The sequence below is a fragment of the Vulpes vulpes genome, chromosome 7, assembly GCF_048418805.1.
Source record: "Vulpes vulpes isolate BD-2025 chromosome 7, VulVul3, whole genome shotgun sequence".
Lineage (NCBI taxonomy): Eukaryota > Metazoa > Chordata > Mammalia > Carnivora > Canidae > Vulpes > Vulpes vulpes.
This window is the reverse complement of record NC_132786.1, coordinates 59102522-59164478: the sequence shown is the minus strand read 5'-3', so window position 1 is coordinate 59164478 and position 61957 is coordinate 59102522. Positions and strand designations below refer to the sequence as shown.

Here is a 61957-nt window from a genome sequence, read left to right as displayed (position 1 = left end):
CCCTGTCATGTTCTGTGTATCTCTCTTTGTATAATAATTTAAACCAAATAGATAAACAGAAATGACATCTGCATCTGTGTGAATGGAATTACAATTCTATAGCATACAAGAAATTATTCACGTCATTTCTTGGTCTATCAATAAGCGATCAGTCATTGATTCTAATATTTACTCTGTATTTTTAAGCAACTCATACCTACTCAGTTAAGGTCCATGGCCCCAACTTTGCACTTCTCTTCTTGCCAACAAATGAAAATGTCAGAGGTCGACTTAAAATGCTCAGCATGGATTGTGCATGTATGATTGACTATCTATAGCTTTTGTTTATGAAATAGAATTTGTAGCTTCATATAACAAGGGTGAAAATTATTCATCTTACAGCAGCTACTCAAATTTGATCACTCAGTTTTCACATATGAGGCTAATGATTTTGCTTTACATTTGAGCTACCATTGTACCATTTTACACAGATACATTCCCTGTCCTTTCTCTGCTTTGCTCTGTGTAACTGGCACAATTATCTGCAAATTATGTCTTTTTTTTCTTTCTTTCTTTCTTTCTTTTTCTTTTTCTTTTTTTCAAACTATGTTCTTCAAGCATCTTGGCTTATGGTTGATTTCAGTTGATGCAAGTGTGTGGTGGCAAAAGGGTAGATGGGAAGAAGGGAGAGCCGCAGATTTCTCTCCCACACTCTCTGCTCCACCATTGGCTTATCTCCCACAGCAAAGCCCCTGCTTCTATGTCCTTGCTTCTCCCTCAGCCCTGATGCTGCAGGCACAGCTCCTGCCAGCCAGTCCTACCACCTGGGCTCACACCACAGACTCCTGCTTTTCCCCCTGCCATCGGGCAGTGGGGACCTCCAGCTAGGACTAACATGGGGGCCGCCTCACTGCTCCCTTCTTTTTGCATGTTCAGCTTTGCCAACACTTTATCACCTCCTCTGCATTTAAATCTTCCCCGTCAAATTACCTGGTGTGGGATCTGTTTTCATGCTTGGAGTCTGACTGACAAGGCTTTTCTGTTGGTCTTACTGTCAGATCTATTTATGTTTGCTCAATTGTTCTCCAAAAGGTATCTGAATCATCACCTCTGCCAACCCCAGACTGCTTCCCTTATTTTTGCAGGAATTAACTCAGGGAAGTGGGCAATGGGGCAACATAAGAATCTACAGTGGAGTGATCATCTGTCGGTGGGTCCTCCTCAGGTCCTCACAGCAAGAGCACTGTGGATGGTTGAGAGGACCATGAGACCAGATATTCCCTACTCATTCCAAACACTGCACTCCTTGATTACCCAAATTGAAAACACTTTGGACTCTAACTGGTGTCTCTTATGGAAGGATTCATGCGTATGTCTCAGTCATACAGAGAGGTGGACCAGTGGCTGTGCCCTGATATTCCCTTACTAATACCTTGTAGAGCATCCCATAGACCAATTACCCCTCTCTCTTTCTCTTGCTCTCTCCTTTTCTCTTCACTTGGCTTCTTTCTAGGACTTTTATTTTTTACCCACCCCCCCTTTTCCTGAGACAATCAATCCTCCGTATAAAATAATAAAATCTCAACCCATACTAATTTCTTATTAAAATCAGCACTTTCTAGGGTCAAGTGGCTTCCCACGGCTTCCTCAGATAAATTTCTATTAATTTCCATAGTAATTCATGGAGATCTCTGGATGTCAGTCTTCTGGATTTTCTGAAGGAGAAAGTCTTCTATATGGTGGATGGGTCAGAGGGAAATGGTCAGGAAGAGACACTGGTTTTCCCCTGAAGTATCTCCACTCTAGTCTACATAATGCTCCTGCTTAGCATGACGTTACCTCCATTAATTTTGAAAATGTGGCTCTGGTCTTACTATGCTAACCATGTATTGTCCCTTCTTGATGCGGGTTCCATTTCAAAACCCCCTCACAATAACAAAAAGGGAATGGCAGTGTCTTTAGAACAAGATTGATCAGTTCGTGTTGAATTCCAAAATGGCAAAAGACAAAACGTTAAGAATCATCTTCTCTCATATTCCCCAACTGAAGTACTGGACCCCAGGTACAGGAATAGCAAAGAAGTCGACCACAAAATGTGCTCTGAAACTCTTATCCTTGTGTCTATGCCTTGAGAGCATAAAAGAAAGCTAGAGAAGGCAGAGGACAAATTTCCTTGGAAAATGTGTTAGTGGGCTGGGATTGGGACCTCACTGTGGCTCTCAAGGGGGACGGGTGAGGAAGACAGCACTTTTATACACAATCCACACAACCCACACTGTATTGAGGTGAGCTTCAAGAGGCTACTTGGAAAATTCAACATGCCGCCATGTGCTTCTATACCTGAGCGTGTTGACAGGCGAAGAACTCCGGCTGGAGTTGTCCACGGTGGCAGGACAGAAAGACCAGCCATGGGGTCACTGCACTTATGATATTAGGTAGGGCAAAAAGGGGCATGGCTCCCATTGATCAAGTGAATACCACACAAGATCACTGGGCTGGGTGGCCCGGGTGGTTCAGCGGTTTGGTGCAGTCTTTGGCCCAGGACATGATCCTAGAGATCTGGGATCGAGCCCCACATTGGGCTCCCTGCATGGAGCCTGCTTCTCCCTCTGCCTGTTTCTCTGCCTCTCTCTCTCTCTCTCTGTCTCTCATGTTTGAATACAAAACATTAAAAAAAAAAAAAAAAGACCGCTGGGCTGAAACCATACTAAAGGGAATATTCCCAAATAATGTGACCTGCTAAACCAAAGGGATTCAGTAGTAAGTCATTTTTGGATACATTGCTGGGGTGGAGGAAAATTCATAAGATCAACTAGAAAGAACAACAACCATTCACGAGACTGTGCAATGACACGAACCAACAGGAGCCTTGCAAGAACACATAAATGTGCTCCCCCAAAGAGATCTACCTTGGAAGACTGCTGGACTCATTTATTTCACTGTGTCACAAAGTACCACAAAAGTTAGCTGCTTAAAACAGCACGCCCTCTCTCAGAGTGCTGTGGGTCCAAAGTCCAAGCATGGTGTATCTGGACCCCTGCTCAGGGTGTCAGGAGACTGGCAGCATGGGGTCAGCTGGGACTTTGGTCTAATCTCAGGCAAGAGATCCCCTTACATCCCCCTGGGGCTGTCGGGAAAAATTGTGTCACTTGTGGTTGTTGGCCTGCAGTGGGTTGCTGTCTTCTTGCAGGATGTCGGCCGGGCATTGTGCTGAGCACACAGAAGCTGCCTGGCATTCCCTGACCTGTGGCTCTTTCCGTAAAATGGCAGGTTTCTCCTTCAGGGCCACCCAGAGTGTCTCTTGTACTTCAAAACTCCTACCTCTGTCTGACAGCACAAAAGAAAGGGGAGAAAACCAAGCGATACAGAATAATGCTTTTGTTCGCCATTGGAATCTAGTTGTTTAAAATTAATTGCAAATTCATTTACAACATAAACCTACTTAGGGCCATAATTAATTAAACAAGGGAAATATCACTAGAGAACAGAAAATAGAAAGAAATGTTGATACTGAAAGTAATAATACCTGAAAAAGATTCACTGAATAGATTCGAGAGCATATAAAATATGACAGGATCAAGAGTCACTGATATTTGACAAGGAAATTCAAATGGTACCTCAGGAAATATCTGTTTAACACAAAAGAAGTCAGTAATGCAGGAAAGGTGGGTGGAGGAGAAATTTAGAAAACAAATACCAGGGGTACCTGGTGGCTTAGCCGGTTAAGCTTCTGACTCTTGATTTTGGCTCAGGTCATGATCTCAGGATTGTGAATTTGAGCCCAACACAGAGCCTTATTGGAATTCTCTCTCTCCCACTGTCCCTTCCCACCCTCCACTTTAGCTCTCCTTCTCTCTCCTGTCCAGCCATAGATAAATAAATACATAATAATAAAAAAGAAAACTACAATAGCAAATGGCAGATGTAAATTCTACCTCATCAATTATGGTATTAAATGCAAATGAATTAAATACTCCAGTTAGAGCCTAGCAGAAAGGTTTTTTTAAAAAAAATTTTAAAGATCCAACTATACGCTGTGTGCCTGTGTGAAAGGGACACACTGGATTCAATGAAATGAAGAGGTCAAAAGTAGAAGGATGGAAAAAGATGGAGCTAGAGACAAGAGAACTGCGTACCGTGGTAGACAGGTCAACCCCTTAAGAAGACATGACCATTATAAGCGTGTATAAAGCTAACAAGAGCCACGAAATACATGAAGTGGGAACTGACACATTGAAGAGAGAAATCAATAGTTCAACAAAAGTATATGTGTTTTATAGCCTAGCACGTGATCTGTGTTGATGAATGTGTCATATGTACTTGAAACAGGTGTGTATGTGTGTTTTGCAGTCATTTTCTGTTGCGTTCCATAAATACCAACTCACTCAACGTGGTGGTAGTGCTGTTTACATCAAACCTGTGTTTGTTAATTTTGGTTCTACCCTTTGCTGGAAAGAATGACATCACAATCTTCGGCTCTCCTTGTAGAACTGTGTTTCCCCATGTTAATACATCCAGTTATTGTGTAAAAGAGTTACACAGCATCCCATTCTCCATTTGATGACATTCTTTTTTATCTGAAATGAATATTGTCACTCCAGCTTCCTTACTCTACATATTTTCATAGTTTATGTTTTTCCATTCATGTGTTTTCAGCTTTTCTTTGTCTTTTTATATTTAATGCTTTCCTTATAATTTGTGATCTGAGGTTACTCTGCCACTTTATTTCCTAGCTTTGATGACTCATAATTATGGACAATGTCCCCATTGGAGTAGGCTTGGTGATGGGTGCCTAAGACCTCTCTGTACCATTTTTGGAACTTATTGTGAGTCTATAATTATCTCAAAGGAAAAAAATGTTTGGAGAGAAGATTCCTTTATGGATAACATGTAGTTTTGTCTTCCTATTTAATCCGTATGATTATCTCTGCTGTTTAAGGAGAATATTCAGTCCCTTAACATTTTTAGATAATTAATGATAGATTAGTAAGATGTTGGTCTATCAATTGACTATTTTTGACGTGTTTGTTCTCCTTGATTTTGTTCCTCTGTTCTCTCTCTCTCTCTCTCTCTTATATTCTTCAGATTACTGGGATATTTGTGTCAAAATTTGCATTATAATATATGTATTATAATTAATGGCTTCACTGCTATTATCAATACACATCCAACTTAGGCTTGATGTTAATCCACTTTTTAAAATTTGGAAGGCTTGTAATCATATAGGCAAACCTATTTCTTCCTATTCTCATACTCTTTTTGCTATATTTTCTGTATGTATCACATCACATACAATATAAACCCACAAGGCAATGTTACAGATTTTGCTTTAAGAAGTCACATAAATTTCAAAAAAATTAAAAGACAATGTGTTTTTTACATACTTACACTGATATTTATCGTTTCTGATGTTTTTCATTTTCATTGAAAACCAAATTTCCTTCTGGTATGTTCTCATTCCTTTGGGGAATACAAAAAATGGTATTTCCCTTCAGCCTGAAGAATTTCCTTTTATAGTTACTGTAGGGAATCTCTCCTAGAGAAAAATTCTTTCAATTTTCTTTGCCCTGAATATATGTTTATTTTCTCCTCCCTTTTTAACGGAATCTTTCCTGCAGATGGAGTTTGGGGCTGTGGCAATGTTGTGCTTGTTTTTCTTCAGCTGCTGCAAGGTGTGTGCACAGTCACCCGTGCACAGTGCACAGAACCTTTGACTTCTTTCAATTCTGAGGAGAAGCCAATTGCTGTTTCCCTGATTTGGACGTGTTTTTTTTTCTTTGTGTACTTTCACAATTTTCTCCCTTTTCTGGACTTTAGAAGTTTGACTGTGATGGGCCTGAGCATAGTATTTATATTCTTTGTGATTCAAGGAGCTTCCTGGTTTTGTCAGTTTGTGCCTTTCACCACATTTGAGAGTTTTCAGGCATTCTTTCCTCGAACTACTTTTTAATGCATTCGGAATCTCTCCTCATTCTCCAATGAGACTCCAATGACCTGTCTGCTCTAGGTTTTGATATTATCCCTCAGACCCTCAAAGGTCTATTTTTCTCAATCTATTTTTATCTGATCTATAGGTTGCATAATTTTTATTGATTCAGTGACTCTTGATCCTGTCATATTTTTGATGCTATCAAATTTACTCAGTTAATCTTTTCAGGTATTATATCTTTTAGTATCAACATTTCTTTATATTTTCTGTTCTCTAATGACATTTCCCATGTTTAATATTAATTGCAAATGTATTTTCTTTATTATTGGAGCATGTTAAAATGAATATATTAAAGTATTTGTCTGATTATTTCAACATCATTTAAGTCCTGGACGCTGTGAATGTTGTGGTGAAGAGGATATGAATATGCTACATCCTCTGAAGAAGGCTGACATTTTTGTTTGAACAGGAAAGTAATTCTATAAACTCAACTGACAAGTATTGCCTAGTCTGTAATGAGCAGCAGCTCAAATCTCAGAGGTACTTGTGTGTTTATCTTGTTTTGTTTTACCTTAATTAGATTCATGCACGGTTCGGTTTGGGAGTCAACAAAAGTCATGGGAGAGTTCATAGAAAGAACCTAAGCTCCCTTCTCTGAGACTTCATTTCCAGCATCCATGGTCTTCCTTGACTCTGCCTTTATAAGTTCAGAAAGAGGATAGATATTTTTGTTTGTTTTGAGTTAGCCTCTCCATGCCACGTTGCAATCAGAAAGAATGTACTCTTTGCTGTTTAATTTTTCCAAGTTCCAACTTTTTTTCCAAAAAGTTAAATACGCCTGTATTTATTTCAACTTTCATATTCTTCAGGTAATTTTTTACCCACAGTTTCACGTGTTATTAGTGGGAGGGTTTTCTTGTCAGGAGCTCACTTTGCTTTATTAGAAATGGAACTCCTCATTTGAGTTTTAATCTTTCAAATAACCCCCTGCTTAAAAATCCTTCAATTGTTTCCCTTTGATTTTAGGATAAAATTCAAAATTTCTTAGTAAAATGTAAATAAACATATACATAGTTCTCCAACCCATATTTGTTGAATGAAAGCTATTCCCATAAGATATGAGCTATGGTCATATTTTGTCATAATACCATTATCCTTAATAATAATATTTACAAATGTAAAACCTTTAAACATTTAGTAAGATTTCTGAATTAATTGTTTGACTATTCATGAATTAGCCTAATTAGACAGCTATCAATTAAGTCAAAGAACCCAGATATTTTGTGGGGTTTTTTTTTTTTAAAGATATTATTTATTTATTCTTGAGAAATAGAAGGAGATACAGAGCCAGAGACACAGGCAGAGACAGAGCCAGAGACACAGGCAGAGGGAGAGGCAGGCTCCATGCACCGGGAGCCTGACGTGGGACTCGATCCCGGGTCTCCAGGATCACACCCTGGCCCAAAGGTAGGCGCCAAACCGCTGCGCCACCCAGGGATCCCAAGAACCCAGATATTTTGAACGGCTACTGCTGCAAAGCACTTTATGAGGAATCAATGGAAAGAGAAGGATGGAAGGAGAATTGGTTTTTCTGTTGAGTTGATAGTCAAACTGGATGGATAAAAATTCTTCACATAATAACATTTTTGAAAAGCAATTATGACAGGTACCCATTAGTAACTGCCAAGATAATCTTATAAGAGACCAAGTTGCAAGTAACATCTTAAAGAAGAAAAGGAGTGAGGGTTATAGATCTTCTGGAAGTGTAGGCACCTGAGATGGGGCTTCAGGGAATAGATGTCTAGGCAGAGACATAGAATGTAGGAATCCAGGCAGAGGGACTAGCTGTCTGCCTTACTCCCCGATAGACATCATTGAGGTAACTCCTGATCCAGCAGCCCACAGGTTACTCAGTGGAGCATGATAAATAGTTTCCTTTTAATGGACATTTCAAACTAAAGTTGTCTTCCAGCCCTTTCAGAGCTGTAGAACTTGTTTTAATCAACTTCCCTTGATAAAAGAGCTGGATTCTAGCAACTATACCTCCTTTATCCTCTCTCTACTGATGTCTGGAGCCATGATAATTTTTTTCTTAGTTTCTGCTGCTCTCATTCTCCTTGCTCACATTTTCTCAGGTAAGAGGGAAATCCTAATAGATGTAAGGGTGGCAATCTGTCTTTTGAGAAGAAAGTTCAGGTTTTAGAGAAGTGCATGACTCATCCGTGTATTCTAAAAATATCCCAGCACAAAGCAGTTACTAGAAATCTTTTCTTGAGCTTAAACACAAAACTACTGAGCTGGACCCACCTCCACCCACAAGGGTATCTGGTTAATTTTCCCCAAAGCTCCACCAAGGGATTCAGACTTCTCATTATATTACATTTAGTTCTCTTTCCATCTTCTGTAATCGTCCACACAGCTTCAGCGTGTGCCACAGCGATAGCTCTGAAATGAGAGAAAATTTCAGAGGCAACTTTCAAGCACACTTGTTAAATTAGACAAGTATAGCTTTTATAGCCTACTTGAAACAAAACTTATGTTAAGAGATTCTTAGTATCGTCTTTATGTTTTTTCCCTATTATTATGTTTTATTAGTTGGTCCAAATCTCCTAATCTTAGATTACTTAGAATTTCTTTCTAGTTCTCACATACTAATAGAAAATTATATCATTTAAACAACTAACATCTTGTTTGCTTTGCTTTTATATCTTTGAAGCTTTGGAATGGTCTCTTTTTGCTCAGTACTGCCAAGACTCTATCCCTAAGACATTTTTAAAAGATTTATTTATCTATTTTAGAGAGAGAGAGAGAGAGAGAGAGAGTGGAAGAGAGGCAGAGGGAGAGAGACAATCTCAAGCAGACTCCCCAGTGAACGCAGAGCCTGATGTGGTGCTTAATCCCATGACCTGAGATCAAGGCCTGGGCCAAAATTAAGAGTCTGATGCCCAACTGAGACACTCAGGTGCCATTGCCCCTCACCAAGAAACTTTTATATCCATCCCTTCTCAACTATACTTCTGTTATTAAGTCATTACTAGTGGGGGTTCCTCATGTATTATGAAGCCCTTTACTACTTCATGAGTTCCGGATTTCTGCACTTACTTATTACACAATCAGGCCTCAATAGGCCTACCAAACCAATACATATAACACTTAATAAGCAATTGTTTGGGCACTATAGAAAAAGTATGTAAAATGGAGGAAAAATTTGTAATCAGAGTATGATCTTCATGCTTAATTTACTTGAAGTTTATTATTTTATTATTTCTGTGTTGGTAAAAAATAGGTTCCCCAGAATAGTAAATAGGTATTTGATAAATTTCAAATATACAAATAAGTGAATGGGTGAGATGGGAAGATTCATAAAAACTATAACACAAAACAGTTCTCATTAAGTGCCATAAATGATACAAAACATAAAGAAAAGCCATGGAAGCAGAACTGTGGTTCGAACTGTGGGATCAGAAGGGCCTTCTTGGGAAGTGTTCTTCACCTTGCACTTTTGAAAACAGGTGTAAAATCATGCCCTTACATTTCAAAGTCTCATTTATCAGGTCAGTTACTTGGTTTCTGCTCCAGCCGTTTCCTGGAGGTCAGACAATGGATCCAGGTAGAGAAACACATTTTAAGCCATCTTCTCCATTCCCATTCAACAAGTCTCTGATTCATTAAGGGCTCCTTGTTCCCAAACTCAGCTCAGGTACATTTGAATCCTAACAACAAACGTAGTGTGAGCTCAAAGTAGGAGCGCCACAATCACCACAACCGCACAGAATCTCAGAGTTGGAAGTGAGTTCAATGATCAGTAGAAGAGGTAATGAACACAGATTTTTTTACACCAAAACACCTGAAGTTGGATCTCAGGTCTAATCCTTCTAAATTGTGTGAACGATTGAGCTTCAGTCTACTTTCTAGAAGGGGTAATAATAATAATAATAGGATTGTTTGAAAGATTAAGATACTTGTTATGTTAATAAGAGGCAAACTTATTTTAACAAAGACATTTAAAAAGAGAGTAAATGAAAAAATAGTTTATTTTTCTTTTAGGGAAAAATACAAAAAACAGGTAAGTTGACTATTATGGTTAGAAAGAAGACAATTCTCCACCAAGTTACTTTGAGCCTAGGGAGGAAGTTCAACTTTGTGCTCTGACAGGAAGGGCTGAAAAGTAAGTAAAGCTCATGATCAAAAAGATTGCACAGAAGCACCTACATCATTTGATTCCTGTTTCATTGTCCAAACTTACCCATGCAACCATACAGAGCCACGGGGCCTGGGACTGATGTCCTTTGCTGAGTCTCCTCGTGTTATCCAGAGATTCCATTACTCATTGTTTGAAGTGAGAAATAACTGTTTGGGGAAGGTTTACCAATCCCTCTGTTTCTATAATCTGCTTAAACAAAGCCAGGCACATCCTCTGTGCCCTGAGAAAGTACACTATTATTATTGTCTGCTTATCATTGTTTTTTAATCATCATTCACATTCTTATTATCTGCCTCAATTAAGTATTTAAACACCTTATGAGTATTCCATGTCAGTTGATTGGCTAGATGCCTGATGAATTTCCGTAGTCTATTACAATATCCCAAGTTCAAATTTGGACTATTTAAAAAATTTCCCCTTACTTTGAGCAGAAATCTAAGGCTGTGCAATTCCTTTCTGTTGGTCTGAGTCCTAACTGGGGCATGAACAGGTTCAGTGTTTCTTCAGCATGGCATTATGTCAGGTACGACAGCAATATGTGTTCTTTCTCCTCCTCAAAGCTGTATTTTCCAAGAACAAGTTCCCTTTGGGAGTGACTGCCAGTTCTTTTATTATTTCTCCTGAGAACATCTATCACCAAAAACTTTTTTCAATCACTTCTCTCAAAATACCTTTACTCTCTTCAGCTTAATCTTTGTTCAGAAGAAAAACTCGTTGTCCACATCACTCTGAATTCCAGAGTTAAACCCATTATTCATTGACATTTCTTACAGAATGGATCTGCCTCAGGTTTCTTTTATCTTTGCACCTAAAGCCTTGAAACTCTACAGCCACATGGCTGTGGTCTATCGTTGCATGTGGTCTCTTGTTGACCTGCCTACAGTATAAACAGCACCATCTTTACCTTTTGTTATATGTCTGAGACTATTAATATGGAGACATGAAAACAATCACACATTGGGAAGGAATGTTACTGAAATTAGAAAGTAGACTGCCTCCATCCCAGGAAGACATGCTCTGCTTCTAGATATCCTAGAAATGACTATGGCAGAGGGAATTGAATACCCAGTAGGGACACTGTGTAAGTTGTGCAGGGAATCTGAGCTCCCATACAGCTGCTCAGGTGACATGAGCTTTTTCTGATCGCTAGGCGTGTACTCCGTGTCTGCAGGAGACTCGGTAATAGGGAATTGTGATTTTTGGCCTGGGTGATGTTATGTTGCTTTCTGGTCACCAATTACTGGATAACTGAGGCCTTGCTTTCTTCACTCAGCCCATGGAGCTATACGCAGAAGGATGCAGAGCCAGAAGATGGATGGTCACTCTGAAGTTGAGTGCCTTTCCTTTGAAGATAAGGTTGGGGGCTGTAGAGCTGAACTGACACCACTTTGCTGCAAAAAAAGGAAGAATAATTAAAAGCCAAGCAGGAGCTACAGAAAGTGAGAAGCAAAGATCCTCTGGCTGTGAGCTCCATGCGGAAAACATCCCTGGATTTTTCTCTCTTGACCTCCAACATGGGCATTCTATGAATGAAGCTGTCAATCCAGCTTCTGACACTGCAGAGAAATACCTTCTGTAGGCCTTGAGGGGCCTGGGGGAAGGCACTGTGTTATGTTGACCTTTGGAATCCCCACTTGGGGCAGAGGCCCCATTAATTATTTTATGGATTGATAAAGTGAGTGAGCACATTAACAGATGAAACAGGTAGAATGGAAAGGTGAGACCATTGAAATGTTCTAAACAGGTAGAATGGAAAGGTGGGACCATTGAAATGTTCTAAAACTCTGGCTTCAGACAGAGGTGTGACCTTGGGTCTTTGTCGTTCAGACTCTGGTGTCTGTCATATGAGATGACTCAACCACATAGTAACTGGCCCACCTGATGGACACAAATTGTGGCCGCCTTAGCTGTCCTGCTGGCTCATGCTTCTCCAGCTCCTTCACAGATAGCTGTTAGCATGGCTTCCCCTCCCTCCTCAATTAAGGACATCAAGTGCCATAATGAAAAGGGCCTGTGTCAAAGTTTAAGCTGGCCAAAGATTGGGTAGCATCTTCATGCTGGCCACTTGTAGTGAGAATGTAGCAGTCATGGCCTCTTCAAGAGCAGGGTTCCTAGAGATAGTCTAATTCAACACCTTCATTACAGTGGAGGAGATAGAGACCCAAGCAGATGCCACTGTTGCTGGCTTAGTCACAGCAACACTTCAGGCTTTTGGTCTTATGTTCTTAGCATGTCCACAAAATGGGGCCCTGGCTGAGAGCAGAAGCCTGAGCACGGAATACTTTTAGCAGCTCCAGTGAGCAGCTGGGTGGAAGAAGAAGTGGAAACAGCTGCAGAAGAATTGGACACTTTCCCAGATCCCTCCTGTGACCTTGTGATCCTTGCTTTTCTGGGCTGATAGTAATGGCAAACAGGCTGTAAAGTAAGAAATAAAAACATATTTTTAAAAAATGTTCTGGTGCTGCTACTTAACTTCATGGCTAATGGGCTGATTTTTTTATTCTGAAAACCACTCAAGAGCCGAGTGGATGGAAAAAGCTCTCTTTTTGCATGTAGCGCAGGTCCTGGGGTCTTCCCAGAAGTTGTTTACCCAGGCCTCAGATAAAACTAACTGCCTTTGAGAATCTAAAGGTATTTAGGTCTCATCCCCTGTTCTTTCTGTTTTTTTTTTTTTTTCTCTCTCCTTTCCTTGCAAAATTAACAGTGGTGTGTATAATGTCTTCCTCTGCTTCTCGACTCACAGAAACATCCTCTACCACCTTCATGCTGCTGGGATTTCTCTTAATGAGGAAACCATGACTTCTTAGACATGTGTCGGTCACCATTGTCTTTGTAAAGATTCCAGGGGCACCCTCAGCAATCGATGGTTGGTATTTTTTGTTACCTTGGTACTTTCTCGAGCATTTCACAATGTGGTCTGTCTCCTCCTTCATTCCTGTCTCCTCTGCCCTCGAAGATAGAAGTCTTCCAGCTCCTTTCTTCCTCTCCTTCCCTGTTCTCCTATGTTCTCCTTTTCCTGGGATTGCACACACCCTGGTTTCATCCATCCTCATATTACACATGTCTCTAAGCAAATCCATGAGCTCCCGTGGTTTCAGCCTCTCCTGTTGATGTGGCATTACCTACTCACCAGCCCTTCCAGGCTCCAAGCTTCCGTTCTGTACTTCACTCCATGGCAGTGCATGGATGCCCTGCACACTGCATCTGCCAGACCTGGAGGCCAGTTGCTCCCCATTAGCCCCTTTAATGCAAGACATGACAGTAGGCAGGAAATTAAGATGAAGGGTGAAGACTCTCCCTTCCATTTCCAGCTCTGGCAGCAGTACCCCAACAGCAACTGATGGATGGCTCCAGGCTCCAACTCCTTTTGGCTTTCTCAGCAGCCTTGCAAGATCCCTTGAAGGAACTAGCAGCATCCAGGGGGTGCACCCATTAAGAGGCCCAGCTGGGACACAACCTGTTTTGCTGTTTACCCTGGTTCTCCGTGGCCCCTGTTTGGCCATATCTTCTCCTCAAAAGTCTGAACATTGTTTGCAGGTGTCCTCACCCCTCTTGTCTGGGCCCCAGTCATGGAGCACTCCTTCCTTAAACTCTTTTTTTTTTTTTAATAGGTTTAGCAATTCTTTTTTTTTTTAATTTTTTTTATTTATGATAGTCTCACTGAGACAGAGAGAGAGGCAGAGACACAGGCAGAGGACGAAGCAGGCTCCATGCACTGAGAGCCCAACGTGGGATTCGATCCAGGGTCTCCCGGATCGCGCCCTGGGCCAAAGGCAGGTGCCAAACCGCTGCGCCACCCAGGGATCCCCCTTCCTTAAACTCTTAAGCATCATTCATGCGCTGCTCCTGACTTAGAGGTCTGAGCACCAGCTGTGCTGTGTCCCATACTCATACATCCAGCCTCCAGCTGTAGGTAGCTAACACCAGGATTTCGGACCCTGCCGCTAAGAGCACCTTTCCCATCTGCTCCTCCAGGCACATAGTTATTAATCTCTGTGGACTTTTGACCATCTGCTACCTGTGTAGCAATCCTTTGCATTACATTTCGTGTTCTGAATACCAGCATGATTTCTGTTGACCTAAATGAGCTTTGTCTGATAAAAATCCTACACTGTATTTCCGAATTTAACTTCATGCTAAAGTTTTACAGGGCATTGGTCTTCCCTAACTGGATCTCTGATGGGCACCCCTAAATAACTGGTTTTTATTGCAGTTTATCCCTTCCTTTCCAAAACTGAGCTTCAGTTAGTATTCTATATCTTAGTAATTAGTTTTACCACTTACTCAGGCACTAAAGTTAAAAATGACTTGTTCGGCTAATCCTCCCTTACAAATCACACAATTCCCTGACAGCATAAATGTACATAGATTATTCCCCAGTATGTGCAAATTGTGCCATAACTTTTCCTCCCTTCTCTCTAACATTGTTCTCATTTACCTAGATTAGGGATTGGATATCATTCTACATTTCATGCTGCATATAATGCCTATACACACACACACACACACACACACACACCGTGTTTGTTGTTCAATCATAAAACTAAGTATAAGTGTCACACTCAGATTCACAAGAATTCTTAGAATGTTAAAATGTTAGAGCTAGAAGTGGCCTTGGAGGTAATATAAATCAGTGTTTCCAGATCCAAATTGATTCTAGTCACCTCGGGATGCCTGGGTGGCTCAATGGTTGAGCATCTGCCTTTGACTCAGATCATGATCCTGGGGTCCGGGGATTGAGTCCCACATCGGGCTCCCCATAGGAAGCCTGCTTCCCCCTCTGCCTGTGTCTCTGCCTCTGTCTTGTTGTCTATCATAAATAAATATATAAAATCTATTTTTAGGAAGTTGATTCTAGGGATCCCTGGGTGGCGCAGCGGTTTAGCGCCTGCCTTTGGCCCAGGGCGCGATCCTGGAGACCCGGGATCAAATCCCAAGTCGGGCTCCCGGTGCATGGAGCCTGCTTTTCCCTCTGCCTGTGTCTCTGCCTCTCTCTCCCTCTCTGTGTGTGACTATCATAAATAAATTAAAATTCAAAAAACTATAAAAATAAAAAGTTGATTCTAGTCACCTAGAATATTTTTGAAAATCAGAGGTCTGTCCCCGAGTCTCACACTTTCATATTCAGAATTATTCAATTAAAGATCTGAATTTTTAAAACCACATGTCCAGTCAAATCTCCTGCATAGTGATGTTTGCCAACTAATGATCACCGATCAGAGGAGCATCTGAGATGTGAATGTGCCCTGGTTCTGTGTCCCACACTTCCAGTTAGAAGCCAGAGTGGAGCTTCAGAACCCAAATCTAGAAGTTCTACTGTTGAGCCCAGTGGTATTTCACCGTCCTGCATTTTTGAAAAGGAGATATTGAGAGGAAGTGAACAAATGGCTCATCACCTTGCTCGGGGAACCTAAGTTCAGACCCTAAATAGATTTTTATTTATTTATTTATTTATTTATTTATTTATTTATTTATTATTTATTTAATTTTTAATTTGAGAGAGAGCTGGCACGTACAAGTGGGAAGGCAGGGGCAGAGGAAGAAGCAGACACCCTGCTTAGCAAAGCAGGGCTGGATCCCTGGACTCCAGGATGATGACCTGAGCCAAACGGACATGCTTAAACTGTTGAGCCATCCCGGTGCCCTAGAAGCTCAGACTTTCATTGGAAGATACATGTCCAGCAAACTAACATAGAGCTTGGCAGTTTCCACAGGCTGATGGGAAGCCTGTGGGAGTCAGAACAGAATGACTGAGTTTCACGGCAGTTAGCAGAGTCTGAAACAAGTTCTCAGACAAAATACCCTGCCCTCGTTCAGACCAACTTCTTGTCAATCTAGTCAAAATCACTTTAACTGAACTGAAAAATTGCTGTTCCATTCTATTGCCAAAGTGTCCATAGCTCACGTTCCCATTTGACAATTACTTTCATTCAAAACTGCCCATTTCCATAAGCATTCAAACTAACAAGGACTCTCTGACCTCCCTTGAAGCAGGACTGCTATCATAGGACACCCCTGTCCCCAGATACCTGTAGGGAGGTATTGAAATGTCCTCATTATGCAAACAGAGACATTCTACTAGTCTGGTGAGCTGCGGATTGAAATGAAGTCATTTTCCACCTGTCTGTATGGACACCTTCACCCATGAGAACCATGATCATCTTCCTTTGCCAATCTATTCTTTTTTGAACCAAGTCTCCTCAGGTCACAAAACAAATTTATAAAAGACTTATTCAGTTTGAGAAGCTGAGCACTTTAGACAATCCTACACATAGGCCAAAGTCTCCACTACATACACTACCTACATCCCACTACGTCCTATGGGATAGTCAGTGTTGGAGAGAACCATAGTTCCCTGGTACCTGAATGCTCCCTTCGGATTGTGTGCATCACACCCTAGGTCTGGTAAGATGGACTTGGATGAACTGCAGTCAGGGGCTTTCCAGGTGTTTAGAACCATCTGTGCTTCATCACTGAAACAGAACAGGATATGGGTAACAGAAAATGGGGCATTTTCCTAACAGTGCTTTTTGTCTCCAAACCTCCTCTGCTTATATTGTCCAACAGTTAGTGACTTTGAGATAATAGTATGACAGAGCCATGATACAGCTCTTGGGCCCAGGCAGAGGGAAATGATAAGGATCTACTTATAAGGAAAACTGAGTCTAAGAAAATTAGCTCCGTACAACTGATCTTTGGAGCTTAACTCATTTTTTATGACTTTATTCCACCCTTGGCTCCCCTTGTTACCTTTCAACTCTTTTCTTCTCAAATGGATTCCTCCTGAGATTCTAGCTGACTCCCAAACCGAATGTGCCCTCTACATTAAGGGTAGAAACAGGAACTAGAGGTCTTAACCATCCTGTCCAGCCATGCCTTACCATAGCCTGCATCAGACTCCCTGCTTTTGACCAAGGAAATAACTGGAAGTATAAAAGAGAACAGCCAATATCTAAACGTCCTGGCCTAGGATATTCAAGGAGGAATAAGTGATATTATTACACTTGAGGTAGGATATTTATTCATTTGTTTTGATGAACAAAAACCGAGGGTTTGCTGAAATGTAAGAAGTAAACACAGAGGTAACAACAGCGCTTAATTACCAAAGGTAGTAACTCAAAATGGGGGAAGAGTAATGATGAAGGTGGTCCTGGAGTTTTTTATTAACACACATTGCAGGCATATGGACAAATGGGGCACACTCTCTATTCTCAAGGAACCTACTAGATCTTCAATGAAACAATTCTGTATACATCACTTCTATATTTTCTCCATATATAATTTTACTCGGCAAAGTTACTTGATTTTAAAGAACCAAGGCCAATTGTGAAAAATGCAGCAAAGTATATTCATCAAATGAGACAATGAAGTATGTAAGAAACATAGAGAATCCACAGGGGTTTCTCCAGTGAGATACCACCATGCTACTATAAAGATGACTCATTGTAGGATTTAGGCCTCCATACCTGTAAAAAAAAAAAAAAAAGAAATATTTTCTGTTGTTTTTAGATACTAAGTGTATGGTAATTCACTACAGTGACAATAGGAAACTAGTGGAAAACTCAAGAGAACACTCTTGTGGGAATCCCAGGATGAGAGCCAAGAGACATCTCCACGTGCCAGTGAGCAACATGCACAGCTGGCAACAATATTGGTTGTGACACCTCAGAAATCTCTGAGACAGAGTTCTACAAGATGAAGAGATTGATAGACATACCTGATCAGACTGGAATTTTTAAGAGGGTCGAACAATAGGCAGAGAGGTTCGGATTGAAACACAGAAAAAGGGGAAACAAAATCAGATATATTAAAAATGAGAAAAGAATGAGCCCTGGGGAGAATGTCACGTTGAGCAGGACAGGAACTCTGTAGCGCTCTCTAGACAGCAGCACTTCCAAAGCAAGCACTGACCTCGGCTGTGCCTGAACACCCAGGGGAAAAGGACTGGGGGTAGGGGAGAGGGGTGGGGAGATGTGCTTGTCTACTTTGACAGTTGGGGTTGCTGGTCCCTATTCATGGAGCTAGGTTCCCTCCCCAAGTAGCTCTACCTTCTCTTTTTATCTCCTCCATCTCTACTGCATCCTCATTTCAGGGAGTTAACTGGGCTATGCCTGGTTTTCCCTCTGAACCCCTCCCAGAAACCCTCTCTACATAGCAAGCTGCGGCCATTTCCGGGCATTTTTGGTCCCCCAGAACCTCCACAAAATTTTTAAAGAACACGTGGGGGCCCAGGGATCACTCGCCTCCGTGAAGATAATGGAGAAAGTTATCCTGAACTGAAGCATCCTCAGAATTATCTGCTTCAGCTCAGACCCTGAGAACCGATCATGTGAAAACTTGATTCCAACCAGGCTTCCCGTGATCGAACTGAATCTCTAATAAAACTTTATGAGAGCTCCTGTAAGCCCAGAAAACTCCTGTGATGAGCTGCAAGACATAGGGATTTTGTTCTTGGATGTCCAGATCATCAAATGTTTTTGAGTCTACTTGGGAAACAAGGAGCAGCTCTTGTCTTTCTTCCTGGAAGGGTTTCAGCTGACACCTGCCCAAATATCCTTAGAATTTTGTACTTCAGCTCAGCGTCAGGGAACCACCATTGGGCAAACTCAGCCAACTTGAGTCCCTGGAAATGTTTAAAGTCCTCTCCTTGTTCCAAAAAGGGGGAACTTGCCTATGAAGGCACTGGGTGGTGACTGCCCACCTACTCCAGCAACTTCAGCACTTTCTAGGTTCACTCAAAAGCAGTATGAAACTCCTCTGCTGGCCTTTGTCACCCCTGCTGGTCTGGTTGACAGAGGCTCACACTCCAACAGCCCAGAGCCTCTATATGCAAATATGGTTACCTGGACCTCCAGTAGTTGGATGGAAGAGGTGGTGAAAGGCAATGGGATGCTAAGGCTAAGAAAATGCTGGGGTTTACTGGGAGTCATAGCATGGTTCATGGACACTGGCTGTGGGTCTGCCCCCTGCCTTCTTTGCATGCACTCAGGGCTGGCCAAATACTTGAAATCTGATGGGTATCATGTGGCTGGCCAGCCCCAGACAGCCCTCCTTCCACCTCCATTCTTTGAAGCCCCCCCAATGGGATATGCACACAAGTTCCCAACATCCCCAATGACCTGGACCTAGTTGGTTTGACTTTCTATGCCACAGGCTGCCTGTTTTTGCCTTATCAAAAAATTTTCTTGGTGAGAGCATAGGGCTCAGGGCCTGAGATACCCCAGGAAGAAGATCCTGATACTTTGTCATTTGACAAGGATTTGAGAAATATGTACGGGAATCTCCCCACTTTTTGGTTCGTTGTAGTAGAATTGACAGTATTAATTGTTTTAATAGCGTTAAAGTCATTGTGATCATCCTCCTATCATTACATTGCTCTTGATTATTACTTTTACTGTTATGTCTATTATTATGGATTGTTCATGGGTTGTTGCTATAAAACACCGACTACATTTTCTATTCAAGAGGAGTGTCCGATATGTGGAGACCATTTCTAATTGTTCCGCAGAAGATTTCACACAACGAGGCTACAGTTCTCCCACTCCACTGCTTGGTTTCCTTTCATGCAGAAACCCTCTCAGCATGTTCCACATTTCTCTCCTGAGGCATATACCCTCCATGAGGGCAGGGAAGCCAAGTGGATAATGTCCCCAGGTTGGCAGATCCTAGAAAAATGTACACGTTCCGTCCAGAGATCAGCACCATACCCTGTAGACCTGGGAGACTCACACAACCCTCCTTGCCAGCATTAAATTCTAATGCCATTTGGGTGCCCTGGAAGTGCTCTTGCAATCCAAAAATACTGGAAAACAAATTAGCAGGGGCCTGAGCACCCTCAACATTTTGTAACTTAGCTCAGAGCTCAGGGCCCAGCAACGCCAAAACTGGAGTCAAAGAAGGGAATCCTAAGCCCGTCACATCCTCTGCAAGTATTCATGTCCCCTCGGGGCCCCAAGAAATGCCCACGCCGCAGCCCAAGGCATGGAGAGGCAGACTTACCAGCCTGAGCAACTGCACAATGTCCAGTCCTCCTGGAAAACTAGGGAATGCTTCTGCTGGCCAGTGGCGCTCCCTGCTGGTCTGAGAGCTCCGTGCAAGACTCCCTCTTGTGACTTCTGGGGATCCTGAAGGCAGGTGTATGGACTTCATCAGGTGTGGGTGGAACACAGAGCAGAAGGTCATGCAGGAGGTGCCAGCCGCAATCATGCAGGGAGCTGAAGGGTTGCTAATGGGTGTCCCCATGAGGTCCATGTTAAACACTACATGTGTGTGTGTGTGCACGGGCTTGTGTGAATGCAGATGTAATTCCAGGAGGAAAATGTTAGATAACAAAATTTCCACAAGTTGACTGATACTTGTTGATTTTTCTGTGGAGTTTTCCTTCATGGCTCACGTGCAGTGCACCGATTTCCATTTTACCAAAGTCTGCTCAATTAAGATCAAGTCAACAATAATAAATCTGATATCATTGGATGACTTCAATCCAGACTTGAAATCCATATGTCAATTTAAATTCTTCGCGTTACAAAATGAAATGTGATAAAGGCCATCTTGGTTACGACTCTTTTTTTGTTTCTGCGGATGCATAATCAATTACCAAAAACCTGGTGGCTTAATAATAGACACATTTATCTTCTCACATTCTAGGGGCCAGACTGAACATCAAGAGACCAGCAGGGCCACCTCCCTTTGAGCCAAGTCAGTGATCGATGGCTGGAAAAATGCTCATGTATTGCTTGGCCTCTGTTTAGCAAAGAAGAGAAATAGACTGTGGTTCCCCCTTTTCTAAGATTTATGCATTCTCAGAAACCTCTCTTCCATTACAGTTTCTACAGCACACCACGATACCTCCTTGTCCAAGGGAACTGATCATGGTCACAAGTAAGAAATAACTGTCTCATCCATTCAAAAATGTTTCAGCAGACACTGCCCATTATGTAAGCTGAACAAGACATACTGACACATTCAGACCACAAGCTCAGCCCAGTGCATTCCTTCCTGCACATTCAAACACAAAAGCCATGATGTTTACAAACAGCACAAGCCGACAACAAACACCAACTGAAACAAGAGGATATAAAGCATATGGCTGTGGCATTTCCAGAGGGAACAGTGAAAATTAGGCAAATACACAGTGGATTAGGATATATACTCATGTAGGAAGGAGAGATTCACAAGATATATCTTCCCAAGAAGTATGAAACCAGCCACTGGATTTCTATTGTTGTAGATTCCAGCTCACAACTAGGGAGAAAATCACATTCATCAAAACTTTCATAATCTTTGTAGATAGGAATCGTATTAGAGAGAGATGGAAGTGTGGAAACAGAGCTAGGGATGCCATATTCTTACATTGTGATTCTGAATTCGCTTTCTGACACTGAATTGTAAATCCAAATTTTGCAACTGTGGGAGAGAGGACTGTTTTTGATTCTTTGTTTTGAGGTGAGTTTTTCCTTCTAGTTATTTTGCTCACTCTGGAGTTGCCAAAAACAAGTAGTACTGGAAAAAGAGGAAAAAGAAAAAAAAAAGAAGGAGAAAGAATAAAAAAGGAGGGTGGGGAAACAACAGAAAGAAACAGAAAAAAAAAGAAGGGGGAGTATCCTTGATTCTATACACTGTAAATCCCTCCACTTCCCCTGGAACTTTCCAGTGTTGCTTGGTCAATAACTGGGTTTTCCCTGAACGTCTAGCTGGTCTTCTGGGGGAGGGGTCTGCTGTGCCGGTTCTCAGGTGTGTGTACCTGGGGAGCTGCCCCGCTCCTTGTCAGGTGTATGGCTCAGTGGGAGTTGTTTATCCTGTGAGGCCCCTGCTCAGGCCCAGGTACAGGGTGACACCTGGAGGGACAACCACAGTGGTGGCGGCCAGCTGTGCAGCCCTTGAGTCAGCTCCCACAGTAATTACCACAGCTCCCAGTGCGCAGGGGCCTGAGTACTCTGGGGTCGGGGCGTGATCTGCACAGCTCTGGGTCCAGCGGTAGGAGTGACCTGGCTGTCCTGTGTCCTCCCAGCTTCTGCGTGTCCCAGGGGAGCACCAGATCCTGGGCTGTGTCCCCCGTTGCCCTGGGCTCCGGGCCTGGCACAGTGTGACAAGACCTAAAGTACAACGATGTATCATTTAAAAGCATCAGAATCAATTTTGTGTGAAGTTAAATTATCCTTTATTACAATAAAACTCATACGCCATTATACAGGTTAAAGGAAAACTCAAAATATAGAAACAGTGAAATGTCAGGGGAGGGCAAGCCTCTGTTGGGCTGCAGCCATCACGAGCCCCATGGTGGGAGCTGGGGCGGGCTCCCGAGGTGGTCAGGGGACTGTTCAGGGGTCGATGCCAGTTGTTCTGCGGCAGGTGGTGGCTCTGGCACTCTGAGGACCCCGATGGCAGGCACCGGGGCCTGCTCCTCCTCTGGGGTGGCCACGGGTGCAGGGGGCTCCTCCAGAGCAGAGCAGTGAACTAGAGCAGTGACCACTATCTGCAGGGGCTTCGCCTGCCCACGGGCGCCTCAGTGTGGGCCGAGCCCTCAGCCCCAGCTGCCAGGACGGCCTCGATCCCTTCAGGCCCCAACGGGGCAGCAGGCCCCACCGTCACAGCTGGGGCGCACTCCTCAGCTTCAGGGTGTTTTCCTTGGGCCGAAGCTGTAGCTCCAAGAAGACAAAGTATCACCATCAGGACTTTCCACGTCCCTCCCAAGTCAAGGCCACGCTTCCCACCTCTCAACGTGTGTGAGGGCAAGAGCCCTGGGAGGTGTCCCCAGCCTGCAGCCCGTGGGGTGAGGTGTGAGCCCACCCCCTGCTCCTGGCCAAGCTGCATGGAGTCTGGATCCTCGGCCCCCCCCCATCCCCAGCTCGGCCACCCCTAGGCGTCCTCACCCCCAGCCTCTGGCTCCGCTGCATGGAGGCATCTGAATTGCTGGAGGTAATCCTGGGCCCGGAGTTCCACGTCTGAGCCTGGCATGTGCTGTCTTAGGAATTGCAGAAGTTTCATAAGCGAGGGAAATTCTGGGAGCTGACAAAAGTCGTCCCGATAATAATCCAGCCATATTTCCAGCATGCAGGAGATGGCCCTGGGGAGGGACAGGCGGGCACAGGCATCAGAAGACAGGGTTCTGTCACATGCAGGTGTCCCGGGGAAGCCCTGCAGGACCTGGGGCCCCGGCCTCCCACGTGGTGCTGTCGGGGCCAGTCCTGCTCCTCCTCCCCCTGCCACCTGGCGGTCCTGCCTGCCACTGGCCTGCTCCCCGAGGAGGGGCTGGCACGCAGCCTCTGTGCGGGGAGCCCACACCGAGCGGGGTGACCATCACCATCTCTCCTGGGGAAGCGGGGCTCCCTCCTCAGCCTAGATCCTGCCCACCTGCCCCTAGAGTCTAGCGGCAGACGTCCGGGGACGGGGGGCGTCAGGCCTGTCATTGCCCTCACTGCACACACTGTGCCTCTGGGAGGCTCCAAGCCAGGAGGGCTCGGGCTCTGTGTCCTGCCAGGCCTTGCCAGGAGCCGCCCAGAACCGCCACCTTCCCTCCTGTGGCTCTGTGCTGCCTCCCTCCCGAGGGGCCCCTGGGTTGTCCTTCCCCTGACTCTAATCTCCCTTCTCCCACGGGGTGGGGGCTGCCTGGTCCAGGAGCCCTCATCGGCCCTCTTGAGCACCTCCTGTGCACCCGGGTCCAGGTTCCACCAGATAGGGGAGTGTGAAGCTCCCCACCCCCTCTGTTCTGAGTCCCAGGTGTGGGGCAGAGAGAAGGTTGGGATGCTAATGGAGTAGGTCTCCTTAGGGGTCCCAGTGCCTCCCAGCAAGCCCGCACCCCATCCTGGATCTCCTTTGCTGTTTTCCAGAAGGGGCCTTAGACCTTTACCCTGTCACGGGAATTGCAGATATATGGGGTGAGGGTGCAGCCCCCCCGCCACACAGCCCCCTCACTGCCCTCCTGGAGAAGGAAGGCCCTCCTGCAGGAGACGGAGTCACTCACAGTTTCCAGCCCTGCAGGACCGCATCATTGTCAGCACATGCAGCTACGATGCACCCATACCTAAAGGAGGGCAGGGGATCCCATGAGTCGTCCTGTGGACACCACCTCTCATCATGGGGGCTGTCACTCTCTGACCCTCAAGTAGGCGGCATCCCTGGGGGCCGTCAGCTCTGCATGGGGCCGCGGGCAGCTCCTGGAGAAGCCCCCGCACCTGTGGAGCCTCCTGAAGGCTTGAGCATAAAAGGGCTCCGGCTAGGCCCATGGCCCATATCCAAGTGGCCCCGTGGCATCCCAGGGTCCCCCAGTCTGGTTGCCCCAGGACACAGACCCCCGATGGATTCTCAAACCTCCCTTTCAATGGGGAAACAGGCCAGCTCAGGACCCAAGTAACGGGGCGGGCGGGGGGGAAGAGGAGGAGGCACAGGCCTGGACACGGTGGAGGAGGACGGGTGCTGAGCACAGGCACAGCCCCTCTGGCCGACCTGCCACCAGCCAGGCCCGGGTATGCCCTCCAGGACCCCGCTAGGGCCTGGGTGACCCTGCTCCAGGCGGGAGAGCAGCCCGAGGCCGGGATGCTCACACCATCCCCAGCCTCCCCACCAGCAGGTGGCCCAGCCCTGGGCTGCAGAGGGGCAGGTGCTCACTCGGTGAACAGCAGGTCCAGCACCTCGTCTGTGGCGGCGAATCCACGATAATCGTCTAAGAAGTTGCAAATGGAGATGACGTCCCTGCGCTGCAAGGCGAGCTGCAGTTGTCGGTCTTCGTGCTCCAGCAGCTCCGTCCGGCTGGGCTTGGTTGGGCAGATCGGACGCCCCTTCCCAGCCGAGGCCCCGGCACCCTGAGGTGGGACATAGGGGACATGCAGCCTGCAGGGAGCCGCCCGGGAGGCCTGGGATCCCGCCCCGGCAGGCCCTGCGCTGGGGGCCCAGTGGGCTTGAGGAGCTGGGGCTCCCTCTCCCACTCAAGCTCCCTGCCTGTGTCTTACACAAACAGGACAAACTATCCAATAAAGAAACAATCTTAGAGGATAAATGTTCAGAATATTTGGATCAATACAAGGACCTCAAGAGACACAGAGACACAGAGACGGAGAGAGGCAGCCACACAGACAGAGGGAGAAGCAGCCCCGTGCAGAGAGCCCAGGTAGGACTCGGACCCGGAGCTCCGGGATCAGGGCCTGGGGGACGGCAGGCGCTTATACCCGGGCGACCAGGCCTCCCCTGAAGGCTCTATTCTGATGTTCCTACACATCTGTGTGCAGGGACTCTGCATCTGGCCCAGGCAGGGGCAGGGCCATGGGGGGTCAGGTGTGGGGAAGAGGGGATCCAGATTCAAGTGGGAGCAGGAGTGTAGGGGATCCCAGGGGGTAGCAGGCTGGCTTCTGGGAGCCGGGGTCCTTCCTGCCGCATCGGGGCCCCAGGTGTTGGCGGGCCCAGCCCATGCACTCACCTTGAGCCCGCGCTTGCCTCTGTTAGCTGCGCAGGGCACCTCCCTGCTCCTGGAGGCTGTGGGGCAGACGACCCCTTCCTCCAGCTCGCGCCCCATGTCCTGGTTGGAGCTCTGTGGAGACAGTGCCCGGCATCCAGGCAGGAGGTCTCAGCACCCGGTCTGGCCCCTAGGCTGGGCCCCACCCCCAGCTGCCTCCACCCAGACACACCACATCGCAGGCAGCACCCACCTCCCCCGGGGAGAGCAAAGGGATGCGGCTCCAGAGCCTCGGGGTGACTCGGGGGTGGGTAAGAGGACCTCAGGAGCCCTGTTTCCCCCCTGCCCACCGTGACATCAGGGTGACCCTGAAGGGATCCCCGGGGAACCTGCCACCATGCAGAGTCCCCCAGCCTTGCTGCGACCTGCCCACAGATCCCTGGTTCCCTGAAACTGAGGAGGAGGGGATGGGGCTCCCAGGAGGGCTGGCACAGGGGGCCCAGCCTGGCCTGTGCTGTGTTACCTGAGGGCGCCTCCTGATAACCGCCCTGAGGCGTTGGTTTTTATGCTGGAGCCAAAGCCTACAGCATTGGAACAAGCGGCCCCCTCGGGGTTCCTGGGAGCCAGAGCCCCCAGAGGTGGGAAGACAGCAAGAGAACATCCTCCACTAGTGGATGACTCCAGCCAAGTGAGCCTGAGCTGGGGCTGCACTGGATGCGGGTGCCTGGTTACGGGGGTTCCAAGTTCCATTGGGCTCTGTGACATGGAAGTGACCTCACTTCCTGGGACCCCCTCCCTGACCCCCTCCTGGAGGAAGCTGCAGGGGTAGCGCTCGGCTGCCGACGGCTTCCCCCCCTCCCTGCAGGCAATGGCCTGTGCACACAGGGACACAACCGCACCCCTGTCCACAGGCCCCAGGGAAGGACTGTGTGCAGCAGGGCCCCAGCCTGGACACACGCCCGGGTTCAGACACGACTCTCCAGTCTTCCCCAGTTTGACCCAGGAGAAGCCGTTGTGCCCATTGGAGATGGTCTGCGTTTTGCCTGTGGGACAGGGATTATGCTATCGGGTGCTTCCTCCAGACGTCCCCAGGCCACTGTGGCCTCATATCTATGACTTTGGAGGCAGGTGTCACACACAGGACATACCTCCAACCACACGTTCTTCCTTGGTGTGTACATGCGTCCAGGCCCATGAGGTCCTGTGTGCACACACGTGGGCACCGGTACTCTCCTTTGCCAATTTGAATGCCTTTTATTTCTTTTTGTTGCCTGATTGCTGAGGCTCGTACTATGTATATATATATTTCATCTTGATCTTCTCAGGCAAATGGTAGAAGACTGATAAATTTGTGTCATTGACTTGATTGTATCTTCTGACATTTTTTTTTTAAGAAAGGAAGAGACAGGGATGTGTACAGAGGGAGAGAAGGAGAAAGAATCTCAAGCAGATTCTGCACTGAATGCAACATGAAGCTCAATCCAACGACCCTGAGATCATGACCTGAGTCAAAATCAAGAATCAGACATTCATTCGGCTGAGCCACCTGGGTGCCCATCTTCTGACATTCTTAATTGCCTTTTGGAAAGTCAGATTGCATGTTGTTGAGATAATGTAAATTTTTATTCAGAATGTTGTAAGATTTGGAGTTCAAAAGTAAATCTCTCTTAATAGAAGACAAATATTATTTGTGCTCAATATAAAGACAAGTTAAATTTTTAAGAAATAAAGAAAAAAAGTGGAAGCTTCCATCCATCTGTAATCTGTTTTATCCCCTTCTGTCCACTAATTGCTTAAAATTAAATCTGACACACATATCCGATTTTTTGTGTCCATGTTTCTTTGTTGTGTCCTTAGAGGGGCATGAAATCTTTTACCCTTTCCAGATGACTGGAGTCTCAGTCATTCGGATGAAGTGTGTTGTTAGACATGAAAACTGGGACATAATTTAAGATGTTTGAGCCAAAGGTTAAAAATGGCAAAAAAACAAAAAACAAAAAACAAAAAAAAAACCTAGAAACTTGCAACTTGATGCAGGGCATGCAACTTGGAATTTAAAACCATATGAGATATATTCCACCTCTAGAAGAGTGCATACACATGGAGCATAATGAATAATTATAAACACTTGTGTATTCACACAAAATAATGTGAATATCCTAAATCTGTATCCTTTGAGATTCCCGAAAAGGGCCTGTTATGCTGAATTTTAAATCAGTTCCTTGTTAATAAAAGGTACTTTTTTGTTTAATAAAGATCCTTTTACCACCTCTATGGTTATCCCTAAAATCTACAGCTTTATTGTGTCTGTTTTAGATCCACAGGCAAAGTGAACACCGCAAGAAGTATGACACTCCGTTTTTCCTCAAAATTTTCTGTGACACCTTTTCATCCCGTTACGCGTAGCTGTGTTTCTTCTGTTTGTCTTACTGTGTGCGATTCCTTTGCGTGAATATAGCACAGCACATTCTTGTGATCATCCTCTCTAGGGATTTGGGTCATTTTTAGCATAGTTATCCCGTAAGTCAGCCCGTCCACTCCTCACTCCGCCCTCAGAGTGAGGCACACATGTGCACCCGTGAGCCCCAGTGTGCACGGCACCATCACTCACAGCCCAAGGCTGAGTCCCAGACTCAGAGCCCCAGAGTCTCTGAACCGATGAACGGAGCAGCCACAGAGCGGAGCACGTTCGCTGTAGGCACAGAGGGGGTCCTGGGGTGGGGACAGTGTGCAGTCCCCGTGCGCAGGACACCGAGGGGACGGAGGCGCGGGAGCACATACTGTGGGACCCCGGGTGCAACACCACTCCAGGGGGAGCGGGGCCTGTGCTTGGCAGGCCCAAGAAGGAGGGCGGGACACGCCCTGAGGGGAACGTGGGGATTGGTGCTGCAGGTGCTGCTCTGCACAGTCTACACGGGCTGGCGGGTGTGGCAGAGGCAGGTGGAGACCACAGCCCCCACGCGGGCACCCCCTTCCTTGCCCTACAGTGTGTCCCCGGCTTATCTGGCCAGCCATCGGCTCAGGAAAGGGGGCACAATGCAAGCCTGGCAAAAACTATCACTACATAATACAGAATTTCATGATTTTTGTATTTTCAGTAAGTGTAGATTACTTTTACAAACATTCAAAACTAGACAGATTGTCATGATAGACACCAGACAGGTATTCTCTACGGTTTTGACTATTGCACTGGTTTTATTAATGTTTTACTAAAGTGTATTCCTTGGGTATAAAACTGAAGTAGCCTCTGTAATTGACACCTACCCATGGGAGAAAGTTGGACGGTGAAGAAAAAACTCAGGAATCTGTTTCCTACTTACAGATTTCCTGGGTTGCAGCAAAGCACACTGTGTTGCAGTAAAAATTGATCTTATTTGCTTCCCTCTCTTTGATTAACTTATTTTTTTTCTCATTCACTTAAATTGTTATTTTTCCCTTCATGGCTGAAAATCTTTTGAAAGACTCGAGAATCCTCCCCCCGGTTTGTCCACTGTGACTACAACATGTAGTTATCTTATCCAGACAATAATTTTAAGTGCAGCAGAATATATGGCATTCAATGGTTAGAGGCTCCAGATATTGACCCGTTAACACAATATAGTTCATAACAATTACCCCAAGTATTTGAAAAGAAGTTACTGTATAGAATCACCCATTCTGTTTACAACATGGATTTTTTAGCATTCATAGCTTCAGTTAGAAGTTAAAAACAGAAACAAGGGATCCCTGGGTGGCGCAGCGGTTTGGCGCCTGCCTTTGGCCCAGGGCGTGATCCTGGAGACCCGGGATCAAATCCCACGTCAGGCTCCCGGTGCATGGAGCCTGCTTCTCCCTCTGCCTGTATCTCTGCCTCTCTCTCTCTCTGTGTGACTATCATAAATAAATAAAAAAAAAAAATTAAAAAAAAAAAAAACAGAAACAAAAAGCCTAGTCGAAATGTTTTGATCTCTCATTTTTACAGCAATAAAACGTTGAAATTTAATCAACTTTATCAATTATAATAGTGATCAATAATAATACACATGTGAATTAAAACTCTTTCTTTTCTAACTGACATTAAGGCTGTTATATTATGTGTTTTTTTCTAGACTTTTCAAAGGGAATGATAATGTATTTGCATATCAAAAAGTGTATTTCCCTTATTCTAGTTACTGTACTAGGTGATTAGATTAAGTGAATAAACATGAATGAGCAAACCAGTGTGATCTAATTTGTTTTAAAACTTAAAATAGGGGTGCCCGGGTGGCTCAGCGGTTGAGCATCTGCCTGGGCTCAGGGTGTGACCCCAGGGTCCTGGGATGCAGTCCTGCATCGGGCTCCCTGCATGGAGCCTGCGTCTCCCTCTGCCTGTGTCTCTGCCTCTCTCTGTGTGTCTCTCATGAATAAATAAATAAATCTTTAAAAAAATTAACACAAATGTGTTGCTCAACAATTAGTTCTGGATACAGAAGTCAACAGAAACACAATATGCTAACTACAGGGATTTTAAAGGGTTGAAAGGGCAACCAAATAGGTACCCTCCTTGCTACTTCTGCAGTGGAGGATCAAATTTCTCTTCCTTTGAAACCAGTCTTGTTTTCTGTTCTGAGTTACTGGACCAAGTACAGTGGTATTCTGGGTTTTCCAAGGCTACACGATACAAAATCCCACATCATTTGTCCGTGAGCCTTTAGGAAGCCTCTCTTGTAAGCGCTTCCAGATGAGCGCAGGTGCCCGTCCATTCAAACCAAGCATCAGAAGCAAGTGAAGTCATCGGGCCCTACGGATCCCCTGTGCTGTCGGAACGCCACCGTGAGGTTCCATTCAGTGCCAAGGGCTACAGAGGCCCCTGGCTGAGCTCTGCCCAAACTGGTCACCCACAAAATTGTGAGGCATCAAAGAAATGGTTGTTGTTTTAATCTCAAAAATGTGCGCATTTAAGAAGCACTAGGTATGCAAGTTATGCATCTCCTCTTTAACCTTCTCCTAAATCATGTGTTAATAACGTCTGATAGATGACTTGAAGCTGTATTTTGCAGAAAGTGCAATTTTTCATCTGATTCCTCACCAGTCTGCTATGACCCCACAGGCTATCCTAACTGTGCATCCCAATGACTTCTTGCTAATCCCATGTCATATGGATGCTTTCCAAATTTCAGCCCTACTCTGCTGTATTCAGGTTTTCAGCATGTTATGTTGTCCGAATGGTCCATGACAACCCTACCATAAATGCACATAGAGACACACACAGTCCCAGGTAGGAAATGTGGTCAGGGACTTTCACTAGTTACGCCAATGCTCATTATTCACAGATTCCCTATTTGTGAATTGGCCTAATCTGACATGGATTTGTAATCCTAAATCCAACACTGAAGCACCTTTGCAGCCATCCCTGGACACGTGCTGAGGGAGGAAAAACTTGAGTCCCCAGATGTACATGTTTCCAGCTGAGGTTAAAAAGGCGACAATGCGGGCAGTCCCAGTGGCGCAGCGGTTTAGTGCCGCCTGTAGCCCGGGGTGTGATCCTGGAGACCCAGGATTGAGTCCCGCTTCGGGCTTCCTGCAAGGAGCCTGATTTCCCCCTCTGCCCTGTGTCTCTGCCTCTGTCTTGCTCTCTCTGAATACATAAATAAATATTTAAAAAATAAAATAAAATCCAGATTAAAAAAAAAACGCGACAAGGCTTTGCCTTCTTGGTTCTCATTCTGTAAACAAGTGGTTTTGGTGGTCTATGTGGTCTCATTTTTTTTTTCATTTTTTTTCTTTAAAATGACCCCCAAGCAGGGCACCTGCGGGGCTCAGTTGGTTCAGCTCAGATCACAATCCTGGGGCCTGGGATGGAACCCCACATCGGCGTCCTGCTCAGCAGGCAGTTTGTTTATCCCTCTGCTCCCACCCCACTCCCTGCTCATGCTTTTTCTCTTTCTCAAATAAATAAATGAAATCATTTAAAAAAATGTCCTCCAAGCAGAGTGCAGTACCCTATTTTCCCTAAGCTCAAGAAAGCTACAGTGAGCCTCAAGGAGAAAATAGACCTGTTAGGTAGGTTCCATTCAGGCACTAGCTATAGTCTGGGAGGTATGGATTCCAACGTTAGGGAATCAGCAGCGCAAACTAAGTAAGTTTTTGATAAACAGAAACACTCATAAGACAAGAGTGTGGACTGGTCCATCGGTGAGAACGTGTGGCCAGGGAGTGTGAGGAGGCAGCCTCGATCTACCGTAGGAGTCCAAGGTTTCCTAATCCGACATTGGCCGGGCTTCACAGAACATGACCACCACCAACAATGACCCTCAACCGTAAATCACAATTTACTACAATTGCATATTTTGTTAGGAGGACAAAAGACAAAGACCAAGAAGACATTATACGTGTGCAGGTTACTTGAAAAACCAAGCAACCTCAGAAATCCAGCCATGGGTGTCCCTTTGCTGACTTCCAGCGTGGAAACAGAAAAGAATCACACATTCTGTTTTTGCTCCTGCCAATTGGCTGCACACGGTTTAGGGATGAGCAATTCGGAACAGATTTGGCAATTTTTTGTACGCTTCCTGCCGACACCAATCACAGCACCTTTTTATGTTTAGTTGCAAATAGATCTTCAGATAAATAATTGGTACATAGTCATGCTAAAGAAATTGTATTTATCTTCAAGCATTATTCACCCTACTTATTGGCTCTCAATATTCAACTCTGTGACCTGAATTGTATATCACACTTTTTCAGACTGAGACTTGGAATATTTTTTAAAAGAATGTATCTACCAGATCGCCACGGCTATCTGCTAGAGCTAAGTCACTTTTGAGGGCTAATATGAAGACTGCTTTCTGGAACTCGGAGGTTAACTGAGCAGGTGGCCTGGAAGGTCAGATAACTAGTTACCAAGACCAAGTGCCCAAGGATCACAGACTCCTAGGAAAACAACGATAGAGGGTTCTCTGACATGTACTTTACGGCTTAGTACTCTAAAAACGTTGACCGCGTTTCATTATGGAGGTTTGCCTGTATATCTAGCCTGTGTGGAGATTATTGACGAATTTGGGAGCCGGAGAGACAGAAGAAGTCTTGGTTTAAAAAACCTTGGGCACTAGAACTAACGTAGAAGTTTCTCAAACTTGAAGAGAAAGGATGAGCTCTGAGATCATGAAGGCTTCTAGGAGGCTTTAGAGCAGGGCGTGGGGGGCAGAGGGAGGATCCACAGAAGGTCCACGGTTTGGTTCTTGAATCCAATACATTTTAAATCTAGTTGGAAAGGACCTTGGATGAATGCCAGCAAGGACGAGCTTCACCCGGTGGGCTATGAGTGCTGATCAGAGTCCAGAGTTTAAAAAGGAGAGGGCGGGTATGAGCATCCCTGAGATCAGTCTTGAACTCCTACAGGAACCTAATGATCTCTCTTGAAGGCGTTAAGATCTTACAACTAACTCTTACTTTTTCCAGTTGGCAGACGGCCTATCCTTCTGCCCGTCACCTACTGTAATCCCGCATCAATGATCCTAAGCCCCATGCAGCCTGCCTGACCCCCGAACAATGAGAAGGTGCAATGGATTAATGCCCGCACTGCTCCTGGACGGCCCCGCTCTGGTAAACACAAACTTTCTCCATAACGGACTGGACGGGCAGGTCATTCTTGTCACTGCTAAATTAGCTATTAAAAAAAAATGAGGAGGTAATCAATCTGCACCAGGGACTGTTGGGTAAGGTCAGTTTCTTCAAGTCCTAATGCCTTAATTAATCGTATCTCGTACTACAAAGGAGAAGAAAAACTACCATTCTTGAAAAAACATAGACAAATTCAGTAACATTCGTTTAGTTGAATAAAATTTTTTGTGAACTATTCTTAAGTAAACTAAACTTTTATGCTGAAGCCATTCTTAAGGTGTGAAAACAAACTTTGCATAAATAACCTCTGTTTTACAGGGAAAAAATACCTATATAATAATTAACCAAAAGTTGTATAGCCGGTGGGTGTCAGGGCTTATGCTTGCATGGGTCTATGTCATCGTATTATTTTTTGAGGTGTTTAATGTGCATGTTTTCAACTCCTGGTTTTGAGGCAGTTGTTAGTGGGGGAAGGAGTGTGGTGGGCCACGCTCGAGATGTTCAGCAGACTTGAGGTGTTGTGAGAAGTGCCAGTTGACAACCAGCCCTGAATGACACCCACAGACCTGCAGACACTTGCCCCATTTCAGCACTGGGGATTTTCTTAGCTCCCTTTGCAGAACACCTTTTGATAAGAGAACTGCACCCGTATCTCACTACTCTGGCATCGCCGGCTCATGATGCGTTAGTGTGATGATGTGATGTCGTCGAAGAGCTAGAGGGAGAAGAGCCTGAGAATGTCCATCACAACGACGTCGGCCACAGGCAGGGCCTTTCAACGAGGCAAATGCAGTGCCGTCTACGAGGCACCTGACTATCTCCCTGCAGCCACAAGCATACCTGGATTTCCTGGCTTTGCATCAGCTACCTGGAGTAGGATTTTACCCTCCGCACCCCTAGAGCTGTAGGATTTCTAAGGCCGCCCTTCTGCATGGAAGCATCTCCCCTCAGGTCCTGAGGACGGCGTTGCTGGGGGCAGACACCTGCTCCCTGCCACCCCTCCAGCACTCCAGCACTACCGTCCCCGGAGCACGCCTCCGTCCACACCTGGGTGCCCGACAGGTGTCTGGAGGTGACTCATTTTCTGGAGAACGTTTGCCTCCAGGATGTTTGGGAAAGTCCATTTAAACGAGGCCGCACAAAGTCAGCCTTAATAACCTTGAGGGTATAAATATAGTTTTGTGAAGCACAGAGCTCCGCAGAATTGGATCCTAAGCCTGGAGAGAGGCTTGCACACAGACGAGGAGAAGGGACCACATGCTAGCCGAGCAAGCCGTTTCAACGGTAATTTTGCCATAATACGGTCCTTGTGGAAAAGCCTAGGAGAGACTTTGGGTAGCTCTAAGGCCGTAGAGCAGTGTTGAAGAGGATAGAAAGAGGTTTTTAATTAATGTGATGGCAGAAAGCTGTGGTGGGCCTTTTCTTATTTGAATACCCATCTTTGTTTAAGCTGTCTTATTTCACTTTTTGGTAATTGAGAATGGTCATTTTATGCCACAGAATATAAGAATCCTGGTACATCAATGAAGAAAATGTGTTGGCTAAAGGCTTCCTGTTACATGAAAGCCGGAGAGAGAACTGGGATGACGAGAAACGTCTAGCAATTTGATTATTGTTATGTGATTTAGAAAGGAAGCAATAATTACTGATTCTGCCCATTTAACACAAATAAAAATCAGGAAGACATTCATGACATTGAGATGTTTCTATAAGAAATTTATTTTTCAGTTGGGGGATAGCTAAGACACTGATATGTCAACTCACATTTCTCTTCTTGTTTTCAGAATTAAGACCCGTTGCCATTTGGGTTTGGTTGTGTCCCACCAAAAACGGACCTGTGGGAATCCTAACCCCCCAGCAACTGAGGATGTGATCTAATAGGAAACAGGGTCTTTACAAAGATAATCAAGTTAAACATGTGATCTTTGGGGTGATCCGCCACTGACAGGAGTGAAATCCTTAACAAGAGGGGCCTGAGGACATAGGCCTGCACAAAAGGACCATGACGGGACAAACGGCACGGGGTGATGGGGCCGCAAGGCAGAGGTGGCTGGGCTTCACGTAGCTAGGATGGGAGGAAGGAGCCCCTTCCTCAGGGAGTTTCAGGCTCTTCGCCCATCAGCCCTCTGGTCCCAGACGCCCAGCCTCAGAAGTGCAAGACAACACGTTTCTATTCCAAGCCGCCGGTTTGTACTCGCTAACGAGCACAGGGGCACCTAGGATGACGTAGACATGCGTCCTTGTTATGAAAATCATGTATAAAGTCATAGGAGAGTCTTAAAAGCAAGACAACAGGCCACAATGGAGTTGCTCATGCTAAGCCCTATGTCATCAAACCAAGACGTAGTCCTAGTTAGGCCCTCCCCAAAACGGAGCCGTAAGCCAGCCAAGCAGGATCTCCTGATCATAGCCATGGGGGACCTCAGCGATGGCCGGCGGCCGCCCCATGAAGCAAATGACCTTGTAGAAACCTGCCCCCGCTCTGCCTGGGACGGCTTCCCTGTCTCCCTGTGAAAGTCCTTCTTTCCCTCCATATGCTAGATTAGATGCTGCCGGGTTTGAAGCCATTTTCGCCAAAACGAACTCTTAAAAACATAAAGCTGTTCTAGCTCCAGGGAGAGAATGGAAGAGACAAGGAGCAAGCAGGCGGAGGTCCCAGGCGCCCCAGGACTTCACCTTTCCTGCAGGCGCCGCAGGGGCTGCCCTTCCCTCGCCCACCTCCGAGCTCAGCAGCTCTGGTGGGAAAGCTTCCAGAATTCACCTGAGCATCCGTTTTTCTGGATGGGGTCGGACTGACCAGTCCTGGGGTCAGACTGGGTCTGCCTTTAGCTGGACTGGGTCCAGCTTGGGCCTCACGTGACTCAAAGGTGCTTTCTTTTAAGGCTGGGCGAGCACGTTAACGGTAGCAAGGATAGTCTGAATTACAGGGGCCCACGGGGAGCACTTCTAAGCTGAGAACATGCATCCTTTAGGAGCTGTCCTAGAGCAGAAGGGGCCTCAGCTGGGCTTAGCCATCAAGGGGACGAGAAAATTATTTTTCCTCCTCTACCATTTCTTGGGGGGCCAGAAAATTATTTTTCCTCCTTTACCTGTGAGGACACTGGCTCCAGAGCCTGCAGACAGGAACCAGGTTTTTTCCCAACACCATTTATTGAAGAGAGTCTCTTTGGGGATCCCTGGGTGGCGCAGCGGTTCGGCGCCTGCCTTTGGCCCAGGGCGCGATCCTGGAGACCCGGGATCGAATCCCACATCGGGCTCCCGGTGCATGGAGCCTGCTTCTCCCTCTGCCTGTGTCTCTGCCTCTCTCTCTCTCTCTGTGACTATCATAAATAAATAATAATAATAAAAAAAAAAAAAAAAAAAAAAAGAAGAGAGTCTCTTTCTTCCAATGGATAGTCTTTCCTCCTTTCTTGAATGTTTGTTGACCATAAAGTTCAGGGTCCACTTCCGGGTTCTCTATTCTGTTCCATTGATCTATGTGTCTGTTTTTGTGCCAGTACCACCCTGTCTTGATGAGCACAGCTTTGTAGTACAACCTGAACACTGGCATTGTGATGCCCCCAGATATGGTTTTCTTTTTCAATATTCCCCTGGCTATTCGGGGTCTTTTCTGATTCCACACAAATCTTAAGAGGATTTGTTCCATCTCTCTGAAGACAGTCCAAGGTATTTTGTTAGGGATTGCATTAAATGTGTACACTGCCCTGGGTAGCATGGGCATTTTCACAACATTAATTCTTCCGATCCATGAGCATGAATTATTTTCCATCTCTTTGTGTCTACCTCAATTTCTTTCAGAAGTGTTCTGTAGTTTTTAGGGTTTAGATCCTTTACTTCTTTGGTTAGGTTTGTTCCTAGGTATCTTATGCTTTTGGGTGCAATTGTCAATGAGATTGACTCCTTATTTTCACTTTCTTCAGTCTCATTGTTAGTGTATAGAAATGGCACTGATTCCTGGGCATTGATTTCATATCCTGCCACACTGCTGAATTGCTGTATGAGTCCTAGCAATCTTGGGTTGCTCAGGTTGTACTACAAAGCTGTGCTCATCAAGACAGTGTGGTCCTAGCACAAAAACAGACACATAGATCGATGGAACAGAGTAGAGAATCCAGAAGTGGGCCCTCAACTCTATGGTCAACTAATATTCGACAAAGCAGGAAAGACTATGCACTGGAAAAAGGACAGGCTCTTCAATAAATGGTTCTGGGAACATTGGATAGCCACGTGCATAAGAATGAAACTAGACCACCCTCTCACACCAGACACAATGATAAACTCAAAATGGATGAAAGATCTAAATATGAGACAAGATTCCATCAAAATCCTAGAGAACACAGGCAACACCCCTCTTGAACTTGGCCACAGCAACTTCTTCCAAGACACATCCATGAAGACAAGGGAAACAATAGCAAAAATGAATTATCGGGACTTTATCAGGATAAAAAGCTTCTGCACAGCAAAGGATACAGTCAACAAAACTAGAAGATAACCTACAGAACGGGAGAAGATATTTGCAAATGACACACCAGATAAAGGGCTAGTATCCCAGATCTAGAAAGAACTTATTAAACTCAACAGCAAAGACACAAACAATCCAATCATGAAATGGGCAAAAAACATGAAGAGAAATCTCACAGGGGAAGACATAGACATGGCCATCACGCACATGAGAAAATGCTCCGCATCACTGGCCATCAGGGAAATAAAAATCAATACCACCATGAGATCCCACCTCACCCCAGTGAGAATGGGGAAAATTCACAAGGCAGGAAACCACAAATGTTGGACAGGATGCGGAGAAAGGGGAACCCTCCTGCACTGTGGATGGGAATGTGAACTGGTGCAGCCACTCTGGAAAACTGTGTGGAGGTTCCTCAAAGTGTTAAAATTAGACCTGCCCTACGACCCAGCAATTGCACTGCTGGGGATTTACCCCAGGATACAGATGCAGTGAAACGCCGGGACACCTGCACCCCGATGTTTCTAGCAGCAATGTCCACAATAGCCACACTGTGGAAGGAGCCTTGGTGTCCATAGAAAAGCTGTGGTCTCTGTAAACAGTGGGATATTCCTCAGCCTTTAGAAATGACAGATACCCACCATTTGCTTCGACGTGGATGGACCTGGAGGGTTTTATGCTGAGTGAAATAAGTCCATTGGAGAAGGACAAACATTATATGGTCTCATTCATTTGGGGAATATAAAAAAATAGTGGAAGGGAATAAAGGGGAAAGGAGAGAAAATGAGTGGGAAATGTCAGAGAGGGTGACAGACCATGAGAGACTCCTAACTCTGGGAAACGAACTAGGGATGGTTGAAGGGGAGGATGGCGGGGGGTGGGACTGACTGGGTGACGGGCACTGAGGGGGCACTGGATGGGATGAGCACTGGGTGCTATGCTATATGTTGGCAAATCGAACTCCAATAAAAATATACAAAAAAAAAAAAACATGACCGATGCTAATTGTGAAGTATGCATCAAACCCACAAATACGTATATTGTGCTTCAGCAGATACCTGGTGGTTTTCACCGGGATGACTTGACAAAAGTATGGGCTTTTCTTATTGTTGACAAGACAGGTTGGATTCAGATTAAACAACAGCCACATAATCTTTGGCCCTGAGACATAATTAAAGGCGTTGAAACTCTCCAATGTGACAAATTGCAATGTCATGGGAGACAGCACATGGCAAAAACAGCACATGACGGTTGTTTTTGATCGTACGCTGCTGGGCTGGCAGCGTCTGTGGATCCTCACTGCTGCAATCATCAGTTACCCAGAGAGATTTCAGTGTTCCCAGCAAATACTCTGTACTATTTTTGCAGACTTTGTTCATTGTTCGGGGCCATCAATTCTTTTTTTTCCAGTGAAACAGACCTAATGAAACATTGCTGTAAATCCTATACATATGCCCAGTGTGATTATTTCCTAATGCCTTATTTACTATAAATCAATGTAAAACAGTTATTTTTTTAAAATCAGAAATACACCAGAAATAAGGCAATTCCCCTTTAAACACCAACCAAGTGACTTTGCTCAGGTAAGGTCGATAGTGATTTTACAGAGGAATTTGCGCTTCGCACCCGTTCACGCACGTTGACAGTGGTGTCCGGTTTTGAGCTCGTCGTCATTTGTGCACGTTGGATGCTGGGCTCGGACATGCTTCTTATTTTAATTAACATCTTTATTAAGATGTGATCAAGAGAGAACAGTGTAGCCCATTTTTGACGTGCGCGGTGGGTGAGCTTGGGTGGGTGACTACGCGGGACAAAGCACCAGCACCATCAAGGGAAAGAGCAGCCCCGTGGCCCCAAGGGTTTCCTCCTGCCGCCGTGGGGGGAGCACAGCCTCGAGGGCGGCAGGGCTGTCCCGGTCTCTGAGCAGCAGCAGCACGAGCAGGAGAGCCTCCAGGACGGCGTCCTCCGAGGCCGCTGCCCGCCTCTCCTGTGGGCGCCCACTGGCAAGGTCCGGGCTGTCTGGTGCCACCTGTCTGCTGTCGCCTCCGTGAACAGGGCTCCGGGTTCTGTGCCCCCCTCCAGCCTCGAGGAAAAGACCTGTACCCCCTCACTAGCTTCACCTTGGTTACCCTCCCTCCGTCCTGCACGGGAGCCAGGGTCCCCAAGAAACATGTCCCGCCTCCTGTGCACATGGCCTCAGCCCCGCCTCCCCGAGCAGGTAAGTGCTGGTGCTTTGAGCAGGCTCTTTCCCGTCGCCTCGCACGAGGCCCTATTTCACAGATAGGAACGTGCTGGGTCTGTGCAAGTGTGCGGTGTGTGCGGGTGTGCGTGTGACATGGGGGGGAGACCGTAACGATGCTCACACACACAACCAGAAACCAGAACGCAGCGACATGTCAGTCATCCCTCTGGATGCCTGAGTCTATGCGGATCATACATGGGTCCCGTGACTGTGCACGGAGGTGACATGCCCGGGCTTCAGCACACGTGCTCCCCAGGATGCCCAACACGCAGCGGTCCCTCGAGAAGTGCTCCTGGTTGACACACATATGGGCTCCCCAACAGATAGACAGCTTCCCGGGGCCGGGATCATTCAGTTTACTTCCACGTAATATCTCAGGTCGTGTTGGTGGCCTAGAACTAAGGTCCCGACGGATATTCATAAAACTTCCCAAGGGACGCCACAGGTCACCATCGTTATTTGAGCGTGACGGAAACCTCCGGCTTGTCCATTAAGAACTCTGCACTGGCCTCCATCCCTCACAACAAAAGTGGCTTCTTCACGGCATCCACGGAGGTCCCCCCTCCGCTCGGCTGCCCCCAGGAGGCAGGTCCCCTCCCCGGGGCTTCACGCAGGTGGCTCCTCTGGGCCAGGGCCTGGGGTGGCCCTCGACCTGCGACTCCCTGCCGCACAGGGAGGGTCTAGGCACTCTCATCAGCGCAGAGGCCCATTGCTACCATTTCCCGTCTTTCCTTTTTTTTCCGTTTCCTTTATTTTTGCACATCTTAGACATTGCCCTGCAGGGCAGGTTCTATAAACTACAATTTTACGATCTGCTACTTGTCTCCCCAAAGAGAACAAAGTGTCCGTTTCCTTTACTGCTCTCGTCCCGGATTCGGAAAATGCATCTACTCTACAGTGCAGACCAGATATCTCAACAAATATTGGACAAATAGCAAGATGGGTAACCGTGCTAAGGACCCCAGGGGCCGGTCGCCCTGCACTGTGCGGCCTGCGTCAGCTAGAAGGTACAGGCTGCCTATGCTGTGAAAGAAAAGTCACAGCAGGACTGAGATTCTCCAACTGCAGTGTAATAATGGATGAGGATCCCAGAAAGGTGGAAAACATCTACTATTCAGTTTTCCACGGATGGACCCGACGACGGTCGTTTTGTGCGTAAGGCACGTCATACACAGTTGGCGTCTTTAGAGACTTTCCTGTGCGTTGTGTCTATCGCAGTGAGACTGGATTCCGGCTCATGTTGAGTGATTTTGCTATTCACAGAATAAAAAAAAAATCGATAGAAATGAAAGACTGTTAATAAAAATGGGAGACTATTAGCTCTCCCCCTAACCCTGACAGTTCTCTGCTACAGCACCACGGCTGGCAATCGGCGCCCGGTGCCGTGTGAGTCTCCGCAGGGACAAAGAACCGGAGGCGGTCCCCACCCGGGCCATGCAGGGAGCGGGGGTGCGGATCACGCTGCTTTGGGCATTGTCGACCCAGAGGAGTTTGGCGGCACGACACACACAGATGCTCCGCAAAGGGATGAGGGGGCCAAAGCCCCCGACAGGTGTCCTCGGGGGAGCTGGGGCCCCGGGTGGTGCATGAGGCGGGGACAGCTGCTCAAAACCCAGAGGCGATGCTGAGCAAGCGGTGGGCAGCATGGCCTCGTGTCCCAGGAAAGGAGGAGGGGTCGTGGGGGCAGCGGGCCTGGAGCCGGGGCCCCTCTGGGCCTGCGGAGGGCATTGCTCCAGAGGACACACCTCCTTGCTCTAGGATCTTTCTGCGATCAAGCGATGCTTCATTTTGTCCAGACAACACCTGCTGATTAGTCCGTTCGCCCAGTGGGTAAAGGGCACGGTATCGCGGCCGTCACTGTGCTACATTCGCATACCCACATGCACGCGCGTGTGCCTTGGACACACACACACACTTGGAGACACGTACAAACCGTAGAAAGTGTCACCATTACACACCAAAAATTTATTCCTTTGAAAACGATATTGCTACAGGTTCCTTTTCAGCTTTGCTAAAATTAGGTAAAGGGGGCCTGGTGGGCAGAAGCAGAAGTTTAAGAAACATTTCCAGAAAAAAACAAAATCGGGAGCTGCTGCTTGCACAGGTCAACAGCGCAGGGAGGAAGAGATCGGAGCTGAGTTCATGTTCAAGTGCACGATGGTGCGGCCCCCTCCGGGCTGCCTGTCGGAGCCCAGGGCTGGTGGGGGGCAGGTCGCCCAAGCTGCTGCAGGACGGGGGCCCCGCAGGGACTAGGCCAAGGAACGGCCTCCGGGGACGTGGAGGCGGGTCCCGCAGGCCTCACAGCACACAGGAGCTCCCGAGAGGACCCGGGAACCTCGTGTAGCCTCCATGCCAGGGCCAAGAAGCATTGTGCTCAGTGCAGCTGGTGCAAGACACATGTCGCGGCCCTGAGAGCAGCGCTTGCCCCTGCCCCAGCCTCCCCTGAGCGTCCTCTTCTTTGGGGGTGCCCACCTGCTGTCTCAGTCCCGGTCCCACCTGGGGCCTGGGCCTGCACTGGCAGGGGGCCCTCCTCGGGTGACGAGCAGGCCCGGGGCCAGAAGCAGGTCTCATGCCGCGGCAGATGCTGTCAGGGAGGCTGTGGCGGGGGTGGGGGGTTCAGGCAGAGGGGTATTCTCTGAGCAGGAGCAGCTGCACAGAGGCCACCGTGTGTCCGGGTATGATGGCAGCCCATGGGCACTGGGATCCTCAGTCCCCCGGGGCTCACCCCGCAGTCACAGCATCTGGGTGATGCGACACCCTCCTGCGCCAGGGCCTGACCTCATGCACCTGCTGCCTGTCCTTGGCTCCCGTCCACACACACATGAGCAGGGGGATGGACACAGCCGGGCAGTGACCTGGGAATGGGGACAGCCCCAGGGGCCGAGGGACAACCTGCCCAAAGGGTTCAGCCTCACCCAAACCCAGACAGCCCGCTGGCCCCTGTGCACCGCGCCCCCAGGAGAAGCCCAGGGACCTTGCAGGCCTTTTGGGCCAGCCGGGCCCTCTCCCTGGCAGGCGTGGAAGTGGCCCCACAGCAGCACTGGAGCCCATCATGTCTCTGTCCTCCCTCTCCAGCCCGTTGCTCCCTCGGAAGAGGGTCTGGTGGTTAGAAGGGTCAGAGGACCCAAGGATGGAGCCCGCACCCCAGGTGACTGTGCAGGTGCAGGCGGGGGCCACGGTTCCAGGGGTTGCTTGGGGCGGACCAGGCACGCCTCCATCCTCCTGGGTGGCCGTGGCCCGGCCTAGTCCCCCAAGTTCCTTCCAGCACTCGGCTCTGGTGGGGGTCGGCTGATCCAAGGACTTACCGCCCCGGCACTCGGGGAAGGGAGGCGACTGAGACTGGGGGGCTTCCCTGTGCTCGCGATGCCCACGGGGAACGGGGAGCTCTGGCTCCCCGACATCGGCCCACAGGAGGGAGCAAGAGAAACAAGGAAGATGGAGGGGAAGCCACCCCCACCCTGCATCTGTCCTGCCGCTGTGGGTGCTGCGCTGGGTGCGGGATAGGTCGGTCATCCTGCAGGCTCTACGCGAGACCCAGCGCGGTCCCGTCTCGTCAGCTTTCCGTCGCTAATGACCTTACTTTCCCCTTGATTTGCTCACTTCTTGGGGTCTGGCTGGACCCTGCAGGGTCTCTGATTCTGACCAAGGGAAGTCCCTTTCGAAAGATGTAAAATTGGGATGCCCAGGTGGCTCTGTGCTTGAGCAGATGCCTGCCTTTGGCTCAGGGAGTGACCCCGGGGTCCCGGGATCGAGTCCCGCGTCGGGCTCCCTGCATGGAGCCTGCTTCTCCCTCTGCCTGGGTCTCCACCTGCCATGACCCTGTTTCCAAACAAGTTTATCTCTGAGCTCTCGGGGGTTGGAACTCCAGTATAAAGATTGTGGGGGACGCCACTCAACCTCTAACAACCCCAATACGTTAAAATCTTAAGCGATTCCCTTTCTGTGTTTGGTAAATTCTTTGTAAGTTACTTTCTTAAATAAAATGAATGCTTGTTTCTTTTCTTTTCTTTTCTTTTCTTTTCTTTTCTTTTCTTTTCTTTTCTTTTCTTTTCTTTCTTTCTTTTCTTTTCTTTCCTTTTCTTTTCTTTTCTTTTTTTTGTGTTTTTTTTTCTAATGAAAATAAATTAACATTCTTCTAGTTAAAATAAATTTCCCATATTTCTCAAGAGCAGCTTTCTGTGGATGATCAAGAACTTTTTTCTTCCCCAATTCATATTTAGAGGGTTTTTTTATTATTATTATTATTTAATGTATTTTCTAAACATTTGAAAAATTTAATGTTTGGAGTTTTTTTTACAGCAAGATGAAAAATAAGCCTCTGACAGATTGCAACAGATGTCACCCTGAGGCCATGTGGGCTTTAAGGACTTTGGGGCTGAGGCATTGTTTCTGCACTTCGCTCAGAGGGAAATCTTGGGAGAGAAATCAGATGTAACAAAAGCACATCAGTGGCATAGATTGGCTCATGCAACCGTTTCATTATTATGGATGATTTTTAGAAAAAAGTGTATATTCACTTTATGGCTTCAGAAAACAAAGGTACTAAATGTGTGTATTTCTGATGGTTGAAATAAAGAAACAGAAGGGATGATCCCCTGTGTCTCCAAAATCAACCACCAGCATTTGGACGCAGCGTGACCCCTTCTTACACCTGCAGGAAAGGAAGCAAGTTCAGTTCTCATCCTCCCAATGATATGGTCGCCATCCGTCGTGCTTGGACATCCCTCTCCATTCATGGGTTGCGTGCAAGAGGTATTTCTCTCTGCATTTGACCGATCCCCTCTTTATGGTTTTAATGCTGTATGTAAAGAACTCTTCTTGTTTTAGGTCTCTGACCAAATGTTATTTAAAAATCGTATTCATGAAGCCATTTTAGTGACATGCATGACTATTCACCTACCCCTGAAGGAGAGGAGGAGGATGTAACCACTGCAGGAAACCGAATTTGACTTCAGAAGGAAGCCCGAGAAGGGATCTCTCAAATGTCCAATGTCCATCAAATTATCCGCAGCGATTCGCTCTAGATTGAAATATTTTACATGAGTTCTTTGCATGTTTACTTCTTTGCCGATGTTCTGTCCTATGCTTCTTTCCAATAAATTGCACCGTGTGATACACAGTTGATAAAGAACAAGAAACAAACCAGAAAGGGAAGAGAGGACAGGTGAGGCATTTCTGCAAACACCTGCTTCGTTGGTATGAAAGAGCGTTTCGGACGGCGCCAAACAAAAGATGAGCAAGAGGAGACACTGCCCTTCCGGGTGCCCGGGCTCTGGCTGCAAGAGGCACAGATGCAAAGTGGCCCCTGGTGGTTCCCACAGATGCCTTCAGCACCTTCCATCTCTCCTGGTCCTCGGCAACGTGACCTGGATGCTCCTCAACCAAGAAGTGAGGGCTGTACCTCCTGCAGCGTTGCTGGGACAGAGGGCTCGTGATTCTCTGGAAAAGAAATGTTATGAGATGCTGTCTGACTCCTGGGCCTACTACAGAGATGGTGATGCGGGTGGCACCTGGTCCCTGGGATCCTAGCACTTGGCCTGAAAGCCAGAAAAAAGATGTCCCAGTGTCCCGAGGCCACCCCCGTGTGAGGAGAGCAAGGGTCTATAAAGGCAGGAAGGCCATTCTTGAGTCCCTCCAGCCCACGTGCCCTTGGAGGGTTCCGGGACCCCAACTTCTGGGCTTTCTTTGGGCCCGAGACCCTAGGCATTGTGGGTTTGAAGCAAGCCACCCTGCTCCAGCCCCTGGCTTCCTGACACGGAGTCTGTAAGCACGACTAGTGTTGCTGTTCCATTGTCCCAACTCTGGGGTGGTGCTTCACACAGAAATACACCCTGAGCACCTAAGTCAAGCTGGATTAAGGAAAAAGGAATTCATTGATTGTCTCAGTCACTTATCCTGAAGCTTTCTTCCTGTGCACCCTCTCCACAGCCAAATGCCTAATCTTCCCTCCCAACTCAGGTCCTCTTGAGGGCTTTCTGTTTTATTGAGTCACTTCTGTACCTCAGATGTGAAGAACTGTTCTCCCTCGTGCCCACTGCAGCATCCGGTTCATTACAAATGACTTTCCATTTTGCATTCTGACTTTCCACCGGATTCTATTCTCTCCGTTTCGACACACCCTCAACAGACTCTTAACGACCTTCATCCCTGGATGCATCTACTATGCGACCCCTGCCTAGCTCCCTCGCCACGCTTGCCATAGTCCACATCACCATGAAGACCTCATCATCTTGCATTTCCTCCTACTCCTCAGTCGCCCCGCTCCATCCCCGCATGGGTACTGACATCCTTGGCAGGACTCACATGCCCTAAATGGAATCGAGCCATCTGTTCAGCCTGGTCTCAGCCTACTCTTGGTGCTGGCTTTGCTCTCATGGGACAGTCCCAAGGCCCTTCTATTTCTTGAATGTGTTACACCGTTTCCTACCATGGGGTCTGCGTGCATGCTGCTCCCTCTGGAGCGCTCCCTCGCCCCTTCCCATAATGGGCTCTTTGACCTGGTTACCTAGAAGTAATCTTTCAAGTCTCAGCTTCTGCTATTTGCTTGGAGACTTCCGCAAAACCATCTCCCTGAGTTTAAAGGAGAACAAAGTAATGTTTTATTCACCGAAGACAAAATTTACTGAAACAGGAAAAATAGACCTTATTTTATGAAAGAAGGCTTTTCTTAGGAAAAAGCAAAAGTGCACTGACATATACATTAACCCACAAAGGAATGCAGTTATTTTGAAGTCGGAGAGAAAATAAGCAGCCGGATTTTGATTGGCTTGCAAGAGGAGGAATGTCTTTCATCAATACTTAACAGCCCACGTGCACCAGACCTCTTTTCTTTGAATCTGATAAATGCTGCTGATAGATGTCGTTTGGATGAGACTCCTAAAGTAGAAATAAGAACATATGCAAATCTCCTGTGGCACTCAGTTGCGACAGCGCCTTGCCGTGTGGACGCTGTCCTACTTCCGCCGCGGGCGCTGACGCCTGCCATCTTGTTCCTCTGCACCAGGAGATGACAGGTGGGCAGCTCTCCTGGGCTGCCGGGCTACCTGCCGCCACAGCAAGCAGGAGACTCAGCGCCATTGGGCTACAACTTCAGGACCAGGGTACCTGACATTTAATCTAGATCCTGAGCATTCGTGTGGCAAAATGACCTTTCGTGTGCCCAATTCGGGTTTGCATTTTCATATATATCATTTAATCATTGCAAAAATCTGGGAGAAAGGGGATATGGACCTTATGCATGAGAGCCACTCGGATCCATACTGTTATTCGGCAAGTGCTTATCAACCGGCCCTTGTGTTCACGTAAAGCGCAGGAGACAGAAGGGTGCACGTGATTCCTTCACTGAATTTACAACAACCCAACAAGAACAATTAAGAATATCCATTAAGATGAGCCTGCTAGGTGCTTAAATATAGGGATCTGGAGGAGACATCGTTACATGTGGTTTAAGAGGTTTCTAGTATCAATTGATATGTCAAAGGACATAAATATGAAAATCTTAAAGGATGATATGATTTTAACTAGTAGATTACTTCATCGGTGGTGCTGGAGGACGCTCTCTGGTCCCGGGTCCTTGTTGCCCTTGCCTCGTGTATCTCTTGTTCTGTCTGGGTCCGCCCCAGAGTGGGCACTCCCTTGATCAGGAACCCTGGTGGTGACATGCAGAACAGTTTCTGAATTTTTGTTTACAGTCATGAGTGGCAGGTATTTTTTTTTTTACTATATTATTACTATTTTTTTGCTTTCCTGAAGTACAAAAGTATCTTGACTACTTGTCTTATTTATCACCCAAAGAAAGCAACATGGATGTCACATCTTTGTTTAGTTTTTCACATTTGTTTAAACTCTGGGTGTCTTTTTCAACTCTGTGATGTTTTCCATCCAAATGAGGTAAGAAACGTAACGAGATAGCATTGCACGAACACCAGGCGTGCCTGGCTCCTTCCCCTGCCTGCGTGTGGCCACCTCCCCTGCCTGCGCGTGGCCACCTCCACGACAATCCCGGGAGCGCTGCTGTTTAACCAGAATCATGGGAGAGCGCCCTCAGTGCTCCAGAACCCACATTCTGTGATTTTGTGTGATTTCCCTCGGAGAGGGTCATGGTGTTCTCACAGGATGGTCCCGCCCACAGGGCACACCTCCTTAAATCCAGTGTTGCCCACCGTAACCTTACACGGATTCCCTTTCTGGTGGTCCACAGGAACATAGAAAGGCAAGCTTGACCTCTCTGGGAACTCAAATGCACTCTCTTTACATGCAAGCAGGATGCAGACCATCCTAGGGCACAGAATTTCACCTCGTCTGGGTGACTGTTGGGATGCTTGACCTAGCCTGAGCACTGTGTAATGCATCAATCCTTCGGGTTAGACACAGAGATGGGACCTGTGTGTATGTAGTTACTGTCTCATTCAACATCTTAATTTACCAGATTTTTATCATTGTGTGTGTGTGAAAGGCTTTTTCCTAAATGCCGCGGTGGGTCATAGGGCAACCGGCAATCTGTCACCCTTCCGTGCACTCGCACTTTTCTGAGTAGAAACGTGTATGTTTTGATGTCCTTTGTTTGAAATACACACGTCTCTCTTTTTCCAAGTCGGGTTTAAACGTGGATGAAAGATGGTTTCTCCTTGAAAGAGCTTAAAGGTGTCTTGCCCACGGGCAGGAGAGGTGAGAGCCACACTTCTTGGGGGGTCACGGGCTGGGATCAGGAGGACATCCTGGAGGAAGCACAATCTGAATGGGCTCTTGGCCCGGGAAACAGAGACAGAAGGAGGCCTCCCATCCATCCAAGCCCCAAACCAGCCACTTATCTCTCCACGTCTCCATGTGTAGACATGAGCCCCTGGACACAACAGTTCCCAGAAGTGCCGGGGAAATGAAAGAGAATCCAAATAGTGCCGAGTGCTGTCGCTGTGAGATCAAAGTAAATGTGGCTGGAGGAAGCAGGGTGCTCCCAATGGGGATGAGAGGTGCTTCCTGGGTGAGCCAGTGGAGAACCCAAGGTTGTGCATGTTCCTAAGCGGTAGACTGGGGCCAAGGTCTCACGTGCATCACAGGGTCTGTCTCTTTCTCATTTTTTTTCTTTAAGATTTTATTTATTTATTCATGGGAGACAGAGAGAGAGAGAGAGAGAGAGGCAGAGACACAGGCAGAGGGAGAAGCAGGCTCCATGCAGGGAGCCCCACGTGGGACTCAATCCCGGGTGTCCAGGATCAGGCCCTGGGCTGAAGGCAGAGCTAACTGCTGAGCCACCCGGGCTGCCCTCTTTTTCAGATTTTAATCAAATTAATATAATACATTGTTTTCAATCCCTTAGTTTGTCGGGACTTCGACTGTCGAGCAACATTGAAAAGTAACTGTGTGCCATTCACAAGAAGGTGGAAGCACCTCAAGTGTCCGCCCACAGGTGAATGGATAAACAAAACATGGTCTATCCCTACCATGGAAGCTCGGACAGCTAGAATTGGATAAAATAGTCTATTTGGCGTTGTTTATATTTTGCCATATTAAAAAATCTCCCCCCCCCCATGATGCAATGTTTAACATGGACAACAAGGTAGTTATTCTTCTCCTACCTCCTCAAAATGTGCTGGTTGATAGACACCGGGATAAAATTAGGGACCTCCAAAGGTGCTTTGTCTCCCATTTGATAAAGGTTATAAAAAAGAGGGGAGAAAAGACCCATCCATGAGTGTTCCCCCAAACTTTCCTGACTTACCATTTGACAATTTATTTTCCTCTGTGCATAAATTTGTTCTAGGCCATTCTGGGGCTTTTATTTTGCTTATGTGATAAAGGTCCTCTTCTTTGGTGATGAGTTAACAGTGGCATTTCTCTCGAGGCTGCTACACCTCCCTTTCTTTATATAATAGGAGAAGCAAGTGTTTGCACAAGAACCCATTTCTAGTGAATTTAGGTAAAGATACAAATATGAAAGCTTTGAATGCAGATTCTAGTTTTACCAAAAAGTCTGAACACAATAGAGAATCCAGAAGTGGACCCTCAACTTTGTGGTAAACTAATATTTGACAAAGGAGGAAAGACTATCCACTGGAAAAAAGACAGTCTGTTCAATGAATGGTGCTGGGAAAATTGGACATCCACTCTCTTGCACCATACACAAAGATGAACTCAAAATGGATGAAAGATCTCAATGTGAGACAAGATTCCATCAAAATCCTAGAGGAGAACACAGGCAACACCCTTTTTGAACTTGGCCACAGCAAATTTTTGCAAGATACATCCATGAGGGCAAGAGAAACAAAAGCAAAAATGAACTATTGGGACTTCATCAAGATAAGAAGCTTCTGCAAGGCAAAGGATAGAGTCAACAGAACTAAAAGACAACCTGCAGAATGGGAGAAGATTTTTGCAAATGACACATCAGATAAAGGGCTAGTATCAAAGATATAAAGAACTTATTAAACTCAACATCAAGAAACAAACAACCCAATCATGAAATGGGCAAAAGACATGAAGAGAAATCTCACTGAGGTAGACATAGACATGGCCAACAGGCATATGAGAAAATGCTCCCCATCACTGGCCATCAGGGAAATACAAATGCAAACCACCATGAGATACCACCTCACACCAGTGTGAATGGGGAAAATTAACAAGACAGAAGGGGAACCCTCTTACACTGTTGGAGGGAATGTGAACTGGTGCCGCCACACTGGAATACTGCCTGGAGGTTACTCAAAGGGTTAAAAATAGATCTGCCCTATGTCCCAGAAATTGCACTGTTGGGGATTTACCCCAAAGATTCAGATGCAATGAAATGCCGGGACACGTGCACCCTGATGTTTCTAGCAGCAATGTCCACAATAGCCACACTGTGGAAGGAGCCTCGGTGTCCATAGAAAGATGCTGGATAAAGAAGCTGTGGTCTATGTATACAGTGGAAAATTCCTCAGCCATTAGAAACGGCAAATACCCACCATTTGCCTCAATATGGATGGACCTGGAGCGTATTATGCTCAGTGAAAAAATTCAATCAGAGGACAAACAGCATGTGGTCTCATTAATTTGGGGAACATAAAAACATCGTGAAAGGGAATAAAGGGGAAAGGAGAGAAAATGAGTGGAAAATATCAGGGAAGGAGACAGAACATGAGAGGCTCCTAACTCTGGGCAATGAACTAGGCGTGGTGGAAGGGGAGGTGGGCAGGGGGTGTGGGTGAATGGGTGACGGGCACTGATGGGGGCACTTGATGGCATGAGCACTGGGTCTTATTCTATATGTTGGCAAATTGAACACCAATAAAAAATAAATTTATATAAAAAAGTCTGAAAAAAACCCCTCTCAACCATCATCTTTGCCTTAATTACCAGACAAAGAGGTAAAACACATAAGAACAACAACAACAAAAAACGCCTCTTTATTCCCTGAAACATCGAGTAATTCTTAGTTTGAAAACCACTTTTCGTGCAAGGATAAGACCCTGGACATACTTCTAAATCACTCTTAAACTAACGTGAAGGACGGTGGCCAGTACCGAGGAGGGGGATGTGTTTCTTGTTGCAAACGTCACCCTTTGCCATTGGAGGGAAGAATCGTGTGTGCACGATCGGGGAAGCACGGCCTGCGCTTCCTGCCCACGTTCGGTCTGTCCTCCCGTCAAACGCCTACATATCAGCTCCCAAGTCAGCGAGGAGCCTCGAGGGCGGTCAGCCACAGCAGGAGAACACAGGCAGAAGTGGAGTAATAAGTGTCCAATGCTTTATACTCATCATCCTCTGCCATCCTCGCAGGCATTTCCCAAGGCGGATCGTCTTAGACAAGGTAAAGCTGAGCTCGTCTCACGTGCGTCCAAATCACCGAGCCCCTGGTTGAACCTAGGTGGGACGGAGCCCAGAGAAAGTCCTGGTCCAGCATCTTCCCGAGAGACCAGCATTGTGGGACGGCCACGGGGCCCCTGGAGGGATCCTGTGCTAGGGCTCCTGATCTCCTACACCCTCGGGCTGAGGTGCGGGCGTGCGCGACAGCTGCCCTGGGCCAGAGACCAGCCTCGAGCCGTGATCTCTTGCTGCCTCCACCGGGACTAATACAGGAGCGGTGAACAATACAAAGATGGGGACATTTTATCCCTAAAGAGAACTTCTCAAAATTCGTATTTGTAATATCTGTCCTCTTGCGGTGTTGTCATTCCAATTCCATGCTGACTCCTGGGAGTGGTGTGACCTGGGGCTTGTATCCACACACCCCTGCCACCATGTCTGAGTAGCTGCTGGTAGGCTTCGGGGGGCGTTGGGTTCTCCCACGATGTCCTCTTTATTAGGTTGACGTGCGTGGAGAAGCTCGATGTTTGGAAAGGTTACACATCCCATCCTGAGTGTGCATTTGACTCCCAGGGGCACGAGTGAGAGTCGGGCCTTCCTCTCTGGGTTCTTCTGAACCGAGGAGGGAAGCGGGGGGCTTTCCTGGGAAGAAGCTGGGCTGACCACCAGAAATCAGTGGGTCCACAGAACCCTCCTCGGGCGGGACGTCCATTAAAACGGGGTCTTGTGGAAACATCACCTCTCTCTTTCCGGAAGACTTCCCGGCCTGGACCTTGCTGCCCTCCTGTTCACTGTTCTCCCATCACCGAGGCTCCCGTGGGAGTGGGCTTCCTCTTGCACTGCAGTCCCCTTGGGACGGACGTACTGAACGCCAAGATGCCTACAACTAAAGACAGGACTTTCCATCTGTCATCCCCGTCCGTCCACCGCCGGAAATGGACCCCTCAGCAGGTGCTATGATTGCTCAGAGCACAAAACTCACGACCCAGCTGTGGTCCCACAGTCATGGAAAATGTGCACTGAGCTGTGAGAATTGCCAGAAGGCTTGTGTTTCTGTTTTCTTTCATTGTGTATTTTGTTTTGTTCTTCTCTGAACCCAGACATTGGGGACATTGTGGCATTTTATCAAACGTGCTATCACTAAATCTAACATTTCAACATTCTTATATTCTCGAACCTTCCAATAAGATGAGGAAAGATCTCTCAAAGTATGGATTTTCAGATGGTAAATACACGGAATCTCCAAGACTCAAAGAGAAATGCATGTATACAATTTGCGGTTTTGACAGGAAGTGGTGTTTTCTCATTTGCTTCTCATCATGCCGTCACATTGCAAATGACATAATGATACTGAATCCCAGCACTGGCACTGTACTGATAGGATGCAACGGAATCATAGAAAGAAGGTCCCCTGTTGCAAGGAAGTGTCACGACTTCCCTGCACCTGGAGATGGCAGTTGGCAATTTGCAACCTCTTAATGGGCTGAAGATGTTTAACAGATAAGACGGGATCGCTTCACTCAGCATAATACCCTCCAGGTCCATCCATGTTGAAGCAAATGGTGGGTATTTGTCATTTCTAATGGCTGAGGAATATTCCATTGTATACATATGCTGAGTGAAGTAAGTCAATTGGAGAAGGGCAAACTGTATGTTCTCATTCATTTGGGGAATATAAATAATAGTGAAAGGGAATATAAAGGAAGAGAGAAGAAATGTGTGGGAAATATCAGGAAGGGAGACAGAACATAAAGACTCTTAACTCTGGGAAATGAACTAGGGGTGGTGGAAGGGTAGGAGGGCAGGGGGTGGGTTGAATGGGTGACCTGCACTGAGGGGGACACTTGACAGGAGGAGCACTGGGTGTTATTCTGTGTGTTGGTAAATTGAACACCAATAAAAATTATTTAAAAAAAAAAAAGACGGTATCACTTCCCGAGGTGAGCTCCCAGGTGGAGAAAATACTTGGCTTCCCATTCTTTCGAGAGGGAGGAAATGGCAAGTAAAGAAAATTCAGAGAGAGAGAGAGAGAGAGAGAATAAATCAAAAGCTAAATGACACCCGAGAATGGATGTTGAGTCCTTAGGAGCCCAAATATCAGCATTGCCTCATTACCCATATGAAAGGGGACATGCAACGGAATTATCGCCGCCGCACAGGCTCTTCCAGGCAGCATCCTGGGCTGGTGGTGCGTTCATTCAGCCGAGGAAGGAGCTGCCGTCCCGAGCAGGAGCTGTGCCCGCCACTGGGAGGACTGGGATGTGGGGACAAGGCGTCACCCTCAAGGGCTCACCCGGGAGAAGAGCGAGAGCACAGAGCATCCCCTCAGCTGGGGGGATGAGCGCTGAGGAAGGTGCTGCAGGAGCTCCTGCGGTTGAGGAGGCTCCTGGGGGCCCCCCGGTGTGAGCACCAAGGGTCCGCACAAGTGACACAGAGAGGAGCAGAAGGGCTGAGGCCTAGAGAGCGGTTGCAACAGGCTCGGACTGGGACTGCAAGCCAGGCCCGTGGCCAGGACACCGTGGTGGGGAGGTAGCTGGCGGGGGCCGCGGGGACTCACAGGGTGCCGCTGGGGCTTGAACCTGCTTCTGAGAACCAGGGGAGCCGGAGGGGCAGCAGATCCAGCACATCCTGGTCCTCGGGGGCAATCCCGGCGAGTGGCCTTCGAGACGGCCTTCCTTTAACATCCCGCGGGTAATGACATCGCAGCAAAGAACCGTGGATAATCCGCCGAGGAGAAATGAGCGTGACATGGGTCTAGCCTTGGATCTCCAGGGTCGGTCGGCGGGGACTAGGGGTGGACTCGAGGCAGCTGCCCAGGGAGGCGCGGGCGTGGGAGCTCCCCGGGGCGAGGAGGGGCCCAACACCTCTGAGCTCAGGCGCCGGCGGAGCTCAGCCTGGGGACATGCCCGGGACACTTGGGAGAGGAGAACCTTGGGACGGGACTCCTGGAGGTGACAGGCATCTCTCTACAGGTGTGTCCACCTGGGTCTGCTGCACCTGCCGGGGCCCACGATGCCGAGTGACCCTGTGACCAGCACGGCCTCCCGCCATCCGGAAATGTTGCCACACCTCAAAAAGCCACTGTGGGATGAAGGACATGGAGGCATAGACGGTGCAGTTTTCCATGTTGACACCAGGCACCTGCCGGCGCGGCTGAATCGCGTCCTTTCCGGGGACGTTGGGCCCCTCAGCACTGGGAGCTGGGGCGCCCAGGGGCTCAATGCGAGAAGCGTCCGCCTTGGGTCAGGCCGTGACCTCAGGGTCCGGGGTTCGAGCCCCGCGTCTTGCTCAGCGGACGGTCTGCTTATCCCTCTGCCCTCCCCGCCCCCTGCTCATACTTGGTCTCTGCCAAGTAAATATATAAAATCTTAAAAGAAGCTTTTTATTCCTTTTAAGCAAGTTTTAACTGCGCGGATAGCCCCAAAGCCTTGCCGCAGGGTTGTGCCCTCAGCGCACATCAGCCTGTCGCGGGCTCACTGCCACCGCCTGCGGATGTCCCGACTGCAGCACGGTCCCCGCTCCTCCCGCCCCAACTCTCTGCCCCGCAGACAGTGCTAGAGCGGAGCAAGGGTGCAGGCCTCTAAGCGGGCCCAGCGGGGACCCTTCCTGCTGCTTCTCTGCTCCAGGAGGGTGGGGACATTTGTATGTCACACCCCACATTAGTGCCTTATTGTTTCCTAATTAAAAAAAAAAATCTTGGGTGCTCGCGACCTACAGCCAAATTCTCTAAATCCTGCTGCCGCCTGCAACTCCATATACGGCTCGTGTCTAGCGTTGGTCCAGCGTGCACGATGCAACAAAAACATAGTTTATTTATTTTTTTGATTGAGTCTTAGACGAGACGTTTCATCTAAATTATGGCACTTCTAGAACGTTAGAAGAGCACATAATAAATGGTGCATTATTTTTCCAGCTTTACCGCAACACGATTGACATGGAATGTGCACGTTTCGGTCAGTGGGTGGTGCAAAGGTCCGAGGTATGTGTACATGGGGGTGTTTGCCCTGAGAGACTGCGTAGCACAACCTCCACCTCCCGTAGATAGCGGTTCGCTGTCGTTGTCGTGGTTGTGGTGGTGACAACGCCCAGGTGCCACTCGCAGCCCCACCCGGGGCCTGACCACCAGGCATCCCAGCCCGGATCCTTCGTGCATTCGCCCATCGGGGGCACCGGGGCAGCTTTCCTGTGCTGACGGCCGTGACCAGCTTGGCGGGGACCACGGGTCCGACGTCCCCGGGAGCTGCTTTGCACAGAGTGCGGCAGGTGCCCCTCCGGGCCTCCCCGGGCGTGAGCTGAACACAAGAGCCTGTGAGAGGAGGAGAAACAGGGAGTCTCTTCAAGACAACGATACTTTCAGGAAACATCCAAACGACGTCGCCGTACACTGAGAAAACGGGACATTTCAAAAATCAAAGGCTACGTCAAATGGAGGCTGAAATCCTAGAAAAGACAAGGTAACTCTAAGCTTAGAAGGAGGAGTGAATGCTTTGATTTTGAAATACGAAACCAACTCAAAGGATGGAGATTACTTTGTGGGTGCTCGGGGTCTGAAACAGCTTGAAACTACAGGAAGTGCCTACTTCCCCGGGGGCTCGGGGGCTCGGTGGTTGAGCATCTGCCTTTGGCTCAGGTCGTAACCCCGGGTCCTGGGATCGAGTCCCCACATCCGGCTCCCCACAGGGACCCTGCTTCTCCCTCTGCCTGGGTCTCTGCCTCTCTCTGTCTCTCTGTCTCTCATGAATAAATAAACACAACCTTAAAAAAATAATAAAAGAAAAAGAAACCCCCTTCATGGAAGGATCATTCTTGCCTAACCCTTGGCAGTGTGCATGGAGCCAGGAGCAGGTGTTGCTCTTTTCCTCTCTCCTGACAAAGCAGGAGGAGCTCTTTGGTATCTGGAGCCATTATTGTCAGTAATAAATTGGAGATTAATCTAAAACATGACTCTGCCTCATTTTACAACGGCCACAAGCAGCTCGTGTGTGTATCTGGGACACTACCACGTAGATCTCCAGATACCTAGTGCTTTAATCTCGTCCCACATCAAGCCTCAATGACATAATTTAGAAAGTTGCTGAAGAAGAAAAAAAAATGATTAGCTAAGTTTTACATTCTATCTTCAGTTATGTAAAAAAAAAAAAAAATGATGCCCAGCCTCCTTTGAGATCTTCTTGAATGTTTAATGAACAGTAAGTTTGTTTTCATAAGACAGAAAGCATATCACTCTAAAAATGAAAATTCATGATTTGGACAGACTGGAGTGAGGAAAGCATGTCATGAATATTCACTGGAACATTAATGTTTGCAAAAAGTATTCATAAACTGGAAAGTGGCCATAATTCTAAATCCAAGTGATGGGTCTCAGGGTAATATGTACAGTGAAACCTACGACCCCGAACTCAGACTTTACCCGAGTCGTGTAAGCTGAATATTTGTGTGTATCTGGATCATCGAGGCTCATTTTTTAAAGCCACATAAGCTGCAGCCCTCACATCCCCCCAAACCCATCCCCATCGGGACGCCTTCTTTTTTTTTAAACCAAAACTCAAGCAGATTTACTAATCTGCGATGTGTTACAACCAGGGCATATATTTATAGCGCTTCTAAAATCATTTCAAAATATATCGTACAAAATAAGTAAGTGAAGAGCCACGGAGAACGACAACAGGCTCGTGCGTACCTATGTCCTGTTTCAAGTTTTGCCCCATCTGGAGCGGCCGGCCTCGCCCGGAGGAAAGGGCCTTGGACCGCAGTGGGGGGGCGATGGGAAGAGTGGCCGTGGCCGCGTGCAGGCCCGTGTGGTCCCAGGGCACGGGCTACCCCAGAAGGAGGTGCCCAGGATGACCGGGGGATCCACTGCGCATGGCCATGGGCTGCCATTGCCCTGGGTGGCAGTTGTCAGAGGAGCACATGCAAGTCACGAGGGGCGACCATGAGCTGGAAGGGCTGGGTGCACGAGAGAAGGGGAGCCAGAGGCTGAGCCCAATCCTACAGCTGATGGGGTTAAATGACACGGGACTCCACGCCTGCACAGGCACAGCCCCACGTCAGGGTGCGTGCTCAGGGTCCCACAAGCCGCAGGCCACCAGGGGAACTGTGGGTGATGGTTCTCCAGGCCGTTCTCCAGGGCGTCAGCCTTCATCTGCACCGTAACTAACTGAGTTGCACACCCGGCCCTGTTCCTCGGTCCCACGTGATCGCTGCAGTCACCTTTTCTTCATTGATTCAAGAGCCCGAGGAGCTCTTCCCTGGCCTGCACGTGTGCCTGGGCCGTTGGTTCACCCCGGCTCCTGCCTCTGATGTGCCACGCTCTTCAGTGAGTCTTGATAAATGTGATTAATAAGACCAGATTCACCGATACTTTCTTCTGTGGTTAGTACTTTCCAACCCTTCTGTAGGATGTCTCCGTATCTCAGCTAATGGGCATATTTGCCGTGCAAAAATCTAGACCTTTCTTGTTTCGTCTCCACAGTTAGACCTACAGACTAGTTGCACGGAATCTCTATGTGCGGTGAGAGAGGTCATGATGTTCTTGTTCCTTGGTGTTGGCGATGACGTCATACTGCTTTAATCAAACAGCACCTTTCCCCCGTTGCGGCGCTGGGTCACCTTGTGATAAGGGGAGGGTCCATATGCAGGCACGTTCTCTGATTGTGTTTCCATTGGCCTATGTCAGGATCTTCAAACTTGAGGAACACCTGGAGGGCTTGTTACAACCGTTTCTGACTTGGGGTCTTGAGGGATCCAGGAGGCGGGGATGCTAACCACCTTCTTGGCCAGGGGGCAGGCTCACTTGGGGAACCACGGACCAATGTGTCTATCCTTGCTCAAATCACTCTCTTAATGTCTTTACATTTATAAATCTGGATATCCGGTGCTTACATCCCACGTGTTTTGTCCTTGTAGATCACCTTGGCTATTCTCAGCCCTAATAATTTTCATATAAATTTTAAAATCAGATCGTCAATCCCTGCAAAAAGCGCCCTGCTGTGACCACTAATGTACCACAGGGAGCCAGTGAATATACTTGATATTAGATCACGTCTAATCTTTCAGCCCATTAACATGACATTCTCTCTCACTACATTCAATTCAGTCCTACAATTTTTCTTGCTATGATTTGTTCTCCCTTTCTGTTTTCTGGAAAACTTGCTTGAGATTGTTATTGTTCCTTTCTTAAAAGTTTTGAAACTTTACTGCTGAAGCCTTCTGGAACTAAGAAAAATTTTCTTTTGTGATTAGGATCTTAATTACACATGCAAGCTTCTTAGAAGCTCTCTAATTTGGGTAGATCTCTTTCAGAGGTTGGGAAGGTGGGACAAAACATTAGAGAGTGAGGTTATGCAATGCAGAGCAGAAATTTGAGGACCAGAGAGGAGAGAACACCTGGCTGTAGGGAGGCCCAGCAGCTGGGGGTGACGTTCAAGCACCTGTCTAATGTGAGGCACTTGTCTGGGGATGTTAACTGGGGAGCACGATGGCCTCTCAAACGTGACCTCGGCAACCTCAGAGCACAGTCACATTTCCTACATGGCAGCTCAGGTCTTCCCAAAGAGGGTTCCATCAACCACAGCAAGGTCACACGGCGTCCAGAGTCAAAGGGAGAGAGGGACGGGCAGCATGTGTCTTAAGCATCCTCAAAGGCCTGCCATATCCGTTACCCACAACCGCTCTGTGGGTGCCATGCCTCTACTGTCTTCACTGGCTCATGCCCCCACTGCTGAAGGCCCTTGTCCCTTGCGTCTGCCAAGACATTTCTCCTCCCATTCCTTGAACACAGCGTTTTCTTCACCTACTCCCTCCTGGGGGCTCAGCTTAAATGCTTTGTCCACAGAAAGATCTTTCCTGGGAGCACCTGAGTGTCTCAGTCAGTAAGATCTAGATAACTGATGACTAGATCTAGTTAACTAACTCTAGATCTCAGCTCAGGTCTAGATCTCAGGGTAGTGAGTTCTAGTCCCACTTTGGGCTCCACGCTATACATGGGGCCTACTTAAAAAAAAAATTCTTTCCTGATTGGCACACAAGTCCCTTTGCCTTCATTTACCCCCACTGTGATGACCTCTTACAGCTGTTTTCTATGTGTCCCTAGAATTTATTAGACTTGAAGAAGGCAGCCCCGGTGGCGCAGGGGTTTAGCAGCACCTGCAGCCCAGGGCGTGATCCTGGAGACCCCAGATCGAGTCCCACGTCGGGCTTCCTGCATGGAGCCTGCTTCTCCCTCTTCCTGTGTCTCTGCCTCTCATTCTCTCTGTCTCTCTCTCTCTCTCTCTCTGAATAAATAAATTTTAAAAAAATCTTTAAAAAATTAAATAAAATAAAAAAATAAAAGACTTGAAGTTATAATATCATGAGCACATTTACTTGGATCTTGTCTACCTCCCTCACTGTCCTAGAAGCTCCTTAAGTGCACAAATCTTATTTTTTTTCCTACTATAGTCTAACTAATTCCGGCATATAGTTGTTTCTAACAAGTATTTGCTCATATATGAATCTTATTCTCTCACCATGACTTGGACTTCCAGAACTCTGTGAACCCTGTAAGCCATTCACCTGTGTGGCCTCCTAGTCACACATATGTGCAGGTGCATATGCACATACAACATCTCATCCTAACTTCACACAGTAAGCTCTGTCTTTTTTTTTTTTTAATTTAATGGAATGGCCAGCTGGGGAGAGGGTGCTGTGGGGCCCCCACACCAGCTCCCCCAGCAGCAGGTCTTCTGTGAGGTCTTTACGGCACAGGGTGGGTGGGGGCACAGATCCCTTATGTGTTGCTGGGCAGGAGTAGATCCACTGTTGTACAATAATTTTCTATTTCTCTAAGATGCCCATTTTTATTTTCCGTCCACTCGAGGAACCAGGCTTTGGTTGGAGCATTTGTATCCATCCTCACCAGCACGTCCGTGCTGCCGGACATGCCAGCTCCAAGTCTTGGGTGGAAGGGACAGAAAGGAGACCTGCGGAGCTCACTGCCATGTGTTCCTTAGGTCCTGAGTGTCCCCGGGCCACCCTCCGCCTCTCTTAGCGTTCCTTTGTTCGTTTGCAGGTACCATGCGCGAGTTGCAGCAATACTTTGTGGGAGTAAATGAGACAAGTACATCGACTCTGTGTCCCCGGGAGTGAGAACAGAGAGAACTTCTTTACAAACAGAAGTATCCAATGATTTTTGACACCACAACCCCATTTCCTGAAATCTAGTGTAAGAAAAAAAAAATCTGATGCTTACAGATATTTTATGATTTTTATAACAGGAAAAGTCAGAAATAAAGAGATGACCAATAGTAAGACGTCGGCTGCCCGCGGATCACAGAATACTATGCGACTGTGCGGAGTAGGGCTGTAGCTCACTTCTTCACATCACGCGGAAATACATTCAAGATCCATGTCTGAGTGACTCCAAAGTGGGTTGCAAACAGGATGCATAGAAGAAACTCCTTTGTAGAAAATACTGTGGCACGTGTGTATAGACATGCGCATGATTTTGCATTTATTGAGGAAAGGAGACCCCCCCACCCATTAAGCCCATTCCCTTTCCTACAGCTGCATCTGAGCAGAAGCTAAATTTGGAAGCAGGAAAAAAAAAAAGGCATACATGGGTCTCTAAGCAAGTACATTGAGCATACCTGCCGAGCCCCACAGAAGCCCGCACGCCCCGTGTGGGTTCCTAGCACTGCCTGCAACCCCCTTACTTTCACCCCATCCATTTCCCTGCCCCTCGTGTTAACCGTTAACCCACGCATTGTTTATAGCGAAGGCATTTCACTCTGACTCCTCCTGTTCACTCTCAGAAGTTGACTTTGCTTCTGAATTTACTAGAAAAGGACATTTCTTAAGTTCTCCATCTACATTAAATCTTCCAATCTACCCCTGGGATCTTCCCCTTCCTCATGATACTTTTCCCTCCAGTTAGTTTTTCCCCCCCCACAGGATCCAATGGTCTTTCCTGCAGATTGTTCCAGAAAGTGCTCATGTTTCTCACCTTCAGTTTCCCCACCTCTAGATCTGAGTGGCTGGTCTCCAAGCATCTACGTTCTGGAAAAATCCTCAAGGGTCATTAGGCGCAGCTCCAATCCCACTTCCATCACCAGCACGCCAACCGACACACCCAGGGCATGAGGCCCCGCTAGGCTTCGTGTCGCCCATTTGCAAAGCTCGGCTGTCCTTTCTCCTACGGGCCTGGCCTGCATATTACATCAGCACGTGGCCACCTCCGAAGATCCCTTTCCTCATTCGCTTTCTAAACTGAGCTTTCCAGAAAGTACACCGACACCTGGTTTGCTTCCTTCTGCCCAGGGTCTTCCTCTTCAGTGTGTTTTCATGCCCCTAACTCAGGTTCTCAGTTTCGAGATGGTGACATATCCCATCACGGGTTGGTCAGAAAGACAGAG

General features: G+C 47.3%; 1 protein-coding gene across 1 annotated transcript; it reads left to right on the top strand.

Moving 5' to 3' along the window:
- The first annotated feature begins 7973 nt into the window (after positions 1-7973).
- LOC140599507 (beta-defensin 107A-like) lies at positions 7974-11736 on the top strand. Its single transcript, XM_072762653.1, has 2 exons — positions 7974-8043; positions 11386-11736. The coding sequence occupies exons 1-2, from the start codon at positions 7974-7976 to the stop codon at positions 11526-11528; spliced, it is 213 nt and encodes a 70-aa protein (XP_072618754.1). The 3' UTR covers positions 11529-11736.
- Positions 11737-61957: the final 50221 nt, after the last annotated feature.

What these genes read in the sequence shown, in the direction of transcription:
- LOC140599507 (XM_072762653.1), top strand. Translation starts at nt 7,974, where the DNA reads ATGTCTGGAGCCATGATAATTTTTTTCTTAGTTTCTGCTGCTCTCATT. An exon ending in CCTTGCTCACATTTTCTCAG is followed by an intron (nt 8,044 to 11,385) that starts GTAAGAGGGAAA and finishes TTCTTCACTCAG; the next exon opens with CCCATGGAGCTATACGCAGA.